At 43.3% G+C, this 72,089-nt stretch overlaps 2 protein-coding genes across 7 annotated transcripts; one reads left to right on the top strand and one right to left on the bottom strand.

Moving 5' to 3' along the window:
- Nucleotides 1-19,125: 19,125 nt before the first annotated feature.
- Nucleotides 19,126-39,389, bottom strand: LOC111246641 (endochitinase-like). Of its 5 annotated transcripts, XM_086987130.1 has the most exons (9): nt 38,854-39,389; nt 27,949-28,248; nt 27,614-27,707; nt 26,890-26,929; nt 26,264-26,455; nt 23,534-23,845; nt 22,864-23,048; nt 21,835-22,477; nt 19,126-20,878 (listed from the first exon to the last, which is right to left on the bottom strand). In XM_086987130.1, the coding sequence occupies exons 3-9, from the start codon at nt 27,656-27,658 to the stop codon at nt 20,526-20,528; spliced, it is 1,770 nt and encodes a 589-aa protein (XP_086843256.1). In that variant the 5' UTR covers nt 27,659-27,707; nt 27,949-28,248; nt 38,854-39,389; the 3' UTR covers nt 19,126-20,525. The 5 variants fall into 5 exon arrangements, with proteins under 5 accessions (XP_086843256.1, XP_086843240.1, XP_022652298.1 ...); XM_086987114.1 differs by lacking the exons at nt 27,614-27,707; nt 27,949-28,248 and having other exon boundaries at nt 38,854-38,993; nt 39,083-39,388; XM_022796563.2 differs by lacking the exons at nt 27,614-27,707; nt 27,949-28,248 and having other exon boundaries at nt 38,854-38,993; nt 39,215-39,388.
- A 104-nt stretch (nt 39,390-39,493) lies between these two features.
- LOC111246657 (uncharacterized) lies at nt 39,494-50,611 on the top strand. 2 transcript variants are annotated; one of them, XM_022796614.2, is made up of 5 exons: nt 39,494-39,830; nt 40,016-40,350; nt 44,804-44,864; nt 49,618-49,848; nt 50,111-50,611. In XM_022796614.2, exons 2-5 carry the CDS (start codon nt 40,239-40,241, stop codon nt 50,241-50,243), a joined length of 537 nt encoding a protein of 178 aa, XP_022652349.1. In that variant the 5' UTR covers nt 39,494-39,830; nt 40,016-40,238; the 3' UTR covers nt 50,244-50,611. The 2 variants fall into 2 exon arrangements, with proteins under 2 accessions (XP_022652349.1, XP_022652340.1); XM_022796605.2 differs by having other exon boundaries at nt 39,494-40,350.
- The last annotated feature ends 21,478 nt before the right edge of the window (nt 50,612-72,089 follow it).

The raw sequence follows: 72,089 nt of genomic DNA, 5'->3' as shown, positions 1-72,089 counted from the left end.
AAAAACCGCTTTCTCCTCCATTGTCTTGTCTTAGCCCACAGACGTCAGCTGAAAGAAGAAACCTGGAGAATGGGAGGGAATCGCTAAACGTTTTTTCCAGTATTTGCCTTCTGGATGCCACTAGCATAACTTCTTGAAGCGCACGACTTAACAGCTGGCAAAATATGCATAAGTACCAAGGTTTGAGTTGGATCCTGTTAGACATGGCCATGTGACTGCAGCGTTCGTTTATTTTCCGCATACGACCGCGTGGCATCTAGAATCAACCAACAACAAAAGTCCAAAAACCAAGAGCTTCACGACTGGGAGAAAGACAGAGAAGAAAGACGACAATAATAAAAAGGCGGCAAGCTGTAGTTGTACCTCTGCTTTGGTGCTCAGCTGCAACCTGCATGACAGTTACAACGACCGTTAGCGATCCGACTCGGTTCGTGCAAGTTGCTGTTGCCATTACAAAGGGCAATGCTAGCTGATACTACAATGCTGGTTGGTGAGTTTTGGCGACTCTACCATTCCAACCCGACTGCTGTTGTATGTTTTTCCCCAGCAGTGTGAGCTCGAGTGGCTCGTCAGCGTGGGGCAGAAAAGAGGACGAAGTGTGCGTGTAGAAGGAAAATTTGTGGGGGAAGGGCAGAGAGTGGTTTTACCAAGGGCCGCGTGGAGATTATAGAAGCTACCCGGGGACCGGCTGCTTTGCCCTGGCTGGTGGAACTGAGGGAGGAGAAAAAGAAAAGGAAGGCGATAGAAACAGCAGGAGCAATAGCGGAATAGTAGTAGCATCAGCAATGTCGTGGTACTCGTCACAGCAGATGCCTGCAGCTGTTATTGCTGTTGTGACAATATCTATTATCGCGACAACCGTAAGAACTATCCACCCAACTCAACAGAAAAATCATCATGCTGCTTCGCTTCCAAAACCTTTTAAGTATCGGCATAGCCTTTACTTCATTGGCAGTGTCGCTACCCAAACAGTGACCAAGCGGAAGGGTTTTTAGCTCAGACCGTGTTAGTAGCCAAGACGGCAAGACCTTTTTTTGAGATGAGGGCATTGTGCGATGGCTATGGCGATCGTAGAAGAAAGAGTTGTTGCTGCAGCATCAGCGGCAGGAGCGTAGCAGTTATAGCAACTAACGACGACTACGACAACAATGCCAGTGATAATGATAACGGTCACAAAGTATTAAGAATCTGAGCAGTTCTAGAGCCGCCGTTACCACTAGGGCTCCAACCGCTATGACTGTATAGTATAGCCATCCAGGCTCAGATCGTTGACTAGGCAATGTCTATTTCATGTATGATAGCTCACATGTCGCATTTAGCACTATCATACTTCGCTATCTCAACCCCTGACCTCGCTTAAATAAAGGTTTACTATACACAACTGAACTACGAAGTCGTTTCCTGGAGGAATAACTGGCGACGGAACGAGATTCTGTCATACATTCTTACGATGCCTTTTCCTTACGAGGAAACAAAGCCTGGGATAACTTGAAAATTGAGTATTAAAATTATGATTGTCCGCTGTTTTTACATTTACTATAAGTTAGTTAGCTATCTTGCGTTTTCGTTTATGCAACCGTCAGTAACGTTTGGTTATGAAATAGGCACTCGTCACTTAATCTTTGAAGTAGCTGATAGTATAGAGTCTTATCAATGCATCGCTAACACGTTCAATCATTCCCAGCTGGCGTTCTAGAGAGTTTATATGAAAGCGAAAGTAACGCGATTATATGCGAAAGCTAAGGTTCCATACTGAAAGCAACAGATGCCTACTTCGAAGCTGTGGACTTTGAAGCTGCCGTAACTTTTCAGCTGAACTTTGCAATAAAAGTATTACAGACAACAGCGTAGAAGTTCCTAAAGCTTTATATATTTATTATCTCACTTTACGCACTTAATTTTGCTAACTGTTGTTTCTCTGAGCACGTTGCCGTCCGCGTGCCTTAGATCACTGACGGTTTTCGCTAATATAAAGGATTTATCGTAATCACCTGGGTTCTATCCTGATGAATAAAGGGAGTAAAATTGTCAGCTCGAATCAGGCTTCTAGACATATCTGATATCTAGCTCCGATCCGAGCTACCAATCTTCAACAAGCGTAGTACTTTCTGGACGAAAGAACCCATTAGATAGGTGTATAAGTATGATAGAAAATGGAAATAAGTCAACCAGTGTTTAATAAAAACAAATATTTTGAATTTTCCTTTAGGGTTTTGTAATTTGCAATATCAAATGATTACCTTGTTAGAATGCTTGGCCTTCTGATGGCTGTACAATATCAAGGGGCGAAAGATAGTCATAAAGTCAGCCTTTCATGTATTGGCTGTCGTTTAGATTGTTCCGCTTGTCACTGCACCTACCTATATATACGAGATATGCCTAGAGATTGCGCTGCACGATCAGAAGATAAAAATCAATGCCTGCTTTTGATACTTTATTGTCGCTTTTTAGTTGCGACAGCATTGTGATGCGCATATCGGTGAGCATGGCAAACGCTCTAGATAGTTGTATCGAAACCGATATATATCCGATATAGTCGTTATAGTAGCAATATCAAACTAAGAGGACGAATTGTGATAAAAGCGTCACAGTCGCTATCTCTGCCTTTGGCTATGGCTATTTCAACTTGAGATAAAACGGGAAAGTGTCCTGGATGGGTTCATTGTTGCATTCATTGTCTCTGTTGTTCAGCTCAACGCTTAGATGTGATAGTAGATGGCCAGGGCATTCGGCCTATAGTGACTCCATGGCGTTCTGCGTATTTTCACCCTTCGGTCTGTTGACACGACAGTGGCATCGCCGGCCACGCCTTGTTCAGATGGGACTAGCGCGCTGCTTCTCTTTGACAGCCAGGCCCTCTACCTCAACTACTTCGATCCTTGACTTCACGCTATCCGCCGTTGTTCTGAGCCTTCTTGTGGAAACTAAGTGGGGCTCCAAGATATCGCCGTCAGGTCCGGTCACTACTGGCTAGAGATATAAGAATGGGACAGGGAAACGCTCAGAGAGGGCATTCGGATGACGTAGTCCAAGAAAGGAACGGAGGATGGGGATGTGGTAGGACAGCCGGAGCCAAGGCAAAGCGGATGCTGTATGAAGAAGAACGCCAAGTCGTCGGAATACGCCGAGCACCACTCCACAGTTAGAGGAAGAAGATGCGAACGAAGTCGAAAAAATGTCAACGGAGAAAGACCCCTCTTCCACCTAAACAGTTCTGCGTGCCGTTATTGATCCTCTATCTGATGTCGAAAGGAGACACACTACAAATTCGAACGGGTACAAAATATGACAATTTCTTTTACCTATACAGAATTACTTTAATAAGTATGTGACTTAACTTTGTAGCTATTATGGTGGTAATCACCCGCACCTTGAGCCACCACAAGTGTGCGAAAAGATTAAATTGACTGCTGATGATATCTACGACACCGCGCTGCAGTGAAGAAGAATTACGTGTGTATATAAGGCCACTCCTGTCGAACCGTGTAGATGTCGAGTTGAGTAGTGTGAATCTGAGAGAATCCAGAAAAAAAAGAGTACTGCTATAGGTACGACCGTATATCTGTAGCCCGGAGATGTCCAGGGGGCGAACATGCGGCAATAGGATATGTCTGAAAGATGTGGGCGGTCAGAACCTCGTCTGCGCTGAGAGAAAAACGGCTCTGCCTGGACGAACGAAGCAGGAAAAACAGAAAGCATGTATGAATCGGGATTCTTTGTAGCTCTATTTTTGTCAAGTTCCATTTCGTGCGATGTTGTTTCGTCCCGCAGTGAGACAGAGTGGGCAAGGAAACGCCAGCCGTTCGTACTGATCGGCAGCCAAGGGGGCCGCTTAGCTGAATAAGTCGGCCGCGATCAGCGACCGAGAGAGGAAAGGACAGTGAGCGAGACAGAGAATCGTTGTAAATGGACGCTATCCTCAGATCTTTGGACATTCGTTGGTCGGTCTGTCTGTCTGTCAAGTCATATACCGCACGGCTTCTCACAGCGTCGAGCAGGCAAGTGAGATCTTTGCAATAGACTGCCAATAGCAAATGGGCCTTACTTCGAGATGAGGAACATTCCTGCATGACAACAAGGTCTAAAAGAAGATTTGTTTCTACTCGTTACGTCGACGAAATTGTCTGTGCCTTGTTAAGCAGCATCGATATAAAAGTCGCTTCGAGCACAGGGTCCGGACTGAATACCGTATGGCACTGTTCTTTTTGAAGAAATCGTGATACTTTTTTTTAGCCGTACAGTTGATATGTCTTAATGATATATTTATTATAGAATATGTATCCTGTCGTTTTTCCTTGGCCTCGTCGATGCTAAAACAAATCTTACGTGAATGACTCTACTATCGAACCAAAATAACACATAACCTATAGTTAAACAAGTTTTTAGTTTGTTTTGTATTTAACCCAGAACAATGGGTCTGTGTCACATAGGATATAAAATAAGTGAAATAATTATTAGCATAGCACTGAAAGAATACAGAACGTGGTTTTTTCAATTAAATTAAAATTTATAGCAAATCCGCAACGTTTTAAAGAATCAGATGGCTGCCTTAACCACTATTTTGTACCACCTAAAGTAAATTCAAGGAGCATATTATTTAAATCTATCAGTTTCGAAGATACGAACGTTTCTAATAGCAGAGCTTAATCCCAAAATTCTAAATTTTGAAATTTCCAAACGTGATAGGTACACCAGCTGCTTTTGCCATATGAAGGCAACGTGCTGCTCGTTCATAGATGTCCACTGATCATGACGGCATAGCGAAACCTGCATACCGTCACATCATCTTAGGTACCGAACTAATATATATATCGATCTCCAAGCTCGTGCCGTGCTCGATTATTGTTTGCAGTGACCATACCTGCCCAGTACTCTCGCTGAACTCATGTCCATTGCGTGTGTTGTAGGCGTTCTGGTGTACATGTATGTATTATGTTATCTGTAGATGCGTGTTATAGTCTTCGCTGCTATCCCTGCTATCGAATCTATGGCTATAGGAAATAATAACGGTAATGACCGCATCTGAGAAGAGTGCACTCTCTATAAAACCAATGTTTTACTGTGCAACTACATGGCGTCCTCTTGTCGACAGGCGTTGAGCTGGGCTTTGTTAGATATACATATATTAGTCGGAAACTAGACTATCGGTATCAGGTTTTATGAGATGGGAGTTCCACGCCGCCGCAGGCAAATACTTTAACCGAGAAGCCAGGTGTGTGACACGAACGTTTTCTCGTCTTCATGTTTAAAAATAACAGCGTGTACATGTGTATGTGCGTAGTTCGTTTTTCAAAGTTGGTACCAGCCATCTTCCCACGAATTGCTCGTCGTTTTCGCCGAGACGACCGAAATCCCATAACCGACAACGGCTAACACCGCGCCAAACAACTCAACAGTGCATCGATGACTGTAAAGGCATCTCAGATACTATCACATAATGGTTGACAAGTGGGATTTGATGGAGCGGTTGCAAAGGCAGGGCTCAGCTCAAGCTCAGAGGGTTTAAAAAAAGGAACTGAGGTTGTCGCAAGATTGCCGCCATGGTATAATACATATATATATATATGGTATGGTAGTACTGCACGGTGGCGTGACTTTGCCTTTGCTACTATTTCTGCAGTGGGTTTAATGTGTTGTAGCACAATCGTGGGTGGCTGCCTAGCCGGTCGGGCTGATCCGTACCATCGGAACCCGTAGAATTCGCCCGTTTAGCACGACTTACTAGGCGGCAAGCAGGAGAGCTATGGTATAACTCCGAACTATTACTGTTCGCAGTTGTCGGTCCTCGCCGTCAGCCACAGTCGAGCAGGAGATGACGACGGCCGCAGCAAAAGCACGATGCTGATAAATGTGCACGCTCGTGCCATAAATATATATGAAGCGAATGGGCGGTAGGTCTGCTAGTGGTTGGCTAGTGAATGAGTGACTTGCGCGGCTAAGAGAAGCAGTTTTCGTCCCATGAAAGAACGACGCCGAGAAGAAGACGCAGACGACGACAGCAGGAAAGTAGGAAAAGCGATGGATAGCAACAGCAGTAGCAGCAGCGGTGGCAAGGGAATGACGGAGGAAGAGACGCTAATACGAAATATACGGCCACGGCGTACGCATAAATTGTTGCTTAGCTGAGTGCGGTGCAAATGTGCCGAGTTACCCACCCGAGCCGCCCATCTAGTTAGCAGTCGGAGCTGTGTGGTAGTTGCCACTTGCTGACGTCGAGGCCGAAAGCCTAAAGCCCAAAGCCGGATCTGGGTTTGCGTGTGGGTGCTTCGACCAAGGGGTCCTAGTTTTCCCTGTAGCTCGATGCGGCTCATAGACGAGTCGACCTCGTTCGTCCCGTCAGACCCAGCTCAACCATGTATCGAATGGTGTTAGGCAGCAGTGGTGGAACCTTTTTGCTGCCATCCACCCTGGACCGTCTCTCGAAGACGTGTGCTCGAAGCGCCGGCCATGCAGGTTTATAAGGGGGTCGGTTCCCTCGGCCGTTCGTTGTTGTGTCTTTTCGCAGCAGTAGTAGCGGGCGGCTACAGTGTCGAGTATTGTTGTTGTGTATAGAGACATTCGACGCTAATGCAGCGCACTTCCGGCGTTGCTTCCGGAAGGCGCAAATAAGAGAAGCCGCGCAGAACCAACGTTTAGAGTAGAGGCTGGTTTAAAGACAGTGAGGACAATGCGGGGGTGACAGCGGTGATGAGGAGAAAATACATACCATGTGTTAGAAGAAATAGAGAAAGAAGAAGAACGGCAATGAGAAACAAAGTGACAGGATTCGAAGGAGGCAAAGGATGTACCGTGATGGGGAAGATTGCCTCCAGAGGTCGGCCGTCAAAACAAAGCATGGAGGCATAATGCACTTTTATAAGATTATTATTTTATGTAAAGTCTTATGAGCAAAAAGAAGATAATAAAAACATCAATTACGATAACTACACTTCTGCTTACTGGCATAGACTGACATATTGCCTAATCTGAAAATAAATGTCTCGATTTCTACTGGCTCCTGACCGTTAGTTTGGAACGAGGTGCGTCTACTACACCATTTTACATTCACATCACCTTAGGTAGTTCTAGTAAGTGTGATGGTCACAGAGCCATCATTGTCCTAGAATCTCAGTTTCGATAAAATTATCTCTATAAAGAATCATAAAACATTAAGGTTAATAGCTACAAGCAGCTTCGTGTGCGCTGTCCCATAGGTCTCCTGGAGAAAGCTCAAATGAGTCCGACCAAACTCAGACTGGCTAGACTTCTCCTTAAGGGGCAGATCGTTAATGTTATATCGGACAAGTGACTCTTGCGGACAAGTGGATCATATAAGGAAAGTAATCGGAAAATGAAGGAAAAAATCTAGTAGGTAAACACATTACCACTGCATCATGACGAAGATACATTGGCTAAGTGGGACTATCACCTGCCTTTCGAGGGTAATTTTCCGACCTTACGGTTTTGTCGCCGATCGGTGAGCCGTAATATCAATACGCATGTTACGTAAAATGCCACGATCAGCAAAGTTTTGGAAACATTTTACCATAATCTAAAATCGCCTTTCAACATCAGGATCGGGTAAGTATGTCATCTCAAAACGACCCCTCATTACCACTCTTTCTTACCACTATTAACGTTCAATGACAAAAAGATTATAGATAAATGAATAAAATGATACTGATTTATGCTTATTATGACATTAAATAGAACCGATTCGTTGTAACGGGGCGCGCTAACATACACATATAGTTTAAGTGGCCATTCGATTTTAAACAGAACGATTTCGTGGCCGTCTGATTAGCAGAAGCGTCTGACTTTAACATCGAAATAGAGCTGCTGTAAACCATAGCCCTAGATACCATTTTTAGGCGTTGTTCACGTAGACCGCGTTCGCCTATTTGATATGCTGAAGCATATAGCTAGCTTATTGAGTTAACAGGCCAACAATTTTTTGCATAAGAAAGGCTGTAGATGTATCAGGACGGATAGAATGTGTGTGGGAAATGCAACTTCTATTTAATATGCTCATGATTACATATTCAAAAATATTACATACAAATCGGCAGTAATACATCTTCCGTTCTTAGCTCTTTTCGAGGCGCAATCGAGTGTTCTGTTAACACACTTCACTTGATAATATAGAATATATTATATATTACTATGATCTTTTCCGTTGACTTAAAACGTATTTTTTCGTTTCGTCGTATCGTTTTTATTCCAAGTGAAACGAAACTTGTTGAAGGATGTTTCCGATAGTCCTATTGCTTATTGTCTAAGAACGAGCTAAGTGTTATGATGTGATTACATATTTGAACACCTTCTGGCGGCACTAGCTCGGTAAACAATAATCTTGTTCTCTCCATAGCCTGAGTATTCTCGTTAAACTTCAGAAAGTCTTCTTTTGATCTCTTCAAAAGGCCTCGATATTTGTGAGGGAGCACTCAGTCAGCTCGTACTTGTTTGACGTATACGCCTTTGTCGTGGCAATAACAGTAGCAGAAACAAGAGAAATGCTAAGTCGGATTGCAAGCCTTTTATATAAAGAAATTCTCCTCAAGAGATGGGAATCCTTAGATGAGTTTCTCAGGCCTTTTCTGGTAACAAGCAAGATTCTCTAAAATATACAGTTCGTGATTATGTTTCGCACAATATGCAAGCTCCTGAATATTGATGAAATTACCTTAGGTAATATGCCTGTCCCAACAGAAATCGCTTCCGATTGTTTACAGAATGGAATATTATCTTAGTTCTTTCATCTATTTCTAATTGGGCTATGTAAGAGTAGTTAGCTGGATAGGCCCGTTTCTGTTCAGAAAAGCTTTCCGGCTTTTCTCGACGCCTTCGAAGTTCTATGTATTATTTTTTTATGTTACATCAATTATGTGCCATTGGCGCCATGCACCGAGTAGATCAATTATTGTTGCGGAGAAAGAGAAGTGCTCGGTTCACATGCCTTCAATTTGTTGTTGTTTGTTTCCGTATTGTCGTTGCTGCTGTTGGCTACCTACCTGTTGTACCAGTAAACCTTTGTTCGAATTACCTCTTCCTTCTTGATGTGTTTTTTCTCTCGCTTTTCATTTTTCATCACATACATCTCCGCCTCGCAGTTGTTATATGTAATTCGGAGATATTAACCCATCTTCAATATGTTATTATTATTATTAGCATCAACAACGGTATCAATGCATCCCAGCAGTTATAGGTGAGAGGTTTGACGGACAACTGCCTATTGGTCCTTTTTTCGTTGCCTGCAGCCCCGATGTACGATAGCAAAAGTGGCCACCGAGTGGGTCGGCCCTCCTATTTTCCTTTGGCCATCACACCGTTCCTACTCGTAGTACATCTACTACCACTATTACGTCTATAATTCCTTCGTCGTTACTGTTTCTAGCAGCGCCATCACTTAATGTATAAGTGACGATGGCACTATTCATCAATCGTTATTTCGCTCAATTTCGAATATATAAACATGCAACTATGCTGAGTGTGACCTGCTTGCTACCCTGCCTGCTCGAATCAAGCAGACGATCAGTACTAGCATAACCAGCACCGTTATCCGAGCTAGTCAGGCAGAAAAGGCCTTCAGGGAAAGGGCGTTCTCGGGAAAAGAACGCGAATGAGTTTTAGTAGGATGCAAAAATAGATTAGAGAAAAGGTTGGTTGGTTGTTACGGGGGAAAGTCGCTTCAGGGAAAGCTGGGGCAGCTGAGGTGGCTGTTAGCGCCAGAGGACAAAAAGGCCCTCATCACTGACAGGTTAATACAACAACACCACGACCAATTAGAGCATGCTGCCGCTGCTGTTGCCAGCGTTGACAAATTGGCCCTTCTCTATACCTCCATTCCTTTACGAAACTAGTTCGTGACCGCGGTTGCAGCCGACGATAGCATACAGAGACTTTTTGATACCAACTAATGTTTGAGGTCTGAGGCAACAATGTGGCTAGTGTCGGTATTTGCCCTCAAGAAGTAAAAAAATCTATAACATCTAGCAAATGGCCGTAATCAATGACAGTAATTTTCGTTAAGTCAGCATACAATTTGTATGCGGATCGGCCAGGTTCGAGAATAATTCAGAGAGAGCAATCGTACGAAGCTTTAACTGTTTATGCTATTTTTGTATCTTTCAATTCTGACCACATATTACTCATGTGAAGATGTGTGAAAAAATTAACATTTTTTTTGCTGTATTTTTTAAAGAAGAAAAAGATTGGTATCTTTCACAGACACGGTTACGGCTTGCAACCCTGATTATCAGAGTTAATAAAAGTTGTTTCTGCTTTTTAGATAGCTTCCATACCCAGTGAAGCAAAGCAGCTCTATCGGTCCGCTTCAATCTCACGCATTGCATTGATTATTGACCTTCGACTTAACCCCAGTCTCCTCAAATTAAAAGCTGAGCCTTTTAGTGGAATACTGTCGTATTGCCGAGTGCTATCCTATAAACAGGAAATAGACGCTGAAATACTATACAATAAGGGAAATATTCATGCTCTATTCTTACAATAGAAATGCGTCTTAACGGAGGACGCACAACCAGCTTCTTCTTCGAAGAGTTCGAGGGATGAAAGGACCTTTTGGTTAATAGGTCAGACTGAAATATGTTTCATAGTTCGAGTCGCGTTAATAGTCGTATACATCATGCTACCTACGGAAAGAATGGAGTCAAAGCAAAGCAAAGCTATGCTCAGCACTATAGAGTGTATACAAAGGCGCCGCCTCTTTTAAGATTACCTAACGATTCGTCAGCTGTTTGTGAAATCTATATAAAGATCAACTCTACGGTGCTAGTTCGAATTCAGTGTTTTTATAGTTTAGTATCGCATATCTTACCTAAACGCTTAGTATTTTCACTCAATTTTGTGGTGTACATTTCTTGCTGTAATAGAACCAAAATATGATGTCACCATTTGCAGCATTCGGTTCATCATGAACCCAACATCCCCGTACTCGTGGCCTATATTAGAGGTCCGACGTAAGAAGCCTTGCATGTCCGCAAAAGACCCTAGAGATAATTGATATTGATGCTGAAGTTGTGGTAGTACGGTAGTGCTCGTAGCGAATGAAGTGGTTTACTGTGTAAGAGATAGACAGGATTAATCGGTTGTATCCAAGCTTTCTGATTCCCGGTGAACAGACACCAACCAGGTATCTTATAATGAATTGGACGAATAGATGGAAGCCACTTCGGCTTGTGTTCACTACGTCAGATCCAACCCACACTGAGTGGGATACGTGCTGGACCTTACAGAAGCCACGTACACGCGTATCCGTCGTCCTAGATCGGCAGGTTGAGTTCGACAGATTGGCGCTGCCGTCGTGCTGTTAGCTGCTCCTTTTCAGTCGGCCAACTAACAGCTTGATGGCAGAAAACCAACGAGACAGTGGTACAAGATTGGGTTTCAGGGTTCACCCTTATTTTGTACGCAGTAGGCCACCCGGAGACAACTTGGCAGCCTATCCCAAGTGAGCTTGATGAGCTGGCTCGTCCATACAGACACCAACTCTTTAAGCACATAACTCCGCAGATACGTGGAGGAAGATTTCACTTGATGGGCATCGTAGCAGGGCCTTCGGGCGTCGCATCCGTCACCTGTCGCAGTATTGTCAGTCGTAATTGTAGACATCAGAATACTTACGGCCAATTGCCCCCACTGAATTGGCACAGTATTCGCGAATCTTGAGGAGAACGATCTCGAAAAGTGTCAGGAAAAGACACATTTTTCATTGAGGGGCTTTGTTTAATTATTGAATACGTAAGGCTAAGCGTTAGGTTCTCGACTCTTATTTCATACCAGGTCATGGAAATTGACAGTGTTACTATATAAACGAGAACATTAAACCATACTAGTGTTTCATTATTAAAATAATTAAAATTAATTAATAAGGATTAACAATCTATAATTTTTTCTTCCGTCTACGGTTGTATTGCACACATTGCCAATTTGTATTTATTTAATTATATTTAAGTAATGGTTACCCAAGTACCCAAATATAGTGCAAATAAACTGATTGCATAGAGTGAATGTAATGTGAATTGCTTCTTATTTATATCATATGCCCCGTGGGTAATCTGGAGCACTCCTTTTTACTCTAAATTTTACATAGGTAGATCATTCTAAAAGGAAATAAAAAGTTTTGAACATGTATAATTCATATAAGTAAGAGCTTGGATTGGTGTAAAAAAAGCAGGCTTATGAGAATACTGTAGGGTCAAAAATATAACGAAGTAATTAACTTAAAAAAATGCCTATGTTAGTATTGATATTATTTTAGAAACCATACAAATATTTTTTTTTATTTAGGATAATAGCCATGTAAATACCATAAAGTCAATTACCATCAAAAACTATTTATCAATATTATATACTTAAATACAACGATCTTTTTAAATCTAAAAATTTTAATTTAAAATTTAAAAAAATCTGTAAAAATAAGGAGTCAAAGGCACAGAAGGTCGTGGGACCAGTTTCGATACCCATATTTTCAATGTGTATTAGAAAATCCATGGTGTAACCAAAATTTGTTCCCTTTCTACCTCTATTTGTTTTTTTCGAAATAGAGGAGGAAGCTTATCTGTGGAGGCCTTTTAGATGTAAGCAACTAATTAAGCAGGTGCGGCCCGACACTTAGAGGTGCCATACTTTGTACCATTACGTGTACTGTTCTAACACACACACGCCTTGACATTGGACGTGAAAAGCCGTTCAGAAGGAGTAGTTCCTTGTCGCATACGTTTACGTCGAAGTCTCGGCCAACGAATGAAGGCGATCTGTTTCCATGGAGAAAAGAGCGAAGATGTAAAGCTGACTGGGCCAGGCTTGAATTGAGATGTTTCGCGTTATGAAATGAGAGCTGCCGATACAACCTGGCACGGCTGAGAAAATAGACGAAAAATCCCAAAGCCAACGAAGACACGCAGCCGGACCTTTGTGCGGATGCCTGATAAGCTTCCCCTGCGCTAATTTCAATTAGATCAGCCAGGGGGACGAGCGGGTTTAGAGTAGTTCAAATGGCTTGAGCTTCCGGAGATTCCGGAGAAATAGGAATCCGGGCAAAAGGTAAACTCATGTGGAGACATCTCTGCTCATTCTGGAGCTACAAGCAGCCGGCTTGTACTCTGACGTCATTTGGAAGGGAGCAACTAGAAAGGGATAAACTGAGCGGTAAGAAATCCGTTGGGGGCTGTAAACAAAATCTAGCGAATCATTGCTGGCCTCCCTTCGTTCTGTCGCGTAGTATCCTACTTTCCCTCTCTTTCGCCACTCTCCTTGAACTTTATCGGGACCTACTTTTGTCCTTCTTAGGTTTTTCTCTCCCTGGCTTACCTTCATTGAGCCACTGTTTAGTCATCGGGGTACATGGCCTGAACCTTATCCTTTTTCTCATGGGATCAAATTCTCAGCAAAAAACCCAAGTAACTTCGTGGGCTTCAAGTTCGAGCACTGAGAGATAGAGAGAGATGATTTCTTTATTAGCTTAGGACAGTTGCGTTCCATTTGAACTCGCAAAGTTTTCAAACCGAATTCGGATAGCGATCGGCATGGTGAATGAAAAACTGATCGAGCTAAAGCTGGCTGGGTAGCGTGCTTTTGTGGCAAAAACGGCTTATTCTTTAAACTGGCCCTCCTGAAGCTGGTAAAGAGAAGGTGGCAAGGATCGAAGCAAAGAAAGGTCTCTCAACGCGTTTTCAATTGAATAAAAGCCGTAGAAAACAAGAGATTCAGGTACGCTGCGCGAGTTAATCTATGGGTAAAAATGACAAACTTGCACAAAATGCATACCTTGAAACTCCAATGAGACCCTGTAAAGCGTTAGACTTTTCAACCATTTCTGCCAAATGTTTTACATCCGTCGAACTCAATGGACAATTTTTAAGAAGTTATTGAGATTTAATTTAAGGGGACGAATTAACACGGTTGCCCGGTGAGTATTCTCAGTATGCCAAGACCTTTAGCCAGATGATTCCTGCATTCGCAGATGCGTGGAACCCAAAAACTAATATAAATGCAAGGTTCCCCTCACCAAGTAGTACTGCATCTAAAAGAAGCTTCCTTTGATTTTTAGCTTTCTTTGCTACAGAGTACTGTCGAACTGATAGCCCAGATGTTTAGAAAATGAGCATGGCAAGACCGATGGATGTGACCCCTGCGTACCGACGAAGCAATTTTTACCTCGTGAGTCTTCTACAGCTATCTCGTCGCTATGTGGCGGCTATCCTGTTTCCTTTGGTCGCTTTAGCTTTTTCGACTCCATCACAGATCTTGTAGCAACCGCCATCGCTGGCCGAACAAATAAATGGCTTGGCCATTTACAATTGTTGCATCCATGAGACCGTCCATGGTCAAATGGCAGGATGGCTTGGAGGAAAGCCGTTCCTTTTTCCTATGTCATCGTCGTTGACTACTGCTGCTGTTGGCTGCTAGGCCGGTCATCTTTGGCCACAGATACACATTTCTCGTTTGGTTGCCGTTTGGTTGTGTTCTATGTAGAAATGAAGAGAGAAGGGAGAAAAACGAAGACTCACGTCGTCTTTGATGTCTGCATCCAACACTGGAAATTGGTGAGTCTGCTAGACGTCCTCCAGTTCAGGCAACGACGCCAGCAACCTTTTCAGGTCACTTGCTCAGTGATTTGCTTCGTGTACTCGCTGGCAGATAAGCTCCGCCGACTGAAGTCGTGCCAGTGTTGGTTGGCTACTGGTTGAACCCCACGACGATAACGCCTTTGGCTGCCATTGCGTGTTTTCTTAGCAATAGTTGCAGCGGTAGGCAACGGCCAGCAGAATCGGGGAAGAAATCTTGCGTCTTTATTCGGTGGCTAAATGTGCGTCCCGCAGATACAAATGGTAGTCATAACGGGCTTTCGGAGGAGATTTCCAGATGTAGAAGACTACCACAAAAGAGTTTAGCAAACTTCTGTTTGGCTACGTATGTGTGTAAGGACACTTTCATTTAGCTCTTGCCTCTGTCCGTTTGCGTAGTTCCAGCCCCATCGAAGATCTTTCTTTATTATCCATTCACTAGTCCACATCCCAGCATCGCCTACCCTACACGAATCTACCCTTTGTCTGGTAGCCCTTGGTCTTTTGGTCGTAGTGTCCATCCGACCTTGCCAAATTGCTTGTACAACAAAAGAAGTCTTTTTTTTACTTGGCGCGTCGGTGTCACCCAAAGGGAGGCCGCGACCTAAAGGGGACCTTCCCTTGCCCTAGTTCTTCCTCTCTATCTATTGTTTTTCCCATTTCGATGTGCAATTTTGCGTTACCGCTGGCAGTGAGTTCGTTGCTTGAGCTGCTCCTACTATGTGAGTTGATCAATACCCGTTGCCAATAGAAATCCCTATAATTCAATGACCGATGTTTAAAACATCGACTCGATACCGTCCTGAGTTTTCCTTGTCTTTCTTCCGTTCTTCCTGTTACTATCTTTTTGATTTATTACGTTGTGAGCTTGAGCCTTTATCGTTGCCCGGTCTCGAATACTTTCAAGTAGCGTATACTGATTGTTATGGTGCTTTCCAGTCGGTTTAGGACCCGCCACCGAGATATACTACCATACAGCATGTGTGAAAAAATAGATTAACTTTGTATGGATTGATAGAAGTTGTGCACAATGGCCTTTGCGTACATCATACAGCCGGATAACTGAAATCGACTAATATATATGTGTATATACGATGGGTGTCAATATATGAAAATACGCCGCTACTGAGTAAGTACACCAAGAGTGAACAATATTATAACCTAGTAACTAGTGGTAAAATGACATCTTTATTAAATAAGTTTGTGTGAAAGCAAAGATATATCAGTTCCTGCCGTTTCAGTTTTGTAACGTCGAAGGCTGTACAGCTCTTGAACCAGTTCAGACCACAGCAGGATAACCGGGAATCGCGTGAATCGATTTGCGGTTTTTATTTATAAAATACGAGTGCTCATTATTCATAAGTGAGTTTCTTTGAAAGGTCAAAGCAATTTGTGACAAAACAGGATCGTACAAGGCAGCGCCATGAGCATCCGTTGTGAATTTTATTTGTAACATTGTTGTTAGGCCTGTTTGAGGTTTGGATCCCAGGTCTCAGTGTGGTGCTGGCCATCAATAAATAACTATGATAGTAAAAAGAATTTTTATACATAATATGTCTATTTACAGCAGACGTTGTATAACATTATGGACAGTGTAATTTCAGAGCCTTCGAAAACAGCTATAACTATGTTCTAGAATATGACGGTAACGATTAAGGGTATCGCATAGTTAAACTTATTTTGTACAGTGTCTGAAGTTCGGCTCCGATGACGGTTAGATGTGCCCTGTTGCTAGCTGCAGACTGGTAGGAAATACGGGTGCAATGATGTTTGTAGTAATCAAATGCAAAAAGCCAGTTACAACTAGGAGTCCAAGCCAGAGCCCCATAACTGCTATGCTAAATGCTCTAATCGTTCGTCACTACTTTGTATACAGTTCGGTGTTCCTGTTAACCTTAAATAGACAATATGGGGTATTGAAGCAAACCTTTTGGCTTCATTTTTATGTTCACATCAACGTGTTATACACCACGGCTGGAAGTATTCCGGATGGCAAGACTGCAGAATAGTTAGAAGCCCCCTTATTTAACTTTTTGTTATGAAGTGAGTTAGGCGTGTGAGACACACCTTTGGTGCGACTAGAAGGAAGTTATTTGTCTGAATATATCTATGAATAGATCTGTTTCCATAGCAACAATTTTGAGCCACACCCCAAGTGAGAAAAATATTACCCGTTAAAACAGAATTAACTACTATTATATGTCGTCAACAATACTGCAAGTATTGCGTCATCAATAATTTAAAATAAAAAAAATGAAACGCTATTTTTAACGATGCCATTGTTTGCTTCGTTTCTTCTCCAAAGAAATGACTGAAGTTACATTATCAGTATAGAAAGTCGAAAGCTCACAGTTGCTCATACTTGCGCTTAACATTAACGTAACGGCTCGTCTACGATATGCCACGTGACGTAAACAGCAAAACGAAATCCGTTGCGGAGCAAAACTTGTCCAAATAGCGATTCCCCTTCCTTGCGAGGGTACAACCTTCGAATAACTTTCGAATAAGGATATCTATATATTTATTAAAAGCATCTAGTTGGCAATCAGTTTGGTGTTTGTCGTTTTTGTTACTAAATATTTGGTTCTAGAAGTAAGGAACTGTAGTTGCTATATATTGCTGCTAGTTGAATTTCGGGATCTATACACAATATTTTGTTAGAAAGAAGTACTCTACCCAAAGGAAAATGTACTTCCTGATAATGATCTGCTAGGCTCTTTTAGAATTTGAGGACCTTTCATGAATATATGTTTATTTCGCTACTGTATATAATCCTACGCTTTCACTCCGTTTCGAATGTCTGCGGTTCGATTCCGCTTTGCGGCCGAGTTTGCCTGTTCTAGTTGTGTTGTATTGCTATCTTGATGAGGCAATTGGGAAAAGGCTGCCTATGGTTTATGTATTGCATTCTACGTCGAAATTACGGTGGTGTATAACAGTATTTAATAGACGATTACGTGAAAGTGCTCTTGTAGAGTCTCTTGAATTATCGGGCTGCACCCATTCCTAACGTTGGATAAACTTACTCTTCGAAGCCGGCTTGTATCTATTACCATGAACGAAAAAGATCCAAGTACGATAACGTCTAGAGTTTTATACCGAATACACAGGTAAAGACAGTGGTCACAGTACAAAAAGCCAATTTTGTTCCTTTCGTTAGAATGGGTGGCCGCCAGTGCCTGCCGTTCACGCATAACTCTGCCCAGGAATTTTTTTGCGGTGGTTTTTTAAGTTTTAAATGAGGTTTCAATTGAGTTGTACCATTTTAAGACTGATTATTATGCTTCGTATTAGAGATGTATGCAAATTTAAATGGCTGCAAGTTAGACGGTAGCATTTTCCACATCTACAGCAATAGTACAGAAATACTTGTTCTGTTTTTAAAAAAAAAACATCTGCTTAAAGACCGTTGTAGTAACAGTAGCAGTATAATAATGAATTCTTGACTTCATAGCGGCCAAATATATCTGAGGAAATTCTATGAATTAGTGATTAACGAATTGCTATTTCCTACGAGTTCCGACGTAAATACCGGATCTCTCGACAACTGCTAACTGTTTATATATACATCTAATCTAAGTTTAAATAATGTATGCGTAAATATTATTGCTGCTCTGTAATTCATAAAAAGCAATACATAACTTGCGTATGACATCGAATTCTTTACCGCGCAAAAGTCTGTTGAGATAACAAAAAGGGACTGGCACAAAACAACGTGGTTCTCTTACCACAAACACTGCGCAATTCGCCCGGGACGAAGGACGCAAGCGAAAACAAACTAGCCCTAACGGCAGCTGTGTCTGAAGGACGACTTTAGCAGCAGCATTTCCCATCCGCTCCCACAATCGCCCCTTGTATCAGAAGTTCGTTACCAAATAGCTGCAGCAATGCAAGCGTCTAAGAAGACGACAACGCAATTGCTATAAGTCTGTGCGACGTTCACTTCGCGCGGCCCTTGACTCGCTGCTTCTGTTCTTCTATCTGGCGTAGTCCGTTCTAGCCCTGTAATAGCGCTGAACCTAGGAAAGAAGTAGGCACAACTATAGCATGTTCTCGCTTCCCGCCCTCCCAATAGTCCCTTTTTATGCTTCTAAACCCGAGTCCTTAACTCCATCCCGCCTTTGCCCTCAAAGTGTACCCCCTATGTGTCGCCCGAGGATGCTAGCCTTTCTTAGATCCCTGTTCGCAATTGCGCGCCTTATGAGCCTCAAGGGAATCGTGACGTTCAAAAAGACCAGATCCTGCTTCTCGTCGCTAGTTCAGGGCCCTCGAATTTAGGTAGTCGCCAAAAATGAAGCCTTCCTCCTATCCGACGTCGTGTATCCCTTCGTTGACACTGCCTGTCGTACTGGCGAAATACATACCTTGTACATGACGTTACAGGGCGCGGGACTGGGTCGGCAAAAGAGAAATCAGAAGACGACAGGGGCAGACCAAGCGAATGACAAAAACGGGCAGGCGAATGAGCGGAAAACGGTCACTGGAGGAAGGGAGCGAGCGAAGAAATGACAGAAAAAAAAACTGTGCAATAGAAAACACCGGCGGCGAAAGACCGCCCAACTCGTATTTTAGGTCCACAAATTTTATTGTTGTCAAGCACTAGCATGTTGTCGCGTGCTATATATATATGTGTGTCACCATGTAAAGACTGTGTACCATGTCTGCCTCATTGCGAGTTGCTATGAATGCCTACGTATACTTCGGCTATTTTTTCGTGATCTTTCTCTCCCTGTTTATCAGTTATTTATTTCTTTATTCTCGTTTGTTTTTATGTTCTTCGTTATCCTCCTACTGCTCCTGCTTTCTTCATTTTTCCTCTTCGGTTCTTCTGCTTTCCATTTCTCTCATTTTGTTTGGCGACTCTCTTCCACGATCACTGTATTGCTAACCGTATATGTGTGTGTATATAAATAGGTTATATGTCCTTGTTTTGACAATAAATTATTCTGCCCCTTGTTCTGCCGCCAGTCGCCAACACAGGTCATTCATCGCCAGTGATGACTGTACGGATGAACTGAAGAGGAAAGAAAATGGGCGGCAATGTCTGTTTCGCCCATCTTCTGCTGAAAGACAGCTGAGATTTTCATGTATGCTTTGGGGTAAAGTTGAGAGCGTGAAGCTAAGGCAAACATGATAGGGCAACAACCTCTATACAGGACGGTAGTGGCGAACTGGAAGATTGCGTAGGCTGCAATATCATTGGAAGGTCAAAAAACCAAGGACTCCGCGCCCCATCCGAAGAAAAAGTAGCAGTGGAAGGCAGCGCGGTAACTTTCTTTCATCTTGGTATATATTTATGTAAATTTGTGGTAGTAGGACATAAATTATTAGAGGCAAATCGAATGACGAAAACCACTGCTACTATGATCCCACAGCCGCTATATTCTTCTATCTGAAAAAGTTCGCATTTTAGCAAAAAAGATTGCCACATGCGAACAAGGAGTAGTAGGTGAGAGTAGCTATGGTAGTGTCAGAAAGATACTTCGATGGAAAAAAGAATCGGTGGCATGGATCAGGTGAAATTTAAATAGGAAAATTGGTGCCGAAACATTTTTTCAAAGAGATTTCAGTGAAAGTAATGTACTTTTAAAAAAAAAAGTAGGGATTACTGGAAGATAAAGGCGAAGCCGTAGCCTCATTGGTGACTTCTAGTAGGATACTAAGAAGAGATGATAGTGAAAAAATCAAGTTCGAAGATGAATTCAAGAGATTGGAGGATTGCTTGGCAAACCTCTCGGATGTCCGTCCTTGTCGACCTTCTGTTGTGCGGAGATTCGGTAATACCCAATTACCTAACTAGATTAGATACTGGCAGCTGGGTACCAGCAGCGAAAATTTGGTCCTGAACCCCTTTAGTAAGGGCTGGACCGATGGGGATGAACCGTATTACTTAAAACTTTCTTAAACATCTAGGTAAAGGTTCCTGCACGTTTTAGTGAGATCCGGCTGTTTCCGTTTCGCTCATATGAAAATTTTCTTGTCGCTCGTTTCACTGCTCTGATTGTTTTCAATCAGATTTCTAGAAGAGTTAAAATTTTTATAATTCATAGTCGATGCAGCGGTAAGTGCTATTGTGGATTCCGTGCTGGGTGTGACAGGTAGGGTTGTTCCTTTTGACTTTTCAGTCTCGGACTGAACAACGACATCGTTCGATTCCTTATAATCCTCTGGTTTCATAACAGCATTGCGACATTGCTCACGAGATACATTGATCGGCCAATTGCAAATGAGTTTATCGGTATCCCACACTGTTTTGCTGGGGCATTTCTTTAGCTCTGGTTGACCGTGTACGCATAAATAGTACATCGCACACTCTGTAAAAAGAGGGGTGCACATATATTTAAATGTTAGTACATTTCTATATTACTGAACATTGGACATACATGTAAAAAACACAAGAAAAATCAAAGATCGCTAGGTAATTGACCGTCCAGTCAGGTTAGCATCTTTCGCGACGTTTTGCTGTGAGACTACGGTCGCTTTCTTGAATGTATATCATACAAAAGATCAAAGTCGTGCATCTCCCCTTAGACATCTGTGAAACTGACTTACGTATGCGCCTCTTCGAAATGTCGCCTCTAAAAACGTATATTATTGATATGGCTCCGCGCATATAAGGCGTCCCCGTCTTCCGCTACAGCCACCTGAAGCTTACATCCATCGTACAACCTGCTACCTAACGCTGCTCCCAGCCATAGCCAACTGTCGTTGCTATCAGTCGCCTGTGGGCGAAGGGAGAGAAAAGAGAAGAGCAATCCGCGAGCGCAAAACTGACGCGGTTCTGTGGACTCTCTGGAGAAATCGTGACAGCTCAGTAGAATGTCAAGGCACACTCAAAGACGAACATAGGGCGATAAGGGACGACAGCTGCTACTATTAGAGTGTCTGTATAGATTTTCCTCGTTCCCACTGAAACTGTCTGTCAGCCGGCACGCAGGGATGCTCCTCTGAAAAATTTACCGCTAACGCTGTACGCAAGAGGCTTGACCAGAAAGTCTTGCTGTGTAAGCTTCCCCCATTGCAGCCGTCACTGTCAAGGAATGCAGCGGCGCACAAGAGTCCGCCATGGGTATACGTACCTAAAGCAACCAGAGACTAGTTACAACCAGCACAATGCGATCGGTACCCCTGTAAGCTTTGCTGGGCGACGGATTGAGCCCACGCAGTTGAGAGGCGGTTACGACGCATTTTTACTGCGCTGATTCGGCAGATGCTGGTCGAGATAGGGCAGTGGTAGGTGTCAGGTGAGACAGCTGCGTGAATGATTTACCTTTCTCGTGTGGGTAGAACATGAATTGCGGGTCCCTGCAGACCTTGGAGTCAGGCGGTAGGACGGGTCGTCTTGTCGTAGTCGTGGTGGACGAAGTTGACTTACTTCCAGAGCTAGAACCAGAGCCTTCGTCCATGGGACGTGACGTTGTTGTCGTCGTCATCGTCGTCGATGGAATTTCCGGCGGTTCGAAACTGTCCATAACTGAACTAATCATGGTCATAAGTGGGTTTTTCATACTATGGCAATCGGCACGGTAGTCGTCCATGTCGACAGCCCAAACCATTGCCCCTCCGTAGCCTTGCTTAATGATGAAGTCAAGTTTGATAGCTAGCGATTGTTCATCTTCGTACCCTACCCACTGGTCATCTTTATAAGCGTAGGGACATTTTCCAATATCGTCCCACTCCCGTTTCCATCCGTTGTCCTGAACGTTTTTGCAGATCTCGAAATAGGCGTGGAAACCACTGGCGTTAGTGTAGGGACCGGGCTTGCCACCATCGGTGTCCCAACGGCGGATGCCCGCGTGCAGTCCGTGATTGTCTTTGCTACCTAACGTATAGGTACGACCATAAATCGGAATACCAACGATCAGTTTGTGTTTGGGTGCTCCGCGCTCTACCCAAAGTTGGAGTCCGTCGCGCTGTAAATGAGGTCATCACAAAAGCAGCAATATAACTCATTTAGCATCTTCGCTTATTAAACGCAAATCTTCATCGCACAACTGACAATCCCGATTTCAGGTTATTTCGTTTGTAGAAAAACTATAATTATGCACACGTTCAAGCTAGTTTTCCGGTTTTGGTTTTATATATATATATATATATATATATATATTCTGAATTCGCTTGGTTTCGTTCAAAAATTAATCAAACAAGCACAAGGTATACAAGCAAGACCTTAGTTACATTGCGCACGAAAGGTCTAAATCTATATTCCGTATCATCTCAGATCACTCTACACGAAAGAACTTTCTATACGAATTTCATAACCAAGTAACAATGTACATAAATAAAAATACTGCCATACCACATTGAGTTTCGCATAACCCCAATCGTCAAACGGTCGGGGATAAAGCGGACTGTGAACATCGGTGAAGCCGGCCCAGTTACCTCGTAGATCGTAAGACATAACGTGAATATGATCGAATAGTTGAGCAAGGGCTTTGACCTCATATCCTTCATCTAAGCGAAATTTGGCGATTGGTACAGCAACTGCAAGCAATAATGGATTCACTCAATTATACAAAGTTTCACCGATAACACGTTCGCTCAGATGGGTGGGCTGGCTCTAACTGATCCTCGAAGCAGCTTTGGTTGGTTGGGGCATTCTAATAAGGGTCTGTCATTCTTTCAGAGAATGGCTTGCGCCGGGTGAGGGGACCCGTCTCGAGCTGTCGCCTTTTCGACACTACTTCCTTTCAGGCTCATCTTCCTAACGGATGTCTCCGTATCGACAGCCCATCTCCTTGCCAACCAGTTCAGGTGGCAATCCACTCGGCTAGCTACTATGCTCGTTCACTCGTGGTCTGTCACTACACTGTTTCACGTATACTGCCATTCTTAGTCTAGCTAGTAGAGCAGCATTCTCCAAAGAAGCGGTACGTCAGCAAGTGAATTCATTGCCCGGGCGCTTGAGTTTCGCCAGTCTGTCACAACTTACATCGTCTACCAATCTCATCTATTTTCAAATGACTCACCGGTCAGAAGGAGACGAGGTTCCTGCTTGTCGAATTCAGCGCGTAACTCTTGGACGAGTTTGAGGAAGTTCTCTTTGTCAGAATATTTGCCTTGGCGGTCGGATGCTCCTGGATACTCCCAGTCGAGGTCAAATCCATCGAAATCATGTTCCTTGACCCACTTGACTGCAGACTGCACAAATGTTGCACGCCGTTCTTTCGAGCTTACCATGTCCGAGTATTTTTGGCCACCTTCATCCCAGCCACCAATGGCTAGAATTGTTTTGAGATTCGAGTGCTTTCTCTTAAGATCGTTGAAGCGTTTATAACCGTCTGGAAAAAGAAACGAAGAGTATTGAAGAAAGGATAGGGGAAACTCAAGAGTGAACAACTTACAAAGTATCGAATTAGTGTAGAGTTTTTATTTGTCGATAGCGCTGCTCGATGCAGTTAGTACATTCGCCGGCGAGAAGTGCGTTTTAAATCGAAAATCTCGAACAGCCGCAGAATGAGAGAACGAAAAATGTCCCCGCCCATTGGCTACTCTCAAAACGCCTAGGCCTCTGGCTAACTGCAACTACAAAGTAGTATAATAATGTGACAGCGACTCGAAGGTGTCATATCCCTTCTGTCCTTACCACCGTCTCCTTCGTTGACTCGAATGACGTCGTTCTCGTTCGTATTCGTTTCGTTTCGTCGTTCGCATCTGTGTCGTTGTTGGCTTGTTCGTTATATCCTTCCCTTTGCCGTATTCTGGACTTAGGCATCCGACCGTCCGTTTTTGCCTTTGCACCCGAACCTGTAGCAGCCACCGCGCCACTGTTCAGTTTTGCCACCTCTTTTCCCTCGCCTGCACTTTCGCGTTTCATTTCATTCTTTCGTTTCAAATTGCTCGTTTCTTCATCGGCTTCATTCTCCGCTCATTCTGTGCGTTTCATTCTTCGTCGCCTCACTCTTTTTATGTCGCATTCTCCCTGTCCCATTTTTCCCCGTCCCGCCGGTTCGTTCATCGTTCACTCTTTTTCCATTGCCTCAAGTCTCTCAAATGAAATAAGACGAGGGAGCGGCAACGGCAGGAACGATGGAGGCTGTTTCTCTGTATCTTGTTGACTGCTTCTCCTGCTACTAGCCGTTTCGTTCAGCTGACTTGTGCCTGGTCTACCCCTTTGCCCCTTCCCCACTTTCTCCTATACATGTGTATATCCCTGCTGATGTCCGCTGGACGTAATAGCGACGTAGCTGTAGCTGCTCTTCTTGGCAATCCCACTTCACGGCTGGTTGGCACAAGAGAATTTCGATGCCGTTTTGCTTGACGTAGTCGTCGGCCTTCAACATCGCTGCATCGCTGTCGCCAACACCACGACCGCTGCTGCTGCCACCTTCAGCACAAGCGTCAAATCTCATTATGTCATCGTCATATTGATACAAGCAGCCCACAAACAGCAATAGATGCTGCTTCTATTACGGCTGTTGATAGTAAAACGCTGCCGATGGCGCCAACCCATGCACTGCCGGAATGCATCCAGTGGAGGAAATAGGGAGACAGCGCTCGTTTTGAAGTTCGTCGCACAGCATACGGCCATCGCCACCGTTTCAGCTACTCCCGTCCATGTCCGTATCTCTATACCCTCTTTTATCTATACCAACCAGCACCGACTGCCTCAACCGACCGCAATCGAATAGTGAGTGGCTGGTTGCCCCTTGTAACCCTCATCCTTCCCTTTCTACAAGTATCACACTTGATCCGCTCGTCGGCTTCAGGCCCCCCTCTCGCGATCCGAAGCTTCTTTGATATCCCCTGCTATCGCCATCGCCTTTTCTCGTCTTTATGTCACCTTTCTCCCCCTCTCTAGGAACCCCTAGAATACTCATCCATATCAACCAGGCTGTTCTGCAACTTACCCCTCCACATGTTGTCTTTCCATCTCAACAACAGTAGTAGCAGCACTAGCACTAGTATAGCCTGCGGGCCTGACTCACCGGCAAGCCTAGTCTCACCTGTCTTCTGTTCGAATTTCGAAACGGTGACTACTGCAGATGCAGGCCATTGCAGGAAGGTGGGGTACACTCAAGCCAGTCACGGCAGATGGTGCTAGGTGGGAATAGTCCCTGTGACTCTTAAGTTCGGCCAAAATACGGTATAATAGGACATTTGCGTTTTACAGGCGCATGTGCATACCCTCTTGGCCTAGCTAAGCGGGCACCGTGTGCTGGTTAACATCTAGCCATTACAAAAGCCGAATGTACCTAAGCTTTTTCGACCATACAATATATCGCGGCTTCTTAGTATTGGTCTAAGGACTTCATTGTTGTCGCAAGAAGGATATGATATGGCCAATGGTGAGAGACGCTGTAATGGCTATAACGAACATGTATCTCACAAACGAGATATAGAGTTGTACAATGTAGTGAGTAAAGGAAAAAAATGTCTGAAGTATATGATGCTCTAGGGAACGAAATCTTGGCACCGTTATATTGTGGTCATATAAACTTTTTGATGGTGATTAGACCTTAGGGAACACCCTCAGCTGAAGTTGACTGGGAAAAGTTTAAAATGGACGACATCGCAAAAAGCGATAGACTCGTACATTATCAATTTCTCGTACGTTTCTGTCTACGTAGCCGAGTAATCAACAATACTGGGAAAAATTGAAATAGCTAAAGATAAATTGAAATATTTTTCATCAGGGTACGCATCGCATATGTATATATATAGTTTTCACGGTTTTATGGATGAACAAACGCACTTACTTTTCTCGATGTCCAAATTTGGGTCAATTGCCATCACCTCCCAGGTTTTGTTGCTCAGCCCAACGAACGAGTAAATAAGATGGGTGCACAAGTCTGCAGGAATATCTTCAATGTCGTAGCTATAAGGAGACGGTCGGTTGTATGCCCACGTCTGGTAGTAACATACCACCTTACCACGACCCACCGTTTGGCCTACAAGTCAGTAAGCATAATTAAATTGGAGAATACAGTTATTATCAAGGATGGCTTTTTTTTCAGTAGTGCGCTGCGTTCAGATAGCCTTAATATTACTTCGCAGAATGTGGCCTTGGGGCTTTAAGCCCTATATCATTTTTCTATATGCTGAGAAGTATGGTTTAGATGGGCAACTATTTATTGGAGAACAAATTTGTATTTTTTACAATTTAAGCCAAACTGCCGTATCCATTTTATTGTTAGTTTTCGGTTTCGAACGTGATTACTAAGAATCAGTAGCTTGACTTTTTTGCGCAAGCGACATTACTCATATATTATGTAGAGCGACGACAGCGCTATTCAGATTTTAAATTTGTATGTGAGATATAACCCCTATGTGAAGATAATTGATATTTGTTTTTTACTTCTCTAGAATCTATTGATGCTCACACGATCTACCGACGTATCTCGGGAACTTCGCAATATAAGCATCTGAAAAGTTGGCCAGAAAAAGAGACAAATGCAGGCACTTTCTGGGCTTCATGCAAATGGGCTTAGATTTATTTCGATGCATACTGCTAGCGCAGGGACTACACGTTAACGAGATTCGTCAGACTCAGATTGAAAATGCAGTTTAGGTACATCCAGAGCAAATAAGTTAACATTATTTTTTCCTCATTATTTTTTTAAATCAGTCTTCTTGCTTTTTGTGTACGCACTCGATTTAACATATGTGAAGTCAAATCTGTACTTATCTAGCAATCTTCACGAAATGAATAGTGGTTATTAATCAGCACACATTCTCGCCTGTGATAAATCAATATTTCTTGGTAATTACCCCATGTCCAAATAGCTATATAAGATTTGGCCAATGTTTAATATAAATCAATTGCAATTTCTATCTCCTAATGAAATATTTTCTTCATATTTTATCAATCGTTATCCGACTGTATCTCCTATTGAACTGTATCTTTCTAATTCTGCAATTTTTCGCTATACTGATTTATGTTAGTAAGTTTATTTTCGGTTAGTGAGCACAGCTCAAAGGAATTAACTGAACGTTTCCACTTAGCATCAAGTCTCGACTGGAGTAACTTGGAGCAATAGGCATCACGAAAAGTCCCAAATGTCAGTCCACGCCTTTAACTCTTAACTAAATTTCAAATGAAAATCGACCTTGCCAGTTTTCATGCCTGATCCACGGTGAGGTAGCGGTGCCATTCACCCGATGGCTATAGTAGCGTGGCCATATCGTGCGGGCCCAAACACGCTAAGTGACGCACCATTGGAGTAGAAAACAAAACGAAAACCACCATATTAACCCCGAGCAGCTGTGTGAAGATTTAGCAACATCGAACAAATAAATCGAAGCCTGGAGGTGGCCAGGTCCATTGCTATGCCGTAGGAAAACTCAAAGTTATCCAAATATACCCAGTGATTCAAAAGTCCGCTATCGACATTTTCGTCTATTACTATGGTCGGGAGCTTCATTTTCATTTTTCATAACTCACCGTCAAGCTTGGACTCGCCGACTACTGCTGAGGAAACGATTCCTGGAAGGAGGAGAATAGTCAGTGGGGCCAGAATTTTCGGAAGGGCCATCCTAGCAGGGAGTCCAATGGCAGGTCGTTCAACGATGGAGAACATAAACTCTAAGACACGAGACCCTCTGGAGCTACGCCACTGTCACACCACTGCAGCGGACACGAGCTTAGCAATGGTTATATATGGAGCATCTGCCATGGTGTACCTCGCTCGCGGGGTTCATTCTTTCAGCTGTAGACCAGCCTTGCCATACGAGCAGTCCTTGCCTGGAAAGGGAAGAGTTGTGCGGGGAATACTTTAAGTCCATCACGTACCACGGCGTTGACTACAACGCCGTAAGCTGTTGCTGTTATTGTAATGAATGTTTTGACTTTACAACACAGCACAGTCTTCAGTAGTTTTCTGTTCCGCTATCCCGTCCAAAGTAAAGCTTGCCGTATCGGCTACGACATAAAGCGATTTTTCGCTCTCTTCACACATCGCTCCGGCTCCTGCTTATGCTATCGTCTTTGTTATTGTTTTTTGTAGTAGTATCTGCTGTTAATCATAGTCATCATAGTTTCAAGCGGGCCTGCTGCATAATTGGGTCTGCATCCATCGTTAGCGATTTGCTGCTCTGTGCTGATACAAACGATAACCCAGAAAACGACTTCCAATTCAGTAGAGACACAGCATCGAATCGGTCAGTTAACGGAACGTAGAAACAGCAGCAGCAGCAGCGTATAATATAGAGGGAAAAGATGAAAAAGGACAAAAGCAAAAAAAAGGAAACGAGAAGAGAGTGCGCGAATTGGCGTAAAAAGGGTAGCAATAGCGGGTTTACTCGCCGACTTTCCTGGCTGACTAGTCAGAAACGCGCATAAAGGGAGTGGATATTGGCAAGCAAAAGGTCAGAAATCCAGCGGTGGGTTCTGCAGACGCGGAGCCGACGGGCCGATTAATCCGTCAACGGTTTTACTGCATCGAAAAGGCAGTCGCAGCTGTTACAGGCAAGCATTGTGCGTTTCGCGCTGCTGCCGCTAGAGAAAACATTGCGGTCACCATTTAGCATCAATACCGTTTGTCCTAGCATTTTCCTGCGTTAGGAGGTGTTACCCCAGACGCAAAGCTTAGCGCAATTTGGTAAGAGCATTTCCTCAACGATCTTGGCCGCAAATCACATAGCCGTCAAAGACGCCTAATGTTTTGGTACTTATTATTATTGTTCACTAAGGCTGACTGGGTCATGTGATGCTTGCTAACGATGGGAGCTGAATGAACCTTTCGATATTCTAAAATCACAAAGCGAGGACGACAATATGGCAAAATTGTTTGGACTCTACAAGAATCTAGTGGTAAATTTTTGGTAACCAACGCGTTTCTTAAGCCAGCGTCGTCAGAGGCTTCGAATGGTCCACATGATGCTATTAATGATAAACAACTGGAAAAACGTGCTTGTTAAATCTAGCAGAAAAGATTTAAGCTAGCTAATGTTTGTTTCTTTTTTAGATAACAGCAGAAACGACGAAGTAAAAGCCAGAAAATGGCGTAAACGATATTCTAATTGCTTTTCAGTAACGCACATTTATTACGTGGTAAACACAAGAGCTACCCTTGTGTTGCTTTTTGGGGATCGATTTTATGTAATCTGCGCCACCTGCGAATTGGACACGACACTTAAGTTCGCACACCGTTTTATGTGACCTGGAACTATAGCTCAATCTGCATTACGGAAAAAAATCTCTTAGCAGATGCATTTCTATATTCAGTGAACTTTTGAAATACAACTTCTCACGTAATGACGTTTTTCATCGAGGATCGGAATGTAAAATAGGCGTCGACGATACAGAAGTTTACCGCGATCTGCTAAAGCTGGTGACGCCCAGGAGTCAGCGATCAATCCTACGACTTCCAGAAAATCATAGAATATTGGTGCCGGCAGTTTCTTCATCTTTGAGAAAGTAGGGCATTGTAGCTTTCATCGAAATCATCGCCCTACGGCGAACTTCATCTGTGATAAGGAATAGTATAATAGGCATCACCGCACAACGATATTTAACCCTTCGTATTGGAGCTGAATTTACGCCCGTCATCGTCAAGTTACTCCCTAAAGCCAACCGGTGTGGGCAGTAAGCTTGCCGTGCCATTTCAATAGACGTCGACGGTGCTGGTGGCAGGATTTTCCGTTATTCACTTTGACCGAAACTCGCCCCGCTGCACTGGGAATGTCCCAGACTTTCGCTGGATTCATCTTTCGGCTGCCGGAGGTCGACCCATTTTCCAGAAAGCTTTGTTGTCGCAAAACGCTAGCGAACCCGATAAGAACAGCCAGTAAGAGCAGTTAAGAGACGCTTTCCAAAGTCAACGACGGATTTGCTGCTGTCTGGACAAAGAAGTCAGTTTTGTACAGCTCGCTCACAATCATCATTCTGTAGAAAAGTGTCTGCTTCCGGAAAAAGGCCACGGTTATTTGTCTAATACACGAATATGAACGAAGACGTGTAGAATCTGCTGTTTTTTTGTCTTTTATTGCTTTTATCTGACCTTCTTGACATATTGTGAATGGTTATGGTAAAATTGTGGCTAGGGAACATAGCTCAAACACATTTATGAAGCTATGACTATTTACTGGATTCTAGATATGAGAAAGCCTTAACATGAGCTTGCTATCGGCCTGAAAATGTATACATTACAGATGAATGTTTGATTGAAAGAGATATACAACATAAATTCATTCGGTCAATAATAGACAAATCATAATGGACAGTTTAATTTAACGACATGGCCCTTAGTCTTGCAAGCCGGTAATAGCTAAATACTTTTCCAAATTGTTCACTGCCTTTACTAAGAACCTGGCCAGTAATAATAATAATAATAAGTAATAATAAAAATACGTACTTTTTAAACGCTATTAAGAGGTTCCTATCAATTCAGGTAAAACTGAACTTCTCGAGTGCACTTGCATGAGTAGGACAAGGAATGACCAGACACAGTGTCGCCTTATAGAGCTTCAAATGCTTTACCAGGGGTAATAGTATCATAAAAGAATGGCTGAACTCAAATATTGGTTTAACCGCTGTATTTTCGAGTCAATGCTCGAATACAGAAGGTATCAAGCAGAAAATGCTATTGCGATCATTTACGACAGCTCTATAGAGGAACGCGGTAGAGAAGCGAGAAGCCTCGTGTCGTGAAAGAATAACTAGATCACAAAGCAAGGGCCGCTGTGTGTCAGATTAAAAAAAAAAAGTGCAATATTACGGTGTTCTGCTGCGTTGCGGCAGGCAGACCTATTTTAGCTGTGAATATTACTTTAGCTGTGTATTTATTCTTCAAATCACGACCTTTTATGAAAATAAACTTCTATTTCAAAAATCAAACCTCTTACTGGTTTTCCCGTTATCACAATGGAGTGAGCATATTGATATAAACGCCTTACCATCTACCCAGCAGTCGAGGCAATAGGTCCAATCGACTTTGCAATTTTTTAAGATACTTTGACTGTCATGATCTGAGTTTGCTGTTTTCGTTTAACGTTTCACAGGAATAGCATTCCTTTCAAAAGGGCAGCTATAAGGACGAGCTGTTGTGTATCGACAGAGTTTCTCTGCTAGTGCCGATGCTGCTGTTACCACAGGCAGTGACGAACGTTAGCAGTGGCGACCGGGCACTACTCAACATTTGTCGATAGAATCGAAATTGACACTCGAAAAGATGTTCAACTCCATAAGTTTTGCCATGGGCATGTTCCTGTCTCAGAGGCAGCACTAGGAATCGAACCTCCTACAGTCACCCCGTTGTATCATTCTTTCCATATATGCCTTACACGAAAGCCAAGCTGCCAAGAGACTAGCAGCAAACGTTTGAATCCCCTAGAGGGATTCCCGTATTGTAGCAATTGGTCACGACTGCCTCCTCGTCGGCCCTGGGCACGCTTCTAATGGCCAGACAGCTTCCTCTATTTCCCTTTAGTCGTCTGTCTCGGGGGTGTCGGTCTCAATATATCAGCTAGACGCGAGCACGGCGGTCACTTTAAATCTTAATGTGTGGCACGGGTCGAAGCTTCACCGAGAGGCGACCAGAGATCTAAGAGGTGTTCCTATTTTGAGCAGACAAAGCTCGTGGGTTGGCTGGCCGGACGCCCACAGGTCCGGCTATCTTATGGTGGCGATGGTTGGATCAACGGGGTCTTCTATACTGCTGGTTAGATGGCCGTGGCGGTAGCATAGATGAAGGGATGGCTTTAGGCAGCCAAGCAGATAGGCTGGCTGGCTCAGAACATGGTAAGGAACAGCGGGTCCATGTCGGGCTGTCTATTGCTTCTGTATGGGCTCACATGGTTGGTCATGTGGCGTGGTAAAACGTGGATATGAAAGCCTTGTGGGATAGGGGCATCTAGTTTAGGGTTGTGTGGAGGAAAGCTCTAGCAGTTTGTGGCACGTGATGAGGATAACGAACAGATGATTTCGGCGGAATCTCTGTGGCTGCTCTAAGTTCCTATTCTCGAACAAAAGCGTAGCATTGCATTGGGTGATCGTTTAGAGATTGTATGTAGAGGGGGTTAGAAGAAGCTGAACTGAGAGGAAGACTTCAATCAAAGGGGACGGGGCAATCGTCTTGATTATTCGTGGTGATTTTTTCAAAGAGATCTTGCCCCAGCTTCCGAATTTCCATTCTATTCTGCTTGCTTAGCGCATTCAACTCAACGAGTCCAGCGCATTCGTTTGGGCAGCGACCACTCTTATAGCACGCTAACCCCAGCTTGGCTTCAATCTTGTTCTGTGTCCTGCCAGAAGCCGAGCCCCCTCCCCTGCGTGCGATCATCAGCTCGCATCATTATCAGCGTCGTCATCACCCTAACCACACCCATAGGACGGCAACGCAGAAAGGGGGAGAACCGCAACGCTTCCATGCACCATCGTATATACAAGAGAAAGAGCCGAGTACGTGGAGTCGGCCTTCTTTATAGTCGGATGTGGTCTTAGATATTGGCGAGGTATAAACACGCATGGAAATACCGTAATTGAAGGATAGAAGCGGAAGAAAGGAAGCCGCTGCGTGGATTAGGTACGGATCGGTGCTTAGGGTTGATCGTCTGCGGCTAGGATTTGCGGTCCAGTCAAAAAACGCTGTCTATTGGTCTTGTTTGGTTTGGCATTACCAGCTATATACTTAAGCCGCTAAGGCGACGGCTACATGAACGTACTATTGTGTTGCCGGGAGCTCGAGAACGCTTCTCCCAAAAGTTGTAAAGGATAACAAGAAGAAGAACCCCGAATAGTTGTCATGATATCCGTACTCAAGGTCTGGATGGAATTCTTTGCAGCAAAATTGCTAGCTATATTATAGCTATATATACCAGTCTATCCCACCTCCTAGAAAAGTGGGAAAGAACTCGGGTTTGATGAGTCTGCGAATCTCAGTCATCGATGACGCATGTATAGTTCACATTCCCGAAACAAAAAAAAAGTCTACGTCTAGTTCCAATTAGCGGGACTTCGGATGCTCGCTACAAGTACAGCAGAATTTCGATCTAGTACTTTTTTTTTGTATGTGAGTGGCAAACAAACAAGTTCAATGGGCTAAGATTAAAGGCATACGACTATTGAATGTCTGTGTTTTGAATATTCTCTAACAATTAACATTTTTCCAATAATAGTCCTTTAATTATACATACCATATATAAATATTAAAGCGTCTATACGCTGCGCGTCAATTGTTTATTACAATAGAAAGTATTCCAAGGCATCTTAAGTGGGAAACGCCTTATGGCAAGCGTGTTAAGTTGACACCAAAGCCAAAGGACATAGTGGCTGTGAAAAAGGACAAACCGAACTTCAGATTATATCTACTTAATAAACTAGTCAGCAGGGTATGGACTAAACTATTCTAGTTTAGGGTCCTGTTTTGTTTGTGCGATCTACAGGGGTAAGACCAATCTTACAAAGCAAAGTGTTGCATGTCACACCCTTTAAGGTGCAAAGTTGCAAGTAAATGACGCGCTAATCTCTACCTAAAATGATCTGTCCAGGTTTCTATTGTTATCGACGGCGGTCGAGTGTTACTTTTGTAGGTCTGCTGCTCATAGTTGTCATTTGTTCGAATGTTTTGCCAGATTTAACAGTAGAACTCGCACATTTATATACTGTGTAGCAGTAACCCGTATTACCTATCCGCGGAGCATCATCTACTCTCAAATTGATCGCCGTCGCCTGAAACATAGCGAAACAGCAAACTTTTTTTTCCATTCTACAGACCATCAAGCATTTTATACATACAATAGTAATACGAACAGAAGTCGAATGACTTCAGTTCTTTCTGAAGTATCAGACATATTTAAAGGGCTTCGAAGCGGAAAGCACACAGGAAAATCAAAGCTGAATTGACAATGTATTTGTGGCTTACGGTAGTGAAATCCAGCAACAGTTTGATGAACTCTAAGACCCCATATCACGGTGTCATCTGTATGGTCTCCATGATGCTGGTAATTTTATTCTGATTGAAACATTGGCGGATCCGCCTGAGGTTTCATCCTCGTAAATTTATTCTATGCAAGTATCATAAGCTCTAATTCTCATCGATATCTTACCACACAACAGGCATCCTGCTGACGGCTTATCGACTTCACTCCGACTCCCGGCCCCATCGCTACTGAATCGCTTACTCAATGCTAACAAACTAATTTAGAACTGACAATGACCACCTCCCAAACTAGAATTTCACTCTAAGGATTATCATGAAGCGCACTTACGTCATCATGATGCGCCTCTTCCCCTTTTTCCCTTCTTTGTGTATTGACTTTTCTCTGCAGTGAAAGCTATTAGACTAAAGCGACCGATTGAACCTGTTGGCACAGATGGCCTACGAGTGCTACAGCAGGCAACGGCTGGCGCCTGGCCTTTTATTTTTCTCTGCCTTCATATACCTCTACTTCTCTGCCTTGTTCAAAAAACATTGCCAGAGGTTTAGGCTCAAGTTTAGCCGTCCATAAATTCGAGTGTCATAATACGCTCCTTCTCGTTGTTCGGACTTGAAGATGAGCTCCAGCAGCGAGCGCTAGACGCACTAGGCCGTGCTTTGCCTCTACCCCCCCCCCCCCTCAGTAAAAACGAGGCTGCTGTTACATCATTTGAGGCCGTTGACGGCCTGCATCTATTCCAGGGATTCCCTTAAATTAGACGCCTACTGACTGAACGCCCACCGACCCGGGTACTTTTGCTTTACTTCTTCCTCCTGATTTTCTCTATGGCCCTCACGGTCCATTCATCGAGGTCGACTCTTACTACGACTCCCAAGAGCCGATTTTGTGACACATACGGGTCCACTTTTATTCACACACACAAACATACATAGAGTCACTTAGCTAACATTCGTCCAGTATCCCCTTTCACCCCGGAGCGCCCCCCGAAGTCGCCTACCATTCTCGCAGTCTAGTTTCCCATTGCTCTCATTGTAGAACAGTGCTGCCGCTATTGCTATCCAAACTTCTCGTAGACGTTCAAGTGCATTATGCTCCTTTTCCAACCGGCCGAGTTCTTTCTCTATTTTCATCGCTTTAGATGCCGCTGCCGCCGCCTCTAGCGTCATTCAAAAGCAAAGCAAGTCTATGCGTTGAAACAGGTCTGATTACCGCCCGTATAGCACTGGATAGCGTATGATCTTCGCTTCTTTCTCTCCAACCTCCTTCTGCTTTCCCATCGTTCCGTCAGTCTCTGTCCCCTGTACCCATTTCCCGCAAACACATTACAGACAGTCCCGTCAAGATTATGTCGGAAGATTGTTTTCTCTGTCTGTTGACTCTTCTGCATTTGCTCCGTTTTGCCTGCTGGCTGTTATGTTCTTCAAATAGGAAACATACTGTGGGGCACAAGAAAGATTTACACTACTGGACCCGGACTTTTGTGATTACAACGAGAACAATACTCTGACTGGAAATCGCTGGTAGCAACAGCGGCAGTAGCAGCAGCAGCAATAGAAATCAAACGGAGGGAGAAATAGATTGAGGGCTGGAGCGTGGCGCAAGTTCGCGATCTCACTATGTGCCGTTGTTGATAGCAGAGCTCGATGTCTTCGAATGATTTGCACAGTTTCAAAAATTTGCGCCGACTTCAACAAGAGGAGGTTCTAATCAGGAGTCAAGAAATCATCGTGACCAATGTGTATTAATAAGTCAACAAATACCACTATTAGTGTCACACTGTTCATCACCTACTGTGGTTTCTCGGGACAAAATTCATCGTATTTTGTTAGTTCTACGGACTATCCCGTTGCCAACGTTCTGACAATGTTCGTCATTCTTCGCGGATTAAGAGGAATTCGTTTTTCGACCCACAGGCGGAGACGCGCGAAAAAAGACATGGCAGTGTATCCGTCCATCCACCTCTTCCATGCTTTCACTTACCGACCTTTGCAGCTGCGTCTACCTTCATAAATAACGACTGATAAAATATCTGGCGGTGGGAGCTAGTACCGAGTCTCAGGGGAGGCAAAACGAGGCGGACCTCGTTGATGCAGCCTAATAGTGATGTGCAGATGCAAGCGCGCTTGTTAGTCGCGCTGCCAATATTTGGTGGAAAAGGGAAACAAGACACCTACGAAGCCAAACAGCAACATCAACTGTGGCACACAGATGAAGCACATCGGAGAGCCCCCCGAGGCGCGTTCTTCGTACCGACAACATAACATCGAGCGACAGGCGTGTTAGTGTGAAGTGCCAAGTCAGAGTACCCTAACTATGGTTTGTACTCGATACTGACCGCTACCATCGGCCATGGAAATCCGACTCAAATGAACGGATTATCTAGAAACATCGACAGCAAAAATGTTGATAGTAGCTATCGAGTCAAAATTAATTTCACCTTTTTATATCGATCGATCGACATGTTAGGGTTGAGCAGTATTGGTAATGTAAGAACGAGTATGTTTCTCACAGCCAAAAAGCTTAACTATATCATTGCTCAAAGATTACATTGGCTGCCTTAAAGGTCGATAGCAGATATAGGTGCCGGCTAGCCAAAGATAGTACGTTTCCACTAAGTTATACATTGATAAATTTAGACCAAGATATTGATATTAGTAACGATTTGGCCAAATACACATTCATATGTGCCTGCTTGACCAGCTCGTATAGACCGATCGGGAAATATTACATTTCTCTTTCTTTTCCTGACTAGTAATCTATCAGCGGTTCAAAGACGGCAGGTATTACGGCAACGAACGGTAAGTCTACGATGACGAGATAAGTCTCCTTAGTATCTCTTCGTTCTCTTTCTTTTACGCTCTTTTGGTGGTAGCTAGCGTAGCGGCGTTCGTTTGCCGCAGTCGTCGAATAGTCAGTGCCAGGATAAAATCAAGGCCGTACGCGGTATCGCGCCGGTGCCCATGTCCGAGATTATTGGTCGACTCACCAACCGCGCGATCAATTCTTCATTCAGATATCCAGTCTAGAGAAAAGAGAAGCAGGACTGAGTTAGACCTCACCAGGGTACCTATACTGACTCTACCGCTGACCAGTTGCCAGCACGACGATCACTACCAACACCCACGATACGAATTGCGACCCTGCAAGACCATTATCGAATCAGCTCTATACTACTGCTGCTATTATCATTATTATTATTACTATTATTTGTATAGGGAAGACCATGAAAGAGTCAGTGAAATAATTTGCTATCACTAGGATATTCACCCTTATTTAGTACTAGCCGTATGGTGGGGGAAGTTACAAGATAGACCCGTATTACCTCACGTAGATTACAAGAGCTCTCTGTCCCTTGTCCACTGACTTCGTAACCGTTGCATCTTTGGGAGAGCTACATCATGTTTTATCGCCAAGCGCCGCTCAGGATCGTTTGCTGGTGATACGATTATATATTTATTTTCGAGCTAGATCGATACAGACTAATGTTTCTTTTGATGATCGGAAGGTAAGAAGGCTTTTACCTAGGTGAGCGAGAAATCGAACAAAGATTCACTAAAGCATTATACCTAGCAAAAGCGAGCCGCCTGAAGCGGAAACGCGAGTTGAAGTAATATCATCTAAATGCCGTCAAGAACGAAACTTAAACTAATAAAATTAGTAGATAACTGAAAGGTAATAGATAAGCAGTCATTTTCGCTTAGTCAAACTGGACACAAAAGAGGACCCTTGACAAAATGTATATGTCTACATAGCCCAGATACTTATGCCAACTTCTTGCTGCATCTTCACTAAGAAAATTTTATAAAACGAACACGGTACAAAAAGTGCGAATTCGTTTCATAGCATATTGTATGGCCGTCGTTATGAAAAAAAATTGTCCTATCGATCAAAGAGAAACAGTTATAGTGGATGCTAATAGCTAAGAGTAATGGTCCTCCACCGGCACTGCTACTACTAGTAAATAATCTCTAAGTCCCTAGAAGACCGCGTCCTATGCTTAATCTGTGACGCCTGTTATTGCCGAGTTCACAAATGTGACAAGGTCCACACGACGTTTAAAGACAGCCTTCACCTTAATTTGTTTGGCGAGATAGAAGAACGGCGGAAAGAAAAGAGGAGGCCACGTTGAAAAACAAAACAAGCAAAAAACTTACGAAAAACTTTAACATAAACTGTCGTTGGTGGTCACGGAAGCCTATTCGTCTTCCTCAATTATGTTGTGTCACAGAAACTTGAAGGGAGAGAGAATGTGCTTGAAAGAAGTGATCAAGTGACGGCTTATTTTTCGTTTATTCATGAACGCTGCTTTTAATGTACTTACGACAACTCATATAAAGACGTGGTCAACGATAATAACGCTGAGTGAGGACGACATAGGACTGAAGCAAAATCGCAAATTAAATATAGAAAGGAATAGTAACGAGTGATAGAAAAAAGAAAAATAGGTACTGATAAACTTCGCTATGCTTACGTCTGTCGTTGCCGCTGCTGTTGTCGTTATCGGCAAATACCGTTGCCCTTTACGTTTGTCTGCCCGAAAGGCCAGCCAGCTTGGCTGGGCCTTTCGGGCCTGGCGAAGAACCATATGCTTCGGGAGCCAGTTCATAACAGCTGAAATTAAGGCGGAGGACTTATTAAATATTATGGTTCAAGGAAACGGGACTTGAAAATTTGATGAACACAACTCGACGACAACCTACTCGGCGGAGCTGGAAGGTTGTCAAATAAAGTCGAAGTTTTTCTACTTCTCAATTTAACCCTGTCTCTTTAATTTCTTCCTACATGACTCCGATTTATAACGGGCTTTCAGCATGATCAACACCACACTCAACTGGTAAAACAACAATTATTGTGTTGGCTATCATAGCCGTCAACACTATTGAGTCTGTCGGTCGCACGGTCGCAGTAAACAGGTTCCTTTTTTGGGCTTTGACAACAGCCAACCCAGCGCAACACTGGCCTCAGCTGCTTACATATCGGCCCGGCTCAAATAGCTTAATCTCGCAGCGCTAGAGGTGGTGCCGTCAGCAGTGGTAGCCGCCGTGACTAGCGGCATCCGCGGTTCCGCAGGCCGTTCAAGAGCGACCAGCCCTTATTGCACGATGGTACGCATCGTAAGCGAACGAGTTGGGAAGCTAAAATACCCAGTGCTCGCAAGAATTCTAGCCGTATCTGAGTTCGAACGCACTCATTTTCCGACAAAGTATTTTTCTACTGTAACGTTTTAGCGTAGCCTTACGTAGCCTTAGCGTAGACATACGTGAAAATCTCGGTGATGAGTTTCGACACCAATGCACTCGACATTCACATTGGCCCTTGTCGAACGGGCTGGGTCGTGATCTGAGTTCAGAGCTTTCGCCGCAGACCATTTACCTTTTCAGTGGCTGTCTCTGTTCAATGATTGTAGACGATCGTCAATGTTTTAACGGACAGCTCTACAAGACTATTGTATGTACTACAATTGATAAATGCGACTCGTTTATGTTGATCGGCTTCTTGACTCATTTGTCTGTTGACTATCTATTGCATTTGAGTATCTAGCTATGCTAAGCCTGGTTAGACGCCATGCTAGTTAAAGCCACACAGTAAAAAGCTGCGATGAAAATATAAAGACTAAATAGAAGCGTTTTCAGCTTCGAGAAAAAATTTACTACCCCAACATCCCAGCTGACGTGCGTATCTGCGACACCTGTAACTCTCCGGAGATCGTCCACATAGCAGTTAGTGCTTTCTGTGATAAAGAAGAAATAAGCGGCCTACTCGTTAGCGTTAGTGTGATGTATATACTATCTTGGCGTTGACTCGATAAACCAAGAGATTTCAGCTGAATAGTATCGTACAGCGATCGTCGTGACAATGCTTGAGCGCACCTATGGAGATACCAGCCCGCTGTGGGTTGAAGAGAGTGCGCAGTTATTGGACATCCTCATTCCAGTACTGCACTTCACTGGAGTTCTCACGACCATCGGTGAGTCACCCTATCTTGTCTCGGTTGTTTAATAGCCACTGGGGAGCCATCGCACCACACAGCCGGTCTCGACTGTTTCTGCCAAGATACTACGAAACGACTACTACCATTTCTATCTAGCACAACGTGAAACAGACATTCATTGGATCTCTTGTGACAGACGACAGAACGCGCCGGTCGGAAAAGCACCTTTCCAGAATAGCCTCCTTTGGTTCTTCACTCAGTATAAAGTCGGACTAACTACATGTGACACAACACAACAGACAAGAGATAATTGCAGTCTATTATGAAAAAAAAACTTATGAGCACCTTGTAGATAGAATCTGTAAGGCATCCGTGCGGTAATGTATCTTTCCCGTAATATCGTTAGGAGGTACTTTAATAGTAGTCACTAATTAAGGATAACACGTAAGAGGCGTACATAATTTAGAGTGTCACATTAGACTTCTCGGTGCAGAACCAGGATGCTTCGGACGTAGGGCGGCCGAACTAAGACTGCGCACCTGGCTTACAACAACCGCACGAAGGGACCGTGCACAGCTTTTGCTAACTTCGTTAAGATCAAATGAAAAGTTAGAAATCCATTTTTTATTTGTGGTCAAGCGATGAGCAAATGCTGATAGCTGTTCCAGGCGGTCCTGCATTAATTCTGCGCGCCCCAATAGCAACACAGAAGAAACGCACCCGAGATGCAGTGCCTGCGAAGTTCGTTATAAAATTTTAAGTGTCTTAACACTTTTTCATTAGCTTTCGAAAGTGTAGTTTCCATTAGAAGACATGTGAAGTTAGCAGATGCGACCCACTTCAATAACAGCTCTCTATAGTCAGGGTAACTAACTCTAGACAAACGCATATAGTATTCCAATTGCCCTTAAACTGCTGACGGCATCGAATAAGCTTTTCTAATTTTCCCTAATGAAGAAATTTGGTGGGCACTGTTGCAACTTTGAGGGTGTCGCAAAAAATGCATACGCGTTTCAAACGGGTCTTTGTATTATTTCTATTGTAAATGTAATTCATATTTGAGTTGTCTAAGAATCTGTATATAAAATATATAGCTTTTCCTCCTATCGTCTAAGTGAAGCATTCTGGTTAATAGGCTGCTCGCAAACGCCGAGCTATTCATTCATATGCTTCAGCAAACACTTTATTAGGTGTTACAGCGTATGCTTGCTCGATTGCGCCTCTTAAACGTATAGTTTTATCAGTCTTGTGGTGTTGGCCTTCCCCTTTGGAAGAGTCCCATCAAGACATGGTCCAGGATCAAGGTGATCGTGCGCAGGTGTTCCGTCCTGTTCGAAATTAACTTTAAGGTTTTCATCAGGGTGTTCGCGAAGGCGCGCTGAGAACAGACTACTTCAGTAAACTCAAGAAACTGTCAAGAAATAATGCTTCAATTAATCCTTTACTTGAAATACCACACCGCACTGTAACTCCTGGTCAGTGTGCATAACGTTTTCGCATAACGTGCAGATTTACAGCTTTTTAATAAATATAATTATGTCGATTAATCGTGCCATGTAAATGAAAAGCAGCTTTATTGTTTCGGACAATCTTATTCAGAAACGGTGCATTGTCTTCGCGTTTTTTTTACTACTATTCGTAAAATTGGTCTCTTCGGTACGGATCGTCTTCACGGATAGCATGTATCGTTGCTAGAAGGCAGCTTTTTTGCTACAACAAATAAAAATGTGATAAACACTTGATTTGATCGTTCTAGTCAAGTTCACGACCTAACTGTACAATGGAACTGAGTCAAACTGTCGAAGGGTATTTGCCCCTCCTTCATAAAGTTACCATATTCTATTAGCATTCTATTTTTTAGAACCCACATCAAAAGCAAAGCCTATTCAAAAGGCAACAGCAGGTTAGAGGCCATTTAGGCAAACCCGAGCGTCAGATTCGTTTCCACAATAAAGCGCCTCACGCCGCTAGAGTGAGTCACATTTACAGAAATATTTTACCACAAACAGTGGCCACGCGCCCGTGATTGATAAGTTTATAAAGCTCATCCTTAGTTTATTAGCGACAAAGTCCGCGTTTGATTATCGGAAACAGGGCCAGCGCGTTTGAACCTGAGAAAAAAAAGCGAAAGATCAGCAGAAACAGAGAAGACGTATGGTAGGCAATTTGTTGTAACGGTATGATTTGGTTTCGACCATTTTTTCTTCTCTTAGTTCTTTTCTTCTTGCTAAGCAATTCAGCCAAAGTTGCGTTCCTCACAGAAATTAGAGGAATTACGTAGTAGTGTAATACAGTCAAACTCCAGTCCGTCTGTTAATTGTTTTTCAGTGTAAATAAAATTCTTCATTATGTATATACACGTTACACTGCTTACTATACAAAACTATTAAACGTTAGCTCGTGAGTTTGAGAATGTAACGTTTAATAAGGATATTTTGTGTTTTCTAGGTCCATCGGACACCTAGGTAGTACTTTGACATAGCCAAATGCTCTGCGTCTCTTTGTTCGAACTCAAGAACATGCGTAAATTGTGTCCAAATTGAGGTACAATATAGGTTCCTGTTAATTTGAATATATGGTAGTGACGTTTTAATGTATAGTGTAGGAATACTAGTAAACAATCTGTCCTAATGGCGAGAAATGATGGAAGCTTGCTGTAACCCATAAGCAAGAGCGTCTATTTAGCCCGAGCCAATAAGCTAGCTTCTAGTGGCACGAAGTATGATCATTAAATCGTCACAAATTGTATTAAATTGCAAAATATTCATAGTGTAATTCAATTTCTACATATTCAATACAACATATAACGCGCAGCTTTGTTCAGTATTTTTAGGATTGCAAATCTGCGTTGGCCTATCTATACACTTATCGTTTACTGTTTTTGGTACTTTTTTTAAATACTAAAATAAACACGATTCTATTGCTACATCCAAGGTCAAGGCATGTGAGAACCACAGGAAGCGCAATATAACGAAAGCCGCTTTTAAACTCAAGGGACCTACTAGTCGCCAATATCCTTGCCATTGTAGTTTGGTAACCGGCTCATTTAGATGTGTATTATTAGACAAATGCTCGTCTGGAACTCTTGTAATGGACGGACCTGCGGTAACTAACTGGGCACTGTCGATAATTAAATCAGCCTTGGCCGAATTAAATTTTGCAGACAAAGGTTTCATTATATTTATTTGAAAAGGATCCTATGAGTGACCGGCTGACGTGACACAGGCAATTATTATCCCTATACAAAACCTTTTTATAGCAGTTACAAACATGGGCAGAAGTCGAAGACTATTGCCTTGCAGGACTCAATACTAGGCATGTGGACATTTCTGTCGACACGGTAAGCTTGTTCCAACAACAAAGTCATCAAACCTGTATGCAACTAGGCTTTTCTGAAGCATCGACGGACTTACTGCTTTACAAAAATAAAGTAAAATTGCTATCAGTTAATCTCTGGAACATGTCACGTACTTAAGTTTATTGGATAACTTCGCTATTGGGTAAGTTCATATTGTTTATTAGATTGGATTTAAAGTTGGTTGGAATCCTTCAGCATGTGCGTTTTTCATAGCACGCATTAATGAAGCAGGGCCAGATAAAGTTGGCAGAAAAGATTGATCAAATATTTTCCCGAACGCTTGGTTAGGAAGAGTGGAGATAGATAAGATGAGACGGCAGCTCGGAGCCTGTCAGCCCTCTCATAAATTTAGATAAAACAGCTCTTAGAGCATTAAGAAACACGCCACATTTGAATAGGTAGAGTTAACGCTGTTGGCATATAACTACAGACATCACGAATCATCTCAGCTAAAGAAGAAAATACATGTATCTCTATTTACTCGGATGAATAGAAGTAAAGTGGTCGGATCTGTGTCGCTGCCTTAATATATCGGAGATCATTTGCAGTTGCTGCCTGCTTGGCTTAGTCATACCGACCTCCCCATTTTCAATGCAAAAACTCTTTTCGAACGCCTTCTGAGAAATGGTCTCCGGCACACCTAGCAATTGGAGACAAGTTTCTCAGTTGAAAGCTGCGTTAAAGGGTGAATATGTGACAGTTAAGCTATAAGCTGCTTTCCAAATGGAGACTACTGAATACAGTAAACCGAGGTGCCGGGTTGAGCTGAATTTCAGTCCTACTTTCAGCTGCATGCGCCCTCCTCTGGAGAACCTTCGTACATCGTAAATTTCCAACGTTCTTATATAACTCAGCCAATGCATATTTGATAGACATAGACACTTTCCGACTTTCGTGGAGCTAATTCGGGTGCGCAGAAAAGCACCAGAATTAGCACCAATGGCGTCAGCCGTTGCAAGTCCATTGTAATAACTATCCGCATTTAAAAACTTCTTCAGCCTTAAAAATACAACAAATATATTTTATTTTTCTGATCACAAATGCAACTTGAACGTTCTATGAGTCTCACCAAGCAGATTCTAATATTTGAACATAATTAGATATTAATGATACCTACTTGGCCATTTGCAGTTCTATGGGGAGTTTCGATTGAGCTGATCGTAAGACACAGTGCGCTGGGATTCTTCCTAACGTAAGTACCTTTTTTTTTTTATTGCTCATATTTTACATAAACTAAAAGAGGTTCGCGGCAATACCACAAGTAATTCGTTGAAACATTTTTATGACTTATCACATAATATATATATATAAAACACAAAAGCAACTTTTTCCTGAAGATGTTGTCAATTTTAGTTGAAAAGACCAGCGAGCCTTTAAAGATTAATTTGATTTTCTATTTATTATGCCTCCCAGGGGTGCAATTACCATTAAGTTTATCCACTAAACCAGCCAGTTTATGCAAAAGGGAACAGCTTTTTATTTAAATGAGAATGCAGTCGTCCGTACGACGTCGTGACGTCCTTTATCATAAAGATAAGTCTCTGCATTATGAGCTCATATCTATTTGTAGGCAAAGCATGTGAAGGTAAGGAGAGCTTTGTTTGAAACGAATGAACTTAGGTTTAGGTAAAAAAAAAATCGCGGAAGAATTCCCTTCTCATGTCCACACATACATTACTAGGCCAGACCTTACCAAGCAAGTTACTCTTGGTTTTTATAAAAGGCTAGAGAGCATGAATTAGTACGGTTGCGTAACGGAAATGTGTGAAGAAAAACGTCGTACCATGACGATATTGGAGCACTCGAGGTTACAGGGTCGAATGCACACGTACATAATAAATGTGTTCACTGTGGTTTACCGAACATGCTTCACGATTGCATAAATCTACTCGTTCTTATATATATATATATATATATATATACAAGAGAGAGAGAGAGAGAGAGAGAGAGAAAATAATATTTGAAGACACTTTTGTCGCTGACGGATTAAAAAATTTACAATCAAATTTTCACAAATTCCAAGGTGCTAATGGGCGGAAATTTAGAATAACTTGATTTTTTCTTTGAGCAGATTTTAAAAAGGCAAGCTTTAGTGTATGGCTAAGTATTTTTTGCATTCTATTGAGCTGCCATTAAACGATGAAGAAACAAAATAATGATAAATATAATTTTTCTATGATTATTTTATTTGTCCCAAAATTAGATTTTCAAAAAAAGACCAAAAACAAGTTATTCTTTGTAAAAATTGTACGATGGGACCTTAACAGCTATCGTTGAAAACAACCAATACTACAAGAGAACAACAAATCTATAACTAACGGTTTCGTCCAAAAAAGCCAATCCTTCAAAGCCAAAGAGAACATGCTTCTCTCCATAGAAGGAGCTGTCATTCTGGATAGAACAAGTGATGCGTTATATTGATTTACCACCGAATTAGGCATGTCAAATACTATGATTCATGATCTTCATGAAGTTCTGCTCCGCAGTATGGGCCAATTATTGGCAAAATTCGAAAAATGAAGAAGAAACACAAATGACTATGCGTACACCGTTCCCCAGATTCAACTTAACCTTAAACTTATATAGATTACAATTAAATATAAGAAATTCCGCAATATGCCGGCAGTATAATCTTGTCCGAGTGATACGTTGTCATTTTTGTCAAAAGTAATTACTTATAGACGTTATTGATGATATGCGGTAGAACAACTAGGAACGTAGGTGATTAATTTTACTTAAAATATCAGCTTGTTGTCAAAATTGGAGAATATGTTTTGTTTTTTTCCGTTTTAAAATAAAAATCCGAAACCAACTATGCACTATTTTGATCGATTATTTCTTTTAGACCATAATTCTGTCATTGTAAAATGTCTATCCTTTTTAGAAGAAACATTGTAAAAGTGACTTTTGCATTTGCATTTTGTTGAAGCTAAATGAACACTATTAAGAAGGTCCTGCTGAGGCCAAAGCGTACGATAGTCCTTATGGCGTAGGATCTGGGCTATATAACAAGTACATTCTAGTTCTTTTTATGTTTGCCGATCAGCTGAAGGAGTATGTGGTCTGGCATTGTTACAGCAAAAAACGATGTCTTTTTTTCTTCTCAGATTTGGATTGATCTGTTCCGATGACTTGCTGTAAACTTGTGAGTTATGGACAGTAGAAATCCAGGACATTGTGCACAGTTTTTAGTTTCTATCTTATCTAACACATTAGAACACCTTTTTATAAGCGTCAGCGTTGGTTTCGCTAGCGACTGTGAAGCACATTTTTGTTTATTTACACGTTATTGTTTCATATGCTCTGTTTCTCATCACCCGTGATCGACCGTTTTAGAAATAGCTCGATCTCGTTTCAGCTCTGTAAATTTACGTAGATGGAAATACGGTTGACTTATTTTCTTTGCATCAATTTACGTGACGCACAGCTTTTCGTGGCACTTTATTTAAAATACGTGATCTCAAGCCCAGCTAGGTAAAAAACGGTTAACACTTATTCTGCAACCCAAGATAACGCGTATGACCCGTCCTACAAAAGTCGAGTTGTATTCTGAGGCCACCTATTACCTTCAGTTACTCTTATAGAGTCAGTATCGACGGCAATTGGTTTTACACATGCTTCAAATGCAATGGCCAATATAAACCCATCCCCCTCTGGCTAGATGGGACAGCGGAGTATTTTTTTTTCATTTCATCGAACTTCTTTGTTGAACGATAAGAAAGCAAGTATAATATCTCTAAGAAACTTACTTCTGAAGACGCGTTCGTGCGAGTTACTCTCATCCTATTCAATACGAGCAAGGTAAAGTAAGATAGACCCATGTTCGCAGACAAAAATAATCAACTAAATGCCAACAAGGGCTTCACTGTATTGTACTTGCCACCCAATCACCGAGTTTCGGGTCTGGCGAACAGCTCTGAGAGGTTTTTTTTATTTCTGTGGTCAAAGCAATAGACTATAAGATAGGTTAGGTTAAGTTATAAGATAGTTAGGCAAACTCTGGATTAGCTCACTCTTATTTTAGTATAAACAGGTAAATGAAGCTTCTCTATTTTTTGTACCTTTCGCACAACCATATCAATGGAAATTACCCTATATATATATATATACATGTATAATGGTATTAAAAAGAAGCAAGAACTATCTCTCTCTTCTGATAGACGCAACGAGCCGAGAGAACAAAGGCAATTAGTATTCGTGTTTTCGGCAACCGCTATATACTACACGTGTTGAGCTATTAAGCTTACAACGTAGGAGAAAGCTAGCACAATCTGAGCAGTTAAGGATAACATTAGAAAATTAACATTAAAACAGGTCTAATTTTGGATTTGTTCGACGCGTTCAAATAGATAAATCTCATCGATCACATTAGAATCTAAGTCAACGTTATAGCGAGTGCTATGGTCTAAGAAATAAGGCCTATGGAGCGGACAGCCAATAACGATTCATCCCTTTCCGATTGCCGCTAAATGCCCCAACGGCCTTACCCTGTGGCAAAGTGTGTCGGATTATCGCTCCGCTTTATAATTGTACTGATAGGAAAAGGTAGAGCTGTTTGCAACGACGATTTCACTTTTATCGTTATTTGAGTTAAAGATCAATACAATCTTTTCAAACATTTTGGGAAAGCATCAGCAAATGATAGTATTTCTTACGTATCATCTTTTAAACCAGCTCAAAGAAATGAGTCAAACTTTTCAAAGTCGGAATTCATAGATCTAACGAACCCTTTGAAAGCCCTTAATAGATTCGAAATAATTACACAAAACCGTTACATCTACATTATGGGCTCTCATTTGTGCGTTTGTATCTGTTATAAGTGCATGTGTTAGGGTCGCTGTTATTCTGGCAAATTTTATTGAACGCGTTTGCCATTGGACCAGTGAATACGTTCCCCTCACACTCAATTCCCGAACTTTTCGAACACATGCTGAGGTTCTGCTGAGATGATTGACGTTAGCGTTACATTTAGAATACATTAGTGAATATGGAAAAAATGCGCCCCACTTAAGAGACTGATATTTGTATTACGGTTTAATGAAAAAGACGCTGTTTCGCGCTGATTGTCATTGTGCTTTGTTGAGAACAACTATCAGAAACGGCGAAACACTCGGAGATGATGAAAGCGTGCTTCAGGACCGGCCAACTGCATCCGCTTAAGATGCGCTGCTTGACGCGATGGTAACTTTAGAAAAAAAAAAGAAAAGAAAGAAAGAAAGAAAGCGAAGTTTGATATTGAAGAGCTTGGGTCGCGTAGACAAGGGACAATCTCTTTTGAAGGGCAAATCTATTATTAGTACTCTATGGTTGATAGTTAATGCGCAAACTCACTGTCGAGAGGCGAAACAATTCATGTGTGGTAAATAACAAATTAACTATTTTTTAAATATATCATTGCCAGTATAATGGAATTAAATGAGCACAATTGAAGACAATTCAAATATCGAATCTGAATGTGCTAGTATTTTACAGGTGGTGTACATTTCAACCGTAGCCGGCAAAATACATGTTGACTGTAGTTCTCTAAGGCTTTTGAGCTCATCAGGTCTGTCTGTTGATCGATCACATAGTAAACTGGACCAAGCCCCGCTAGTATTAAATGTATCTACCATTGATAGGTATTTGTCAATCGAGATATATATGTATGTATCGTTCACGTGTCGTCCCATAGAGCTGGCACGAGGTCGATGACTGAGTCCCCTTGAGATCAGACGGTCGCAAAGAAAAAGGTCTATAAACTGCAAGCAAGCTGCAGCAGAAAGCTTCATTGTAATCGCAGGGATAGGTACAAAGTATGCACACTTTAGCTTCTTGCATTGGTACTTTTGAATTAGCGCCACTCTTTTTTCCATTTCTGCCATTTCTGTTGAGCATTTCTGCCACTAATGTCATTTCTATAAAGCTAGTAGCTGGAGTGAATAACTATATGATTCGTTATTGAACAGAGTTTGTGCCCTGCTGACGACGGTTTTCGAGCTGGCGTTCTTCGTCGACTTCTGGTTAGAGATGCACAATAGATCAGAGGCCTGGCGTTGGTGGAGATGCGTCCGATGTTTAGATTTCCTCCCGAAAGCCGGTCTCTACGCAACGCTGGCCATCCTCTGCTTTGTGTACCAGCATGGAGGCGACATATGGCTCCCCATACTAGCAGGCGTAATGTCTATAGTACTTGCCGTGTAAGTAATCTTACATATGTTATACTTTTATGCGCAAAGAAGCACACAATATATAACTTACGCTATATAATTTTACACTAATAGCTACTGCTTATATGCAGTGCGTTACTTTGTGAATAATTTTCAAACTAAAAAACAACCACGAAATGCGTATTATTTAAATTTTATTGCTTGATCATATGTCCTAACTTATTCACTATAATGATCGTTTTGAATAGGTTACTATCATTGTTTTGTAACTTGACCTATCTGTTTCGTTCAGAAATTACCTAATCGTTGGACTCCTAATCTATGCTCGCATCAAGCGCGAGCAAGACTACCCGGCGTTTGAGGTCGACCTATCGTTCCCCGAGCCCGCATCACTCATACAACAGGAGGAAATTATTCTTCTCTGATCGACAGACGCGAGGACTAAATGGGCAAGCTCTTCATTCTGCATCAATAAGTCGAAAAGCCGCGCGTCGGCGCTGCTTCTGCGCCTGCGAATAAACCGTTCCCCTTCGTGCTCTGACTTTCGCCTTGACACGACAGGTTATCTGGTCAACCTCCATCAGTTTACCAAGGAGTTTCTCCGATCACTCGCGCATCTCACCTTCAAGAGCGATGGTGGCAAAATCAACGCCAATGTTGAAACTTTATTTCAGTGCACTGCAAAATCTAAGCGATTTGGAAGGCAACGACCGCAAACTCTTCTTTTTTCTCATCCTTATGCATTCATCTATGTAACATATGTAAATATAAGCACTTCGTAGGCTAAACGAAAGGTTCGTCTTTTGTATTCTTCATTTCAGCCTCTCTCAACGTGCTTTCGGCCTTTTTTGCTTCTATCTGTTTGTCGAGGCCAGGTTTTCTTATTCGTTCCAGTCATTGTAGATTCGTACACATGGGTGAATGGTTCGTGTTTTCGTTTCGTTCCTGGTTGTAGTACCACGTAAGTGCGTTAGTGCCTGTATGTCTGTGTGTGGAGTCATGCGCTTGTGTGTGTACGAACGATGCAGCAAAGTTCGTTTATCGTCAAGAAGAATGGGAGCAGCCGTCAAGGGGGTTGTTGGAGCTGTCGGGCCTTGCCAAGCCTATCTTCTTTGCTATATACTCTTCCCCCCTCACTCGTCTCGCACTTCTTTCTTGGTCTTCGTAGAAGCCAAGTTACACCGCTCTCTGCTTTTTTCCTTATACAACCCCAGCACTGATTTTAAACCAGCCAAGGGAAGCCACCGTTACAGGGACGGGATTCATTTTACCCTTTCCTTAGTTTTCTTCACGCGCTCCCTTTTATCTCGCATATAAGTCAAGGCTACAGGAGGGAGACCGAGAGACAGAGAATCACGAAGCTAGGGAGGTCGGAAAAGCAATGGCGGGGTCGGGAGTTCAATCCTCAGCCTCCCGTTAACTGGTCCATCCGAGTCGTCGTCCCTTACTAGCCGTTCTAGCTTTGTTTTGCCGGTTTTTTAGTCCCATCCCTCCAACCCACTCTTTTTTGCTTATTTTTTGAGCTTCGCGTCTTTCTCTCCGGAGATGTTTTTCATCTGCTCGTTATGGCTTTTTTCAGTGAAGTGCCAGGGACCGAGCAAAGGCGTGAATCGACACCGGCACCATCGTTTTGGGAACTTACCAAGCTGACTTCCTTTTCCATTCACTTTCTATTGATGGCGCTAACGTGAAACGGGTCGTTCCAGCTGCACCGCATCCAGTCGCAGACAAATCTGAGGAAACGCAGGTGGGGTCACACTTTCAGATGCACACTAACGTAATAATTTTCCATACTCGTGCGTATTATACATGTACCCTTTTTAAGTACTTGTACACCGAGAAAAGAGTGCAGATACCCACCGTTCTGTCATTGCTACTTGTGCAGCCACGGCGGCAACTAACGCCGCCATCGCAGCTGTATAGACTGTGACTGGCTTGCAAAGACCTCTATCGCGATCAGCGCAGAAAGCGGCTGAAGAACGCCAGTGGGCAATGTGCAAAATAGTTACAGCTTTCACTACCGTCGGCTCGTTTTACAGTCACGTCGCCAAGGATTCAAAAAGCAAGCGTTGGCAAGACAAAACTAGGAAAAAAACTCGAAGGGACTTAGGTGGCAAATAGCAACGGCAACAATGCGGTCTACGAAAGGCGCGGGCCGCGGGCCAAAACGGATGGATAATTAAAAGTTTAATGTAACGCTCGTTATCCCAAAGCGTTTGTGGTAGCGGTGTTGTTGTTCTTGAACTAAGCTACAGCCGTTTGTGCATTGTGTTTTCGCGCAACCTGTTCGACACTCTAGTCCTAACAGCAGTAATATCTATCACTATTTCACCGTGTTCTCGTCTCCGTCGTTTCGTCCTATATAAGGTTTTTCATCGCAGTCACATCCACCGTTTAGTTTAGAAAACAGCGAGCACAGACCAGCATCGTCAGATATGGGTCGCCCGGACCGGACCCGATTCGGTCGACAACAGTATGCCGCAAACTCAGGCTTTCGTCAATGCTGCTTCGTCCAGCCCCCAATGAGTGGTTTTGATTACGAATTAGTCTTATCTTGTTGCTACTGCCTTGCCATATTCGCGGTCCACTAGCAACGACAGCACCACCCCTTTCTTTCGATCCAGTTGCTTCGTTTTATTGTTCCTTTTCGTCTCTCCGTTTCCACTTTTTTCTGTCTTACCCCACAGCCAGTTTTACTGCCACAAGCCGACTGCTATCGCAAACTCCAACTTTCTACATCCAAACAGCAACAACAACAAATACGGCCACCCGTACCATCACTGCCATTCCACTCCCAACAAACGTCCTTCTTTCTTGGCAACACCCAATTTCTTGGTTGGCAACGGCTTGTACGTCGTTGCGTGCTTCTTTTAACTAGTTGTCTTTGCTCGCCCTCAACTTAGCACCCTCAACCCATGCACAGCTCCATGTATTATGCTCTATTTCCTATAGGGGGGCCAGACCAGACAGGCCGTCCAGCCGGCTAACAAAACAGCGAGCCCGAGCTATTCGAGGCCCTCATCTTCTACAGCGTATCGGAACACGCTATATAAGTTACCAAGTGGGCGAATGGGCTTACTGCAACCAGCATCGGGAAGCATTGGGGGAAGCCAATGGCTGGCATCAGCGGTCTTTTTACTGTTGATGGTTACGGTGGCGTTGGTAATTAGATGCTGCTGGTGCTGTTTAAAGCGTAAGAGAGGCGCGGCCGTGTCTGGGCGCTCTGTAAAAGCTCACCCCCGCTTCCAAGTCTTCCGAATCTCTTGTGAGTCGAAACCTCCAAAAAGCTCAGCTGGCCTACTTGGTCCTAAGATACCGAATCCTAACTCGTCGTCCAGTGCAGGCAAATCCTGATCGTATACGCTACTCGTTACAACCTGAACCTCATGTGGAACAACGACGTAGGTGATATTAACGATAACAATAACAACAGATAATACTACGCAAACTGCACCCTGTGGAGGCTGGTGCTTCCAATAACGCCAAACAGTTAGAGAAAAAAGACGCGAAACTCTAAGGGTACGATGTACGTAGCAGTATTAGGCCTATATAAGTTTCGATAGAGCTAACAAAATTCATGTCTTAACTAGATTTATATTTGAAATATGGTAGTAGGTAAGACAGAGACGTTATTGGGATGATGCGTCGTAATTCTGAGACAAAATCGTACTGTATAAACGTATTTGCTAGCGTCAAGGGAACCGAATGTATTCTATTGCTTATATTCCTCTCTGTGAGCATCCTCTAATTAGTATTTGCCGTAGAGGAGCTGTACCTTAAAACTTTATTTTAAGAAAATCTCTATTTAACTAAATATAAATTTAGGTGTGCTACGCAAAGTGAAAGTAATTCCCTTTTATAATTAAAACGATAGTGAACCTTACGAGTCGTCAACTTTCTGGAGTCTGTTTCTCATAGGCTAGTACTGAGATTGTATCTAAACGAAACTAAATAAATTGTTTGCATTTATTAGAAGTGTTATTCCTGTGACCAATGTGAACTACTTACCTGTTATATAAACATGTTTTATTTAATCCGCAAATTACTATACAAACGATATTGGTAGCTTGTAAGCTTATTAGAATATCGCTCAAATGTGCTACACGTAAAAAAAGATACAAGAGCTCAATTGACTGTTTATATTCTGTTCTTCTAAACGGTTTTTAATTTCTACACAAAAGACCGAAACGTATCGAAAATGTTTTTTTGAACCATTTTGATGCATTTTTGAACTCTTTAATTCTACACTTCGTTGAGAAGCTTCCGATTTTACCGCTAAAAATAGTTTCGGATCCTTCAAGAGCCATACGAAAATTGGCAATAACATATCCAGTCGATTTGGAAAAACAGGAAGTGTATAATCTTGGCAGAGGTCTGTTTTGTCTGAACGCATTGAATAATAGTTTATTTTCGCTCAAATTGCAAAAATGCCACCGTGGTGGGTTTATGGTTTGGTCTAGAAAAGGGTAGCTTTAGTCTCGCGCCAAAAATAGTGAGTAAACACACACACTTGGTACAACAAACAATTTACCAGAATTTGTCCGAATTCGAACGCTCTATCCTTTTGGTCAATGCACATATATAAGATGGATCTCAACGGGTTGAAGTGTTGTCATTCTTCTAGATTGTGAAGCATGCCAACTGGCTGAGATGTTTGTTATCGTCTGTAAAAAAAATATGCACGCCAGCATGTGCGAACGCAGGACCCTACTATGTACCAGAAAAAATTTACAAGAAAACTTCAAATGAGCCAAAAAACATCCCTATAGACCCGACCGCTCCTGATTTCATTGCCACCAGAGTTAGAGCAGCTCGACCCACTAGGTTGGGAAGCTCTAGTTAGAAGAATTACGAATAAACCTCCATCCCCAGTTCGTTTTATGGTAGTTTGAAATTAGGTGGTCATATCCAAGTAGTTAAATGATTGAACCCAGCAGATATCGAACAATGCCTTTATTGTCCAGCCCAAATTAAATGTATATTAAAGAAATAGAAATTTCGATTTAGCCAAAAGAATAGAACGAGATCTCATTAAACGAAGTTTATTTTTGCTTGAAATCAACTCGCGCTCATTGATTATGTGCTCTAATTGACGTGAGAACCGTTTCGATAACTTGCAAGTTAGTTGTAACTACTCGTTTATTGCACGAACAAGCCAGCTAGCATTGTATAACTAGGCAAGGAGCCCACTTGAAGGGCAAGCAGCCACTAAGCCAGGGCACTAAAGTCATTGTGCTTATTACAAAGGTGCAACAAAACATCGTCTCTCTCGCTTAGGAAGGCTGATCAGTTTCCTTCTGCAGCCAGTACGCTGAGTATGCGTTAATCGAAGATTGTATTAGTCACTGGTTATGGCCGATCGTTGTCTACTGGTCACGAATAAAAAGTATACACGAAAAAACGTCTGCAAACTATGTGTCCATGTTTGGTGCGCTCCTCCGCCTTCCAGTTGTTCTTTCACAATAACTATAGTAAATGGAGTTGTTCCAGTATGTTAAGTTGACAGTTTTGTTTATACAAGTGTTCACCACGACGAATAGAGCTCGGCTTCTAGCAGAAAAGCACAGGACCAAGCGTACCATGACGCACTAGACGTTGTTGTATCCTGACGGATAACAAGTCTCGCGGGACCTGTTAACCACCGCTGGCATACACACAAACACGTATCCACAAACATGCATGGACACCGAGGCAGAGTTGCATACGCACCATGGTCGATATACGTTGTATTCATGTGCCTATACATGTTATACGCCTCTATTCTATGTATATTTTTGTTACCATCGAAAGCCGACTGATGAGAACTTTTCCTTGCAGATCTTTATTTTCCCAAGCGGCCACGATCTCTAACTACAGGTCCTACAGTATCCTATAGAGAAGGAAACGAGGCCAACGTAGTGAATTGCTTGAGAAACTCAATACGTTCGCCTCGTATCTGGAGGAAGATCCTTGCTTTTATTGATCAGGACAAGCTGTGCAGTGTTTATTAGGTGTACCTAACTAACGAGCGGATAATATGGATCTACCACCGGCTGACCGACTACAGCGAAAATTCATTTACATTGTGTCGAAATGGCGTTGTTTATTATTACGGATTAATAATCGTAGAGCCTTAAACTCATATGAATATAACTGTCTAGGTTATTTCTCTGTATGGAATAGCAATCCGCTCGGACACCAGAAGCAATAGTCGTGGCATGATGTGCATGAGCCATAAAAGTCATTTTTGTGCATGGAAAGCTATCCTGGTGGTATCAGAATGGCAACGTCCGCTCTTTTTTTAGAAATAAGTTAATTTATGATTATAATTATAGTTAAAATGGCGCTGATTATTTCTATGCGCTTGCGTGTGTAACTTTAAGCACGACGTTTACGTCCAACGGTCAAGAAAAACTGTTTATTTGAGTATGCGTTCTTTAAAATATTTCAGTGAGGACGTGATTGGCGGCATAAAAATCATGTGCATAAAAACTGTAACTTTGAATTCGATGGCCATTAGAGTGATTCTCGTGGAACAAGGGATTTTGATCAACGGACGTATGAGACGAGTCTTGTTTAAGAAGGTACCTCTGCTGAAAGTCTTTGAACAGAAGTTCCAGTTAGTAACTGAGCGATTTAAATTTATTTACTTAGTGCTATTTATGGAGGTAGCCTAATATTTCGCTGAAACCGAATGTGATATGGCGTGAATATTTAATATGACCGATGATCGTATATTATGCAAATCGGGCACAATTTAACCCTAAAAGTATAAATATCCGTCTGTGTTGAGACAGCCTATTATAAAATAAGCAGCCGACGCACTTTCAGCAAATAAGTGCAACGATGTGGTAACGCGAATACCTCCGTAGACAAATGCTCGACAGTGAAAACTCTGCCATCACTTTATGATCAACGCGTTCTCACCAGACATGTATCGCCAAACGAAATTCCGAGTGATAGTAACCCTTTGCCTGTTTTTGCCTTTCACTTCCCATCGTCGCACCGAAGCCACTTGGCTCTAGCCGTCTCTTTTTTGTCGCATGTCTCCCTAACTGTCGTGCGGAACGAATTGAGCTTAAACGATAAGCCAGCAGCATCACACTACAGGCCCGTTGGGGAGTGTCCACGAACGAGTCGACCTGATGTCAGTGCCGTACTGACAGCCATAAGATTTTCGGCGTCTACTGGGGTCGGTGGAACAGGCTTGCTAGGGTGGGTGAAGGCTTCAAAGACTAAGTCCTTATGGGCGCTTTATGCAGATTCTTCGTCGTATGGGTCCCCGGTTGCTGCTTACTACTGACGCTGTTCGTGATGCTGCTGTTGCCATCGATGCGCTCGTTACCTACCCTGCGCAAGCGCCGCACTCGAGTCCCTATGACTGCTCCGTTTTTCCATCATTCGCGCTCCACGGGGCTCCGAAGGCGATGTTCGTCGCTTGCAATGGTCGTCTCGCTCATGGCCTGTCTATGATTACCACCACGATGTGGGAGACGACAACGAGGCGTTCATCCGATGGCTCCTACTGGCTGACGGCAGTGTAGTCTGCGACCGACAGTAGTAGAAAGGAACGGGACAGAAAACGAGCACACGGTGGGCTGGATAGGTCCTTACCGTGCACTGCGTCTGGCTAATAGGCTCCTTTTCCAGAGGGAACGATCGGCTTCAAAAGCACCAGCCGGCCGAGAGAAAGACCAAGCAGTAGGCGCTGCGTCCTCGTTGGCTCTGGACTCCCCCTGTTCTTCTGCCTCGCCCCGCTTGGCGTCGTCTTCTCTACCACGGGTCCTACTCGACCCCCGACCGATCCCGCAGCTTGCCTGTTTTCCGTCTCTACACTTCCTGTACTACCCTACAAACGCTGCTACCGTTGGCTAAGGCTTCACTGCATACGTTTAGCCTAAAAGAGCTGGGCGGCTAACCAACCGGCCAACTGGCCGGCCTTGCGTACAACGTATACGATACGCAGCGCGACGCAGTATACACTAACGGCACAGCCAGTGATACACCAAAGAAGCAGGAGGACGAAGAAAGCGGGGTTGGCGGCTATATAAGCTGGGCCTAGCAATGGACCCAGAGGCGGCCTTAAACCCCCAGAGCAAGCCAAGGATGCGTCTGAAAGGGTTTGGAAGAGGACAACGTACAGACCTCAAGAACTCCTATCCTTAAACCGCCAAGCCTCAATCACGAACAGCCCAGCAGTATCAACGTCGGCGGCATGCGCACTGACCGAACGACGACTGCAGGGACAAACATTGGCTATGCAAAATAGAAGTTCATTTCGACTTTTCTCGACCTGCCGCCAGCCGGTTGGGCCGCTTGTCGAAAACTTCCGATCCAAGCAGCAGCAGCAGCAGCAGTAAGCGATACCCCGCAAACTGCAAATCAGCAGCGAATGGTGGCGATCCCCGTAGCTAACTAGGAAGTCAGCAGAACCGACCGTCGAAGGTTGGGTCCCGATCGCATGCAGGGGCAGCAATAAGCGTCAATACATGCAGACGACTTTGCAGCGTTCGTTAATGGCACACACGGCTTCTACATGAGCGAACATTTTGGTTTTACTACTATTACTATTACTGGTATCAATAAGGAAGATAGCGACACGTTAGAGAATATGTTATCAAAAAAGGCTTTTTTCATTATACAGCAAACTTGTGCTTGTTTTTGCTGGGGCTTTGCGTCGTACTGTATACTGTAATAGAAATAGTAGCAACAGTGACAAAGAGAAAAAATAAGCTTCACTGTCGACAGCAGCGACGGTATAGAAATATTATTAGAAGTAGCCAGTGTCATGTTTAAAAGAGGGCTGTATTTGAAAATCCCTAATATTATTTCTATGCCCTAACGTCATCATTATTATTATTATTTTTATATCAAGAAAGTTGCAAGTCATAAATCGACATGTGCTCTGCCGAAGGACTTCACAAGTAGCCGTGACCCAAGTTCATGCCTGCACTCGATTAACGAGCCATTGTAAGATCGCGTGAACTTCACGAACACCTCCTCCGATTGCTGTCAGCTTCCAACCTGATATGAAGGTTTGCGCTCCAAAAAGCACCATCTTGACAAAACGCAGGCGAAACAGGCACTTCTGCTACTTCCGAACGTAGAACCTTTTCTCATTGGTATTGGCCTATATACGGGTCCGAGAAGCGTACTGTGCCGACAAACCGCGCGCCCGGGACAACCGCAGTCAGTTGCAAAACAGAGCTGGAATCAAAGACATCGAAGCAAATCAGAATCGCTCAGGACAGTCGCTTTAGACAAAATAGCTATTGTGCAGTGCGATTTAAAGGGAGCAAATTGAGCCTTGTTGCCCTTTAACGTGGGTGGTAAAATCCTTCGACCTGCTTCGATGCTTATGTTGTTCATTCATCCGTACTTCTGCACTGGGCAAGGCCCACCTAGTGGCGGGATATCAATGCTTTACAAACAAGAATCATAGAAAATAAGTGTGGCACCTTCCGAGGATAGTATGTGGTAGTGCTGAAGAGCAATCGACGCAGAATTACAACAGTATATGAACGTGTTCCGAATAGCGAGAACATTATGATGTTGATTGGTATAATTATTATTGCTATATATACTTTTTCATCGCTGGCGATGCCTTTGGCACTTGCTGGCGACCTAAACATGGTAAATCGGACGAACCTTGCATGCACACATTGCTTGATTTGTTCAGCGACCTCATTTACTCTTCGACACGAAGATAGCTATGTTAGGAAATTACGTGGAACGATCGGTAGGTGACATATTCACGTGAAACTTTCGAACGAACAGAAAACCCAGTACATAGGTAGAGCTAATTGACTGAGTCGTAGAGCGCTTTGAGATAAAATATATCGGTCGAAATAGAATTTCATTCCAGTGAGAAGCGACTCTGCAAAGAATAAACGCCAGCTGCTTAAAATGTCGGGTTCAAGCAGACCTGGTCCCGAGCTAAGAACCCTAGTTCCGATTCCACACAACCAAGCCCTTTCCATTTGCGCCGAGATTCCTACCGGTTATTCGTAACTTACCTGAAGCTGCACCGACAACGCCTGTGATTGTCATACACACAAGCTGTAAGATGTCCTTCGGCGCATTATGCTGGAAAACTGGCCAAGCGTCACGTATGTATGTTCCCTAAAAAGCTGACATCGACAAATAATCGAGTAGGCTCGTCGGCAGTAACTTGCATTAGGGGAGGACAAATCAGCCATACCTATATAAAGAAAGCCATATAAAGAGGTAGCCGAAGAAAAATTGGTGTTAGAGTTAGTTTCACGGTATTAATCGAACACTTCAGAAGTATCTGCGCGGCGATGAACACCAGGTCCTCGTACGCTACTGTATGCAGCAATCGTTGGCGATGGAGTTCTCTCTGTTTGAGCTGCCGCGTTCCCTGGACCAGCTTCACTCCGGTTAGCGGGGCTAGGGCGGACCTGGTCCACGATGAAAAGTCCGACTGACATATTACCGTGCCGGACAACTATATCGAAGTTTTACTTATAGCATGAACGCCTGCCAACGAATGGAGATAATGCCCTCTTAAGCGTCATCCCCAAGGGAAAAGACAATCCGAACAACCCATCGAAAGTGATGGCAAGTGGAAGCTGTTGCTACTGCTGCAAGTTTTTTTGTCTATTTCATCATACCGGGTTTCCGGAAGTTTGATAATGCATTCTGACACAGCAGCACCGATTTCGCGAAGGACGCTCTATCATTAAGTTATACGACATATTACTTTAGGTACACTATGTTTGTCGACGACTACAACAAGTGCTTCACAGAGAAGTTATGAACAGGATTTTAGCAAAGCTTGCAGCATGTGCAATCCTTAAAAACATTCTGCGTGCTATAAACGCGATTCTACAAGAAAACTAGCTTAGCATAGGTGATGAAGTTATTTATCTCAAATGGTTCGTGTTATCAATTTGCATAGCATGGCCTAAGTTAATTGTTCTTCACTCTGCTGCAAAATTATTTATGTTCTCGTGTTCCGCGTCTCCGGTGAAAACGCAGCCTTGTGGCGATGATTTTTGGAAAGAGTTGATTTGATGTCCAGCAAGCTCGTGCAAAACTCTCGCCATATACATATATATACGCGGATAAAACGGGATTTGTGATGTACATGAACAGGACGAAGGCCGTAAAGTTCCGCCGCGGAAGTTGCCTTGCTGCTATCGACAGGTCCCCTGTAGGTGGAACGGCTTTGAGACAGGTGACCAACTTCAAATAGCTGCGTGTTGTTTTATCTACAAACGATAAAACCTAAAACGAAAAACAACGAGTAATAATGGCGAGCGTAGGTATACGAACTTTGTTCAGGTCTTCATTACGAGCGGCGCTAACTCTGTCTGGAATTAAAGTGGTTCCAATAGCTTCTTATGTAATCCAGATAGTTTGGAAATACTTTTCGTCGACGCAACTTGAAAAGCTTGACTGAGTGCCGACATGCGCCATGGGATTGCGTCGCTCACCATTGGATAAGCATGCGTACCTTCTAGGCGACACATCGCTATACGTAGGGAATCTGGTACGCAGATTCAAACTTCCCACTACCTTTGATTATTCGGCGAGGATCGATTCCGATCTTTACGATAGAAAAGCGTTCAGCAAAGAAGCCTGAATAGTGGCAAACAGAACTAACCAGTCCGCAGTTGTGAGTGTTGCCACGTTCTATGTGGTACGCTGAGTTTTCACCCGCCAGACGCCGCGTGCACTCGTCGGTAAAGTATGGTAGAATACTTTCCAGGTATCATGCGGCGTCATGCGTTGTACTACGTTGCCTGAGCAGCCTCTCTAAGCAGACGTATCAACTAGACAATGTTAAATATTAACTTGAAGAGCTCATGCAATATCTTTGAACACATATAATAAATACAACATTATTTATGAGATGAACGGACTTGTTATTGATATAACTTCTTGGTCCGTTTTAGTTGGCGTAGCACTCGAAGCACTGCTGTGGTCGCTACTAATGCCCTTATTTTGGGAACCGCAGCAGCAGCAGCAGCAGCAGCACAAGCCTCTCGGGCAACCAATAATTGGGAAGGAATCATTAAGAGACGATAAACAGAAAGCGAAGGGGTAAGGGGCAGCCTTCACGGCAGTAGGACCACCGTGCTGCTTATTATTTTCTCGAAATCGAGTTAAGCCTGGTGAAGCAGCTGGCCCGTCCACTGGCGCGTACTTACACGAAAAATAACAGAAACGAAAACTAGGACAAGAAAGGTACAACGAAGATTAAATTCGTATCAAATGGACTTGATTTGGGGAGCAGGTGGGTAAAAAATCTCGATAGGTTTACCGTTAACTGTGTACACCATGTACGTGTATATGTTGAATTTTGCTCATGATGGCCTAGAGTCTATAGGCCAAGTAGGAGATACAGGCGAGAATCGGCGATTAGTCTCTTCTTGATTTTATAGTGTTGAAGCTGAAGCGCTTCGATCTAAAGCGCACGCCTGTGTGGAACAAAATAATGAGATAAAGTTTTAGAAACCCAGATTCATCTTTAGAACTATAGATTGTTCCTGTGCTTCGTAATTGGCGCGAGCTAAATAAATAATCAGCTAAAATAGTTATCGATACGATATTCCAAAGGTTCTTCTTCATTCAGCGACCTATCATACTATGTAGTTGCTTCTATCTTATATCGAACATTTTTTCTTTTCTCTTTATCAAATAGCATTATGCGAAATACTGTAAAATCATAGTCATTTTTCCCTACAAGCTGGCGGTTCGAGGTGCAGGCACGTATTTCGTTCGGCTTTATAAATCTCTATCATACAAATAGATTAGAGTTTTAGTTTGTGGGCAAAAAAATAAAAGGTCGAGTTGATGTCGCGTGAAAAGATCTCTGCTCTATAAAGTCCGATGAGCTATTCCCACGAGCAAGTATTTCAATAAGCCAGTCGGTGGCTGATGATCTATTGAAAATACAGCTCTGTGCCCATAGGCAAGTGGGTCACGTAGCTGTCCCATAGTAGAGTTCATAGATGTACAATCAGCAGAATAGAAAGTGTGTCTAACGAGGCAATTAGCCTTACATTGGTTCATTTGGCGTTGCCGCGAAAAATACGTTATGCTACAGAAAAATTCACGGGATAGCCATCAGTGTTCCAATGGTTATTATGATTTCGTAGCCGAAATTATAAATGGGACCGAAAACTTAACTGAATTTCACAGTGGCATTACCAGCTCTCGGAGTTGTCAGGACTGAGGTCGTAGAAGCATTTTTTCTATAAATATAGAGTCAGAAGCTCTAGTTTACCAATAGGTACTCATTCGTTTGCAAGTTGACACGGTAAATCCTGTTGAGTGCGCGAGTAAAGCGGTTCTAGCCACTCAGTTCATCTGCTGAGAGCGTAGTTCTCTACTTCATCACACTGACGTCTTTAACACCGCGCTGAAAAATAATTTCCAATGTGAAGGAGTGAGTACATATTTCGAATTTAATGTATCGTATAATCACTGCTGGTACCTCACTATAGCATATAGCAAATCGCATTCATCCATTGGGCTTCTCACTTCTGCACTTACAACAACAAGCCACTCTAGCTATTGCTTTTATCTGTATCGGATTGCAGGCGTATGTTTAGCCTTGCTACGATATACATATTCCGGCTTCGATAGTGTAAGGCAAATTGTTCAAACGTGTTCTTCTTTTACAACACCCCAGAGCATCTCGGGCAATCAGATGTCATGACGAAGATACACTACGCAACTATGCTTGTACCCCTCGAATATCTATGTATGTGCGAAGCGGTAGCTGATTGTCGGTTAGGCCAAGAAACAGCAGGTTTAGGGAAACGCAGAAAGATCGATCAATATGGCAATGCCGCTCCCCCTAGCGCGAGCTCATCCTCTGAGCTGCGGCTCTCCTGCCAGAGGCCTGTCATCACTGCCTCTGACATTTGATCCTCTATAGCATTTGCTGGTTCGTTTCGCGCTCTTGCTTGTCCTGAGCTCTCCATTGGGGTCCTCAAGAAGAAAGGACGGTTTAAGGGAGCTGAGCGTTGGATGTTGGGGACGCAGCGTCGCATCAGCAGCCAAAGCAGCAGTGGCAACAGCGATGAGAAGGGCAGCAGCCGCCAGTCGCCCAGGGACACAAACAACGGTGATGATGGCGTCAGTGGAAGAGATAACATTTTTATTTGACGGCGAATCACATTGCACGAACACGCATGAACCGGCAGCGCTCGAATCGGCCCTGTCGGAGAGGACAGCTTGAGTAGGACGGATAGCGGTCGGAGATAGTGGTAATGCTTTTGGCCGCTTTAGTCACGCTGCTGCTAGTGTCCGTGGTGATGTAATAACGATGCAAAGAGGAACTCTCGGCGTCCGCTGTGAATGTCGACGAAGTGGGCGACTAGATCCGTGGAAGAATGCAATGCATTTTGGGCTGGAAACGAGTTAGCCAATAGGGTGGGTTGCGCTGTGATGCTGAACCGTACTAGAGCAGGCCTAGGCCGGGGTCACTGATCTAATGTACGTCAGCCCCTCCCTGTTTCTGCTTCTCTAGCAGTCAATTACTTCAACGGTGGTCACGATAGCCCCCTTATAGCGGTCTACAGCAGAGTTTTTACGCTATAAGAGAAATACTTGAACGCTTTGATTTCGATATTCAATGAACTTGGAGACTTCTTCCAGTTGCTGAGCTAGTAACATTGACTAAAGACATGTGATGATTATTATCCATAACGGTCAAACTTATACAAGAACTACAATCTTATTCTCCCTTTACGTATAGATATTGCACACAGTAGATAGGTATACGATACGCAACTATACATCTTTCGTTAGCAGTAAATGGATAGGCACGAAAGCGGCTACTGTCGTCTTGTATCCTCAGAATTGTGTTTTTTCCTCTCTCCATTCTTTATAAAGCTGCGACAACGATATAGCACTAGTTAGAATTCTACGGTAAACTAGTGCTACTATTTGAAACAAAATTCGCGTAGGCGGCGGGAGAAAACAACTTAGAGCAACTCTGCCGGGATTCTGCTTGGCGACACAAAAGAAGCAAACGTTTGCACACTGCCGATGGCGCTGCATCCTTCGCTTGTTCGGTCGGTCTCGTAGTGCTGTCGAGGTAAGTATCTCATTTATACACATAGAATGCTGCCGCCGCCATAGCTGGCATTTGGCTAGTGCAAGTCAGTTGGACGAGCCACCACCATAAAGGCTTCGCGAGTTCAGATGGAATCTGGAGACGGAGCCACGGAACAGGCTGTCAGGGGTGATGTCGTAAGAACCCGGGTAACAGCCGCATAGCCCGACCGTCGGCATAGGGACACAACGGCGACGCGAAAAAAAAAAGAAAAACGGACGGCAGCAGAATCTGGATCCGGAAACATCCGGGGAAACGGCAAGAGGGGAACAGGCGGGCAAGTCAATTCACTGATCGGGCTACGAAGGGGGTGAACAAACGAGTGAACAAAGAACACACTGTCCGCAAATGGCGTGAAAACGGAATAAAAAACAATGCGTTGTCTATTTATACCAATACGGAAGCATCGCTGCAGGTCCGCAATCCATGGCGTGCGTTGGCTTTGAAACCGCGCCAGCAGTAAGAAATAGACGAGGCAATACGCCTGTTTCTTTTTCACCATACGTCCTAATATAGGTCCGCGTGAAGCATGTGCTTACGTATGAGATTCTTCCTAAGTATTCGACCCTGTTTGTATGAGTATGCCTTTCTATATCGCCTTTAACTGTCTCATGCCATCATTGCTGATGCTGCTGCTGCTGCTGATTTGGGTTAGAACAGTCGCTGAGGGACGAACCATCGAGCCCCGTGCGTTCCCATTTTTGGACTTAGTACACGAGGTGAGCCACTGTAGAAAATGATTGTGTCATCTCGCAGTTGGTACACCTTTGGCGATAATTGAGAAGAAGTCTCGTACGGACGACAAATATGTCAAGTGCGTACATAGGTATATAGATGCGAGACTTAGGCCGGCATAAGGGGAACAGTGCTCCAAACGAACGAAATAAACACCGCTACCTCTACTCACTTCCGGACGACCGCCAACTGGCTGTCGGGGCAAAAGAAGAACAAAACGGAGAATCAATGGCACCAGCAGCTGAGGATATTGCATGTCAGATATGTCTCTTTTACTCGTCGTATGTAATCTAATTGGATTCGTAGGTTGGCGACAGAGCAAGCCTGTCAAGTAGGAACAGTTTTGCGCCGTTCGTTGGCCAAGACGGATGAGGTTGTCATCTTTTCGGTTTGGGCCACCGAGAATGACATGTTCTCTACTCTGCTGGCAAGCAAAACGGCTTTCTCAGAGTTTTCGCGGAAAGCCGACTGTCAAGAACGGCGTCGAGGCTGATGAGACTTCTTGGCGCTGGTTTTCGTTTGCTCTCGAACTAAGACGGCAAGCTCCTGTTAAGCTCTTCCGTAAGTCAAATCATGGAGTCTGCCAGAATTGCGGTTACCGTTTTCAGTCGCTCGTGCTGACTGCTGTTATGCCTGTACAACTGTGGAATCGTTCGCTCAACGGGTTGGACCATTATTTGCTACATGTAAACGTCGAGCGTGTACCCAGCTTGCAGTGTTGTAGATGTTTGTGCTGTTACTTGTTTTGCGTTGTCATTGTTGCTGTTATTATTGTTATTCAAGCACAAGAGGCAAAGCAGTGGCGAAACAAACGATGAAGCACTTTAGCGTCCTTCACTTGTCATCAACAACTCGCTGTCTCGTTTCACTCGTCGTCACCGTTGTTGCTGTCGTTACTGTCGTGGGACTTACTGTGGGAGCGCGCACTTCCCGCAAGTATGCCTTTCTCATAATAAATCATTTATGTTCGTCCACGACTACTTGCGTCGTTATTTTCGGCGTTGTTGCTGTTGTTCTTATGCCTGTCGTCGTTCCATCTGTTACCATGGCTTCTTGAGACTGCGGGATGCGAAAATGCCCGGCGAAGAAAAATGAAGAAACCTTGTTCCTACTCCAAAGTGAGTCCCACATAACTCCGTGTTTGACGACACGACCAATGAGGCCGTGTTACAGTCGGGGGAACGTACACTTGGCCGCTGTTGCTTGATGCTTGGCCAAATAAACATAAGGTTAGGGAGGCATGTCTGGGATTAGTGCAGGATAAACAATTTAAAGCACAGGAAACGTTTTGTGACTAGGTGTTATCTTTCTTGGCGATCAGCGAACGAGGCTGCCAACATTGACTCTTCGCTGGTTGTAGGGGTGCGCGGCATTTCCAGAATAACAACTAGTTGACAGATATTCATGCTTCGCTAAATAATCAGCTGGGTTAGATCCGATACATGTTTTATGACTAATTAATTGAATTGTGCAATAAATGCAATGTGTAGTCTTACCTTTTAACGTTGTGTGGAATGACATCGCAAATCTCGTCCGACCCTTGATTTCAATACAGTGACCATCTGCTAGGCCTCTTTAATAATTTAGCACGAAGTTTGTTTGTTTTCCATCATACATTGTTGTATGTCGCCTTTGAGCTTTTAGCAACACTAAGAGCGGTATGTATTTTGATCAGAAGGTCGTGTTGGTTATTTAGTATGCTATTAATATGTGTACCTTAAGCTACATTCATAAACATGCAGAGTGATACCTTAACTGTTTAAAGTTTAAGTATCGTGTTCTGCGACCTTCTTGTTGGCCTTTGCACTTTTAAAAGGACAGCAAGTATGTTAATGCCTATAGCCTCTTGCGCAGGTTGCTACCTACCGTTTATTTCATTACTGTCATTGCAACCATAAAGGCAGGACTGTATCAAGGATACAGCAGTTGATTCCTCTGTTACTGCAGTTATCGCTGCTGCTGCTGCGATCAGGTACGACCTGCTTGCTTGTGAATCCTGCGAAACGACCATTTCACAAGTAAAAAAGAAAATCGAAGTGAACTCCCACCCATTCACTTCTTTTCTCTCATTTTTTATAATTCGAACTCCAACGTGTTGAATGACCAGGGAGTTTCGACAAAAAGTGGACCCGCCCTTTCATACTCTCCCCAGCTCTTCTTTATTTCGTTTCCTTTTCGCAGGTCAAAGGAGAATGGCGTCGATGCCTGGTTAACGGCACGGCTCCCGACAGCCGAGCTGGCGGCCTAGGGACGTCAGCTCGACTGCCGGGCCTCGAAACCGGCCTAGGCTAAAGTGGCGCTAAGACCAGGCCCAACTCGTGCCGGATTTCGCGGAAGAACAAAGTGAGTAGACTGTTAGGAAATCAAGTTAGTTGCCGCCGCTATTGTCGGCGCAGCAGCGGGGCCAGCACCGGCTACCGAAGCTAATGATGTTGCTGTTGCAGCTTGCCTCTGTTATTGCTGGCTTTGCAGTTGCTGTTTCAGGCCACAGCTGGTGAGTGGGCGCCGGCCACGGGAAGGTGATTCGGAAAAGGCGGAAAAGGACGCGGATCAGACGCAGAACGCTTTTAGCGAGGAAGGCGGATGAGGAACCAATGCGAAAGATATGTGAGAACGGGAGAACTATAAGCAGATTGTAGATAAACGGGGAAAGCTCAGTACGAAACGAAAGGAGAGAGGAACCCGGCTTTGCCAAAGAGGTCTTTTAGAACCATCAGGCAGCCAGCCGAGTAACTGGCCACACAAACGGTCTGTTCAATGTTTCGCCAGCATAGCGCGAGGCCGTTTGAGCAACGCAGCAGGCCCGCGACGGCCGATAGAAGAAGGGAATGGAAAATGGCCAGCAGGCGGCAGCTTCTCTTTACGTTGTGAGGTATGAAGCGAAGCGCAAATGGCCTCCTCAGACCAACGTCTTTCTTGCCCACCTCTCAGCTTTCGATCTTCCCGTATTCTTTCACCCAGCTGCCCAGCACCGATCCTCAAATCCCCTGCCATCACACTGCAAGGGTTCACTAGTTAGGCCAATAGGCGTGGATCAGCGATGTTGGGGGAACAAGGTGGGCTCCATACCAAACTATCATCTGAAATATGAGTCCAAAGGCCCTCATCGTAAGCTTTTGATGGTACGAACTTGTTGACCAGGGTTCGAGTGAAGTGTGGGGCCCCGGGAAAAAGGCAGGAGGAAACTACCTCTATTGCAATTCGAAAGTGGTGAAAATCGACTGCAGGCCGGAGCAGGTCGATTTCTCTTTTTTGAAACGCATGTTTACTGCACGTCAAGGGATGTCGAAGTATGACGGCGGATTCCAATAGCGACCTAACACATTTGCATTCAGCCTGTACATCATGATAAATAGTAAGAGTTGTTTTAAAAGTTGTATACATTGGTGATCTCTATGATCTGCCTAAAACTACTTTACTTTGAAAGCACTATTACCATGCTGATCGAGAGGCATAAGCACGCATGTAACTTGCACACTATTTTTTGAAACTTTAACTAGTTTAACATTCTTATTCGAGTTTTTCTGCAATTAGCAGGGGCGCTTTCAAATGTCGAATCGGTTGATTTCTAGCACTTGATGCACTAGTGCCGCTATTTTTTCGTTTACAAGCACGCAGACAGCCGATCACCGAAGTAGTCACTACCTGTAGTACTCATTTCAAAGCATGTAGCTATAAAAAGATGATGAATGTAAGCGTAGTATGTTAATATGTATACCTGCCGCCATTTGATTCGTCGGCTTCTTCTCGTTGAGTAAACTGCGGCCATGTTGTCACTTGTGAGAAAACTGTTAATCACTATTCGACTATCTGGTTATTCTACCGGCTATTGGAATAAGCTGAAGCCGGCCAGACAGGACAAGTCCATTTCCACGGGTTGATTTTCCGAGTCAACAAGCCGACGGCACAAATGCAACGAATCAACGAGTCAGCGACCAGCAAAATAACAGTCTTTACCATAGTTCTATTCTAATTTCGCTGTAGCAAGGTCTTTTCGTAGGACACTAGCAGGAGCAGCAACAAAAGTAGTAACGCAGCCTAACTTGCCACAGCTGCATTGAGCATTGTTCTGCCTTACATCCTATGTGTTATGTGTCTATCAAAATGCTAATGTGTTGCTTCTGCTGGGATAGAGTGATTCGCAAGGGACATGCTGATGGTCCCTAAAAGAAGGGTAAGGAAAAGCAGTAGGTAGAAGAGGTTAAGGACAAACAGACTAGGTCGATGCAGTGATGTCGAACACCAAAAGTAACTATTCGATTGAAACAGTCCTAATCCATTGAAGTTGGGTGGCTGAGCGGTGCCTAGTGTTGCCTAAGTGCACCAAAAACCGTTCCTGTTCAATCATCTTTTTCGTTTAAATAAAGAGGTGACCAACTATGGAGGAAGATATCGGGGGCGAAGGGCGAAATTCGAACTGTACGAAGCGGAGTACGTATAGCTGCTGAAAATGAAGTGATACATTTTTTCCAACGCCAAGTAGATGCCACTGTGATAAATTGAAACGCAGACACAATCTACACGTACGGGCCTACCAAAATGTAAGTGAGCAATGATGTTTGCCATGTACCTGTGTGACAGAAATGTACGCAGGGTCCAAAAAGTGTTTTCTCCATACGTGGCAGTTATGACGCGGCTATTTTAAGCGTGGAAAATTAATACCGAAACTTGAATAGAAGAGAATTCATTCGTAAAAGGTAAAATGTTTTACTTTATTTTAGGCTGAGTCCAGTGCCTTCGGCGTACAAACGTATTGCCACTAAGCCAAGATGAAACATAACTGCAAAAACTAAGAACCGTGTCTTAAATCGTGCCGGCTGATTGATGGGGTATCTACTGTACTGAACGCTTTCAGGTCACCATCGTTCTCGCACGCACTCTTATCTACCAAAATATAAAGAATGATGAATTAATAGCGAACTCGAATAATATATTGGAGTCTAATGTAACCTGTTCAGCAATAGTAGACCTTCATCGGGATTGATCGTATAGATCACAGTTCATTGATGACTGGCATTATTTTATAAACCTATTCTTTGTTTTTGGTTATTCAGTTAACAAAACCGCTGAAGCTCGAGTAGTAAGCTGATACAAAAATTGCTTACTCGTACACATGACCAACCTAACTAATTTAAACACTCTGCAAGTATTATACTCTACCGAACCAGTGAAGAGCCGTATGCACCGTAATACGAGTACGTTATTCGGACTGCTAGACAAGTTCGCCCACGTATTTTCGTTTGTTTCTCCCAAAAATAAGGCTTTATCTGGCTGGTCGGATTCATCGACGAAAACATGCCTATCGAAACTTGTCCTGTTGTGATGAACCGTCTTGATAGAGAAAGTAATTATAGTAAGAAAGGATCGTTACGATCGAACGCTGTTCCCGTGTTGACGTTGCAGGAAATAATGACGCATTACCGTGACCTGCTCAACGGGACTGTAGGACGCCGACTCGGCCACTTTGATGTGTGAGTCAGCGCGTATCGCCTCTATGGCTGATTTACGGCCTATTTTGTTTGTGCGACTAATAAATTGATTGGTTTAACAATAGATCTTTATTCGTTTGTTAGATGATGAATAGTCAAAAGGATGGGATGTCGTCAACGCGCGATACGGTCACGCAAACATACACACACATCTATAGCAATTCAATTTACCCTGCTTAAATAATAATGAACATTATGATTGTTACGAAGTGTTCATTATCGGTCCGGAAATCAGGACCACTCTGTGAATGGTCAATGTTGGCTAATGAAGCTTAACGAACGCATATATGTTTAGGTCCTACCTTATCTTTTACATTTTAAAGAAAAATACATGCAATATAGATCTGTTGATATTATACATGTAGATTTCGACCCGAAGCTACCTAGCACGGATTTGAAAACGCTCTTAAAGTACATGTGTTCTTTATAGAAAAGCTCAGAACTGGCTATTACGAGACGGAACATAGCTACTGGCACGTCATCCGCTAGACAGACGATGGATAACACTTGACTAATCATGATCCTAAAAACACATTTATCTGTTTGTTGGATGATCGTGAGCACCTGCTCACTTAATGCTGTTACCTTAAAAGCAAAGTTCCTGCAAATTATCAATAGAAGTTCAACGGTTGCCGGACTGATAAGCAAGTTCGAATTGAATAAACGCGTAGGATGCATGTCTACATGTTTATGACCAATGAAACATTACAGAAACATAAAGAGAAATATGTCTAGGATCACGAAGGTAGCCATTCCTCTTGTTGTCTTAGCAATCGGTTCGCTAGGAAATGCGTGTACGGTTGAAAAAGTGTGAGAGTAACGCGAACATGCGACCCAGTCGCACGATAATAGGGCGCTCCTAATAGGGTGTCATATGCACCCAGTCATGTACGACGCTTTTTTCGACAGCTCTTCCTAAATCGGCGAATGTTTTGAGTGTTCTGGAAAGAGCATCTGGTCAAAGGTGACAATAG

Source organism: Varroa destructor, unplaced genomic scaffold (genome assembly GCF_002443255.2).
Source record: "Varroa destructor unplaced genomic scaffold, Vdes_3.0 BEIS01000001.1, whole genome shotgun sequence".
NCBI classification, from domain to species: domain Eukaryota; kingdom Metazoa; phylum Arthropoda; class Arachnida; order Mesostigmata; family Varroidae; genus Varroa; species Varroa destructor.
The sequence above is the reverse complement of the archived record's forward strand: the minus strand, read 5'-3'. Positions and strand labels throughout refer to the sequence as shown.

What these genes read in the sequence shown, in the direction of transcription:
- LOC111246657 (XM_022796614.2), top strand. Translation starts at nt 40,239, where the DNA reads ATGCTTGAGCGCACCTATGGAGATACCAGCCCGCTGTGGGTTGAAGAG. An exon ending in GCGCTGGGATTCTTCCTAAC is followed by an intron (nt 44,865 to 49,617) that starts GTAAGTACCTTT and finishes GTTATTGAACAG; the next exon opens with AGTTTGTGCCCTGCTGACGA. An exon ending in ATGTCTATAGTACTTGCCGT is followed by an intron (nt 49,849 to 50,110) that starts GTAAGTAATCTT and finishes TGTTTCGTTCAG; the next exon opens with AAATTACCTAATCGTTGGAC.
- LOC111246641 (XM_086987114.1), bottom strand. Translation starts at nt 38,988, where the DNA reads ATGAACTGGCTCCCGAAGCATATGGTTCTTCGCCAGGCCCGAAAGGCC. An exon ending in GTTATGCGAAACTCAATGTG is followed by an intron (nt 22,478 to 22,863) that starts GTATGGCAGTAT and finishes CCTCATTTACAG; the next exon opens with CGCGACGGACTCCAACTTTG. An exon ending in GTTCTACCCACACGAGAAAG is followed by an intron (nt 20,879 to 21,834) that starts GTAAATCATTCA and finishes CTCTTTTTACAG; the next exon opens with AGTGTGCGATGTACTATTTA.